This window comes from Halichoerus grypus, chromosome 15, assembly GCF_964656455.1.
Source record: "Halichoerus grypus chromosome 15, mHalGry1.hap1.1, whole genome shotgun sequence".
NCBI lineage: Eukaryota > Metazoa > Chordata > Mammalia > Carnivora > Phocidae > Halichoerus > Halichoerus grypus.
This window is the reverse complement of record NC_135726.1, coordinates 28,542,452-28,614,540: the sequence shown is the minus strand read 5'-3', so window position 1 is coordinate 28,614,540 and position 72,089 is coordinate 28,542,452.

Here is a 72,089-nt window from a genome sequence, read left to right as displayed (position 1 = left end):
CTATATATGTGTTAACTTTCATAGAATTGTACACTAAAAAAAGTCAAAAGTAAACTAAAAAAATATTTTTTTTTCAAGAGAACGTTTGGATTAATAATAATAATTTTAAAAAGGCAATACAGCTTCTGCCTGGCCATCTGTTTTGGGATATTCACCTTTGGAGTCACGAGCCGCCATTAAGCCACCTGCTGGAGGGACCCCACAAGGAGAGCCCGTGGGGATAGAGAGTGATGCCTAACATGTCCTACCTGGTCTAGATCCCACATGTTCTGTCTTTTTAGCTCAGCACCAGCTAAGGGAACGAGCCAGCCTTCAGATGACTCCAGCCTCAGCTGTCTGTCTGTAACCGTATGAAAACCCTGAGTGAGGACCCCCTGGCTGAGTCCCCTCCATCTCTGGAAGTGATCATGAAATGGTCATGGGTGTTTTAAGATTTGGGGCAGTGTGTTACATGTTGTGGATAACTGAGAAATTCTTATATTTTCAATCGTGGTAAGCGATCTCAAATCCTTTTAGGTATCAGGTGGAGGGAGATAAGGAAGTGACACCAGAAGTGATTGAAATAATAAGCTGTGATGTTGTAAAAGACCAGCCTCACCTGGCTCATGGGTGTCTGGTAATGCTAGGACACACACCTGGTCCCAGCTGTAGTCACGTGCCAAGCTACTTGCCCCCAGGGGCTCCAGCTCCCCCTCCTAATTCCTGGCCCCAACTAAGAGGCACAGTAAATCCTTATAAAAAATAAAAGAAAAAGACACCCTTTCACATACTTACATATAGTTAATATATGTAACCAGCCATGGGAGAGTGAAGACACCAGGCTGGGACAGTGAAAACACACACAGCTTAGCAATAAGGACTTGTGGTTGCCCCCGGGGCTAAGGGACGAGAGAGTAGATGGTATTTCGGAGTCCAGGGCTCAGGGCCGTCATGTGGGAACCAGAACCTTGGAGGAGACGAGGAAGCCTGGGGAACAGTTTACAGAGGTCAGTTCCCTGTGATACAGAACAGTACAGGGGGAGAAAGGTAGGGGGGTGGGAGTGTGAATCTTCAAGCAGACAGGGCAAAGGACCAGTCTGGAGACTGATCACAGTATCCGTCTCATGGAATGGGTACAAGGACTACATGAGTTAACAGGAGAATGCCTGGAACTTACTTACCTAAGGGACAGCTGCTATTATTGAGTCGTAGAAACCACAACACCCCATGTACAGAGACAAGGGGCAAAGTGAGGCTTCGAGAAGCTGATGGATTTGTCACATAGCTAAACGTCTTTATGCTAGGAGAAACCAGATATAATGGAAGAGAGTACAAAATTCAAATGCATTTTGGAGTTCAAACGTGAAGCTTCAAAGACATTTCTACAGTTCAAACCCACATCTGACTGACTCTGAAGGCCTTGATCATCTGGCTGCCTCGTGAGATGTACTTGGATATCCCACAAATGCATTTAACAGGACAGGGCCTGTATTTGCTAGAATGTGTGTTCCGTGAGAGCATGGGATTTGTGTGCTTTATTCACTGATGGGTCTGCAGCATCCAGAATAGCACCTAGCATGGAGCAGATGCTCAATAAATAGCTGTTGAATGCATGAAATATAATTGCTGACATAATGTTTGTTCTTGGTGTTAATCAGTTTGGCTGATGAAACAGTGGTTTAATGGAAGGAGATAGAGGTTGCAAAACTGATGGGAGATGGAAGGAGGGACAGGCCTTAGGAAAGGCAGGAACCAAGCTAGCTCTGGGGATCTACAAAACTGGAAGAAGGGACTCAGAAACTTCTCATTCCAAGAGTAGCCCAGTCTGGACATGGCTGCTAGAGGGATCCCTATTGCCTCTGTCACCACCATTTTGCTTATGAAAACAGCCTCCAAACATCACTGCTGTGCTAGATACAGGGCGGGGGGAACTAATTTGGTGGCCTCATGTCACACACTGGGAATAGTTAAGAAGACCCCTCCCCTTTCCTCCAACCCTTCCCCCAATCCCTCCCAAGCTTCCCTAGGAAGAGGTCACTTTGGGATCTGGGATGTCAACCTGGGAATTGTTCTCCTGCCAGATCTAGTTTGAGTAGAAGAGAGATAATTCCCCATAAGCAATACCAGAAAAGCACCATAGAGAAATGATCACAGGACATGGGTTCAAAGCCAGATTGCTTGAGTTCAGATCTTTATTCTTGTAGCAAACATACTACACAACCTGGAGCAAGTCCCACTCTCTCTGCCTCAGGTTCCAGATCTAAACAATAGGAATAAAGTAGTTAAATGAGCTAATACATGCAAAGTGCTTGAAATCATATCTGGCCAGAGGAAATTGCTCAATGAATGAAGAAGGTCATTAATAGTAAGAAAGGGAATGGGCTCTGAGCAGCTACACATGGATGTGGGCAAATGTACCAGTTATCATCCATAATATGCCACATAACAAGTAAACACTAAACCCAGTGGCTTAAAAACAAAAACCTTTTAGTTAGCTCATGGATCTGCTGGTTGGATGGGTGGTTCTGCTGGGCTGGGCTGAGCTCACTCAGGTGTATTGGTCAGGTGACAAGTCACTTGCAGGCTGATTTTGCAGCTCTTGGCTTCCCTTTTGGGAGTTGGCTGGCTATTGGTCAATCTAGGATGGTCTCCCCTCTGCTCCATGTAGCCAATAGGCTAGTCCAGGCTTGTTCACTGCAGGTGGCCCTGGCAGGGTTCTAGAGCAGAAGCATGTGAAGCCTTGTGAGGCCTAGGCTTGGAGCTGGCGCCATCACTTCTGCCACATTCCATTGGCCAAAATGTGTCATGACTTCAGCCCAGATTCCATACATTGAGATCCTAACTCCCAGTACCTCAGCATGGTACTGTATTTGGAGAAAGGGTCTTTAAACAGGTGATTTAGGTAAAATGAGGTCGTGTGGGTGAGGCCCCAACCCAATATGACTCATGTCCTTAGGACACAGACATGTCCAGAGGGAAGACCATGTGAGGACACAGGGAAAAGACAAGCATCTACAAGCCAAGAAGAGAAGCCTCAGAAGAAACCAACCCTGCTGACACAATCTTGGATGTGATCTTGATCTTGGACTTCTGGCCTCCAGAATGGTGAAAGAATACATTTCTATTGTTGAAGCCACTCAGACTGTGGCCCTTTGCTACAACAGCCTGAGCAGACCAGCACAGATTTCGGTAGAATCTTCCACCTCTTGATATGAGAAACGGCAGTAACATTGCAAACAATGTGTTTCCAGGGAGGCGTGAAAAATGGATGGCTTTTTTGCCATCACCTTAGTGCACTTAGAGATGGCAGTGAGTCGCTGAGCTCATCAACATGGCAGAGTGATGGGTTGGAAATCAGGAAGCTTGACTGTGCTTCTAGCTCTTACCTGTGCCATGAGAAGGCTCAACCAGGTCTTGCAATGATTCCCCCACCCTATACCCAGATCTGACAGCTGAGGCTCAGGTCCCAGAGTTCCTGTTCACCTCTCTGCTGTCCAGCTCCAAAGTGTGAATGAGGAAAAGACACTCTTCCCCTGGTCCGTTGGGCACCCCTCTCCAAGGACTTCAGCCTCACCAATAACCACTTCCGGCTTCACAGACAGAGCACACCTGCCAGGAAATGTTTACCTCCCACGCCTAACAGAGAGAAGCTCTGCTCAAAAGCCCTGCGTCAAGGAAAAAGCAACAATGGTATCTTTCTTGTTATCTCCCGGACTAGTCCCCTTCCCCTCGGGAGGGCAATGTAATGAGTATGGATTTGGGGGAGCTTTGCCGGTGGCCTTTGGAGAATTTGGCTGACAGTAACAATAAGAAGGGAAAACTCAGACAAATAAGAATTAATGAAATCCCAGCAAAAAAATATCTATTAAAGGAGGAGGGGTACCTTCGGAGAGGGAATAATTGGCAAATCTGGAAACACATCCATCAGATGACCTGGATGAAATGAGCACCTGGCCAGGAGAATTCCCCAAGCAAACATGGCAGAATCCTTAATCCTGTCAAATTGTGGTGGATGGAGGAGATGAATCCGCCAGAACCTTTGAAAGAGCGACAAATGGATGTCACAGATTCTTGAAAATAAAGAAATCAATCCTCCCATAATAATAATAACCCGAGCTCTTAATATCCGCAGGGCACTGATCTACATTTTTTAAAGTGTATGAACTCGTCGTGCTCTTATAAAAGTCCTGAGAGGTAAATACTGACATGCTTTTGTCACTAGTCTTACAGACAAGGCAAGAGGAGTCCAGGGAGATTGATTGTCTCGCCCAAACTCTCACAGCTAATAAGTAATAGAGCTGCACTTGAACTTGGGTAGGCTGTGTCCAAAGACCAGATTTTAACTGCTTTTGCTCTACCCGAGTCTCCTGACTTTCTGGAGCCTGCTCCGTGAGAGATGGAAACATGGCTCATTTGACAGATGGGGAAACTGAGCCCCAGAGAGGGCTTCCAGTAACACCAAGTGTCTGCAGGGTCCTCAAAGTGTGGGGTGCTTTTCCACCTGAGCGCTTCATCCTCTTTGTCCAGCTGCTGAGCTTCTGCTGACCTGCCACGGTTCTCAAATGCCACCTCCTTTGGGAACCTTCCACGCACACCTCGGGCCAATCAGGTTCTTCTTCTTTTGACTCCCACAAACAGCATAGCATGTGTCCTTATGAGAGTGTTTTTCGTATGAAGTGTTTTCCTTTTTTTTTTTTCAGGAGTTTTTAAAAGGAAAATTACAGAAACAAAGATTTTTACGTTTTCATGTTCCCATGAACTAGAATTTATGTTTGTTAACATTCTGCCATAATCAGTATGTCTTCTTAAATAAAAGCACTCAAACACAGCAAATAAAATTGAGGTGTTATTATTATTATTTTTAATACAAGGGATGAAACATGACTAGTGAAGTTGAAGGACCACATCTGCAGTCTCCTTTCCCTCCCTCTCCACTGGCGGGTATCTGTTGAGTGTCCTAAGGATTTATTTTTATTTTTTTATCTATCTATCTATCTATCATCTATCTATCTATCTATCTATCTATCTATCTATCTATCTATCTATTTATTTTTTGAGAGAGAGAGCAAGAGTGCACGCCTCTGCATGGGAGGGAGGAGCAGAGGGAGAAAGAAAATCTTAAGCAGGCTCCACGCCCAGCACAGAGCCCAATGCAGGGCTCAATCCCATGACCCTGAGATCATGACCTGAGCCGAAATCAAGAGTCGGACGCTTAACCGACTAAGCTACCCAGGTGCTTCTACGGATTTATTTTTAAACTCATATATATGTATTTACTAATATGTGTGCACGTGAACTCTAACTTACATTCAGAAAAAAAAAACATAAAACATAGAGGTGCGGTTGGACAAAAAAATTGGTAACTACCACCAATGACAATAAATAGAATATTGCAAATACCTCAGGCTCACTGCATGTCCTTCCTCATTGTCATCCTCCCCTTATACCACCTACAGAGTCTTAGACAGTATAATTTAGCTTTTCCTGATTTTTGAGCTTTGTATAAATGGAATTATTCATTAAATATTCTTTTGTGTCTTGCTGCTTGGGCAAGTAAAATGTTGTTTCCTGTATAGTATGCTATTGAATGATAGACCTCAATTTCTGTATCCATTTCTCAGATGATGGGAATTTGGTCTGTTCCCAGTTTGTGGAAACTGTGAGAACCACGTTGCTAGGAACGTTCTTGCAAGCATCTCCTCATGTACACTGCACGTTTTTCTAGGACACACGCCTCATGGAAGAACTGCTAGGTCAGAGGGTGTGTGTAAATCCAGTTGCATTGCATGACACCAAATTGTTTTCTAAGAGCTTGAACTCCTAACCATGATATCAAACTGCCTTACCAAAAACATGTGTTGAAGGTATCGGTGGGTTTTGGAAAAAGCGAAATCATGAATACAAAGGAGGGATGGCATTAACTAGAATCCAAGCGTCTGTCTACTGAAGTATGTGTCTCCCTGTGGCACATGCAGGCTCAGGACCCTGGAAATAGCTGAAATCAGGTGCCCTGGAGGGTTGTAAGGAGCACATCACACACGCATCCAACTCTCTGCCTGGATGGCGTCTGCTGACAAAGCAGAAGGATAGATGTTACCAGTGATTTGGACTTTATCTCCTGACTGCTTCATTACATCCTACCCACAGCGGCACCAAGGAGCAGTCCCAGGGAGGCGGCTCAGAACGCACAACGCTGCCACAGCTGCACTGGGTGGCCCTGCCTCAGTTTCCCTTTTGCTTTTCTGGGACTCCTAAGGACCTAGAATTATTGCTGCAAGCCAGCGCCAATGTCCTCTTGGGGACTGCTCCGGTACACACCCATTCCACCTTTATCCTCCACAATCTCCTCAAGTGGACCCCATCGGGGTCCCTCTGAATGACCGAGAAGCCCCTTCATTATTCTGCTCAATATGTCAGCCAGGACTGTTTACAGATCCAAGGATTCTCTTGCCAAATGTACAGGCTGCTGCCCAGGCTTTCATGTTATAATGAAATGAAGAACAAGCAAGACATCTTAATATCCTATTCTGTGAGAAAGTGAGATTTCCCCCCCCTTCTCTCTTAATAGATAAATTAATATCACCAAACATTCTGAAAAGATCCTTTATGAAAACATCTCTCTTGCCAAAAAAAAAAAAAACTTTATTATAAAACTGGAGAAATTTGTTTCAACTTGTTAAAAGCCTTATTCTCAGCCATGAATTCGGTTCCCTTTTTTTTTTCTCCTCTTCAATTAATTTCACACTAATCCATTTCTTTATCAGATGCTGGAGTGAATGCTGTGGAGTCAGTGATGAAGATGAGGGGCAATGGAGGTGTTTGGCTCTGTAATTTCATCCTTGAATTTTGTGATTACTAACAGGACAACTTTTTTAATTTGCTCTTTTGTCTGGATTCCCTGGCTGGCAATCTGCTCGGTGAGCTCGGCTTTTTAATCAATCACCTAGATAATCAAATGTCACTGGCTATCTGCTCCGTGTAATTACTTTTGCAATTAAAAATCAACCTCAAGTTGCCTCATCTAATTAGAGGGATGGGCAGATTTTCATCTAGATTGATTTTTTAATAAATATTGACTTAAAATGCCATAATCTCATCATATTCTTTCATTTTCTTTGTACCAAAAATCAAACAAATGGAAGAATTAGCAAGCAGAAGGAATCGTGGGACTTCAAAAGCTTCAGACACACAAAACTATGCTGTACAGAAGCCCAGCTTAGCGAGCCTAATAACAACACTCAATGGCTTCCACCTTTTATTGGAAAAAGGAACAAAGCAATTCAATGATTATATTTCACACTAACATTGTTGCAAGCACACAGTTTTAAGAGCTTCTAATTTCATTTATTGTGCTGCCAGGGACAATCGTTTCTATTAATGTTATTATTTCTTTTAAAGCAATCTCATATTTGCATTAGAATTTTCAGCACTAACAGAAAAAAATATATACGTTTCATACTGGAACCACCACCTCTGTGAGTTTTCTTAAACATATAAATGCCACTCCAGGCAGATAATTTTCTCGTTTTTGCTGTCTTGTATCTTTTATGTATTGTAATTAAAACATTGTCAATAACACAGTTCGTTGCTTTTGGGTTGTAGCGGTTGATGTTGAACATGGAAAATCCACAATCTGGTAAGGGATTACCTCCAGGAAAATAACACACTTTGCTCAGAGAACAATTGTCCCAAGATGAAATGTAATGGTATCTTGTGTGTCTGCTTAAAAAAAAAAAAAATCATGTCGGTGACCCTGACAGAATTCCATTTAAACCTCTGCTGATTGGAGCGATGATGAAGAAGTAATAATCCTTCTAGCATCCCTGCTTTATTCCGGCACAAAGAAGGTGCTTCTGTCTCCTTGTGTGTTCACACTATAAGGCAGGAATAGTGAAATGCCCGCATCTGACAGCACAATTCCCTCGAAGAATAGAAAAAAAAAAAAAAAAAAAGCCATAACTAAGGCTAGTCAAACTTTTGGCTCTTGTTGGTGGCAAGACAAACAGGGGAGTAAGGACAGACCCGAACAAAAGAGCCAAGGACAATAAGAAAGAGAACAGTGATTTCACCCATGCCTCCACCCGTGAGGGAGAGAAGTTCTTGCCTGTGTGAATATCTCATCTATAATTTCTGCCATACTACCAACTTGGCATCCAAGCCATCGTTTCCCAGAAGGAGATTCCCGGGGCTATTAGTCCCATAAAGTGTCGTTCCAAAAATGAGGGCTTTGTGGTCAAATCACTTTCAAAAGAACACAACATTCTCTACCTCCTTGCTTGAGAGGAAAAAAAAAATACATGTTATCCTAGAAAGTCTCCGAGAAGTCCTGCAACAAAGAAGCCTTTTTGGCTCAGAATTTATCAAATTTATTTTTCCTTAGCTTGTTCTATCTATTATCTATCTATCTATCTTCAATCAATCATTTATTTATTTATGGGTACAATGGGACATTCTCTCAGTATAGACTTTGGGAAACGCTGTTTTTTTTTACACTACCCCCAAAAATCTCATTTTCTGCACCATCTGCCTCTCTGGGGGACAAATGTTGTCTTTTAGATGTGTCGCTGATTAGGTTTTCTTTCTTTTTCTTTTTTTTAAAAAAGATTTTTATTTATTTATTTTAGAGAGAGAGCATGCAAGCAGAGGGAAGAGCAGGGAGAGGAAGGGAGAGAGAATCTCAAGCAGGCTCCTTGCTGAGTGTGGACCCTGACATGGGGCTCGATCCCAGGACCCTGAGGTCATGACCGGAGCCAAACCCAAGAGTTAGACGCTTAACAGACTGAGCCACCCAGGTGCCCCCTGATTATGTTTTCTGAGTGCAAAGTGATGTCTAGCCTGTCGAGTTTGCTTCTGGCCATCTCCAGTGACCTGCTGAGAATGAGGCAGGCAGTGGGCGATCCTGGGTGTTGGCTGTGGTTCTGGCCGGAGGGAAATTCCACACGTGTGTGTGTTCTGGCATCATGGAGCATCGTGCAGGTTGAAAGAGTTGCCTGGGTGCCTGCTGCCGTGGGGAGGAAGGGCGAGGCTCCACCAGGAATTGAGAAAGTAGTAGGGAGAGGAAAGGGGAGGGGAGCAAGTGAGACTAGTTGATGTTTATTGAACACTGGGCTTCATGTGCTGCCTTCAAGCCTCTTGGCATTGAATGACCACAGCAACTCTTTGTGAAGTGAATGTAACTCCCTTTTTGGTTATTACTCTCCCCATAATACAGATGAGGGAACTGAGGCTTCCAAGAATGGAGTGCTTGTGAAGGGCGCTGGAGCTGGGAATTGGCAGAGTTAAACCCCAACCCATGTCTGAAGGACGCCCCGCACTTCGGGCTCTGAACCACTTTATCTTCTAGGAGTAAGCCTGACGACAGGAGATGGGGCCACTGACCTGGGGGAGAGGGATTGTTGCTTCTGCAGAAGAAACCTCCTTGCGGGGGTGGGTATCACCAGAACCCGTGTCACAAACCACTCCCAAACCCTGCGGCCTCAGCAATCAGCTCCCCTGTCTGTGGGTTGACTGGGAGATTCTTCTGGTCTCTACTGGTCTAACTCATGAGTACGTGGTCAGCTGTGGGCTGGCTAGGGGGCTCTGCTAACGTGGGCTGGTTCTCTCCCTTGTTTCGGGGCTAGCTGGCTGTGGTTGGTGTAGGATGGCCTTGGCTTACGCAACTGGGCAACCTGGCTCCACTCCGTGAGCCACATCTTCCCACAGGCCGGCCCGGGCGTGTTCTCGTGGAGCAGGCAGAAGAAGAGGAGATGCGCAAGCGCATTTCAAGCCTCTGCTTGCTTTGTGTCTGCTAACATCTTCTTGACCAAAGCAAGTCACACGACTGAGCTCAGGGCCAAGGGGCACCCACAAAATAACAGAATGAAGGGTGTGGATCCAGGGAGGAATGAAGGTTCACAGAGGAGAAGTGTCCTGATCATCAAATCAAGGCTACAATTTACCAGAACTCATCTCATCATCGGTGACCATCGGTGACACGGGATGTGTCATCTGTGCCATACCAAGCATGGCCCAAACCCTGTCTTTCTCCCGGGGCTGCTGTGGGGGACGATGCCTTACATCAATGAATGATGTACCCCTTCTTCCAGAAAGATCAGTCAGTACTTGGGTGTTCTCCTTATCCGAATGACTTACATACCTCTCTCAGAGGGGTATGTAAGTCATACACACCCTTTGGAGGGGAAATCAGTGGCCAGCGGGCTGCTTCTCACCCTGGCCCTCTGTTGGGACTGCATCGCTGGTGGAGTCAGGGGACTCCAGGGCGCCACAGCAGGCCCACTCAGGAGCCAGAGCGAGGCTTTGGAGACATACAAAGCCCTGGGTGCAAACTCCGATGCCACCAGGAGCACTAAATAAATGAAAGTGAATTCTCTGAATGCAAGCGCACTCCTCTTCATATATAAAATGCATAGAAATATTCCTTAATTCAACATGGAAATACGCCCTTTATGATTTTCCTTAAAATGTGCTTCCTCGTTGGTCTAAGTTTTGCTTCCCACTTTTGTCAGCATCATGGTTGTAGGAGGTGTATTTTCTCTCTTCTCAGAAAGCCCCCCACGAGTCAGCAATGCAAACATGAGGATAAATGACCATTATTAGCTGGTCTTAGTGTTGGGCACCGATAGGGAGTGGCGGAGACTGTGACAAATTGGCAAGCTCTCAGTCCGTCTGAACAATTCATCTGCTTCTTCATTCTAGCCGCCTCTGGCCGGGGGGCGGAACGGGGGTGCCATCTGTCGTGGCTTTATTTTCAAAAGAAGCTAGAAATCTGGATTTTGATATGAACTCTTGGATGGCGGCTCTCTGTCTGCTAATGAAAGGAGCATGCAGACCAAAGGAAACTCACCTGTGGACCACATCCAGCCCATGGGTCACTGGTCTAGGCTAAGGGCTTCATGCATTGACAGGGAAACTGAGGCCCAGAGATGGGAAAGGTCTTGCCTGAGGTCTCAAAGAGTCCATTTCAGAGATTTCACTAAGTGTCAAACTCCTTGGGTTGCCTCAGGGTCTGGCCTTTGATATCTTCCCAGCCTTAGTTTCCAGAGGTTCTGTTTTCTCAATCATCCAAGTATCCCTCAGACTGGCCTCACCAGACCGTTCCGTCTGCCTGGCAAGTTCTTCCAGGCCCAAGTCAAATGTCAGCCCCTCTTGCGAACCTCCTCATTCCCTTCAGACAAAATTCATCACTAGTAACTGTATTATAGCATTTCTTACTCTGGGTTCTCGTGTGTAGCCATTTCTTTGTCGATGTTAGTCTCAGCAAGTGCCCTGGGGATTTCATCTGCGGATCCCTAGAGCCTAGTCCAACACATGGCACATAATAAGGGCTCAATAAATGTTTATGGAACAAATAAAGACGGAAATGAGAAAATAACGAATGGGGTATGTGACTGAAAAAAACAAACCCTGTTCACCCAGCCAGTATTCTTCACCACACCACTATCATCAGGGCTCCTAGAAGAGAGGAAAAGTGAACGTACACATAGGAGGCAGTAGAACAGAGAGGTTGAGAGAGGGACAGTCTTGGGGTCAAAGGCTGCCTCTGTCATTTACCAGCTGCGTGATCCCCGGCGAGACATTGAACGGTGAGGCCCAAGTGCTCTTGGCTGCAAAATGGGCTCATAATGGCACCAACCTCAAGGGGCCCGCGTGGACTGCCTGGAATAGTGTACATAAAGCACAGGACCCTGCATGTAGTAGGTGCTCACTAAATACTAGTTAACATGATTATCAAGAAGAGAGGCTAAATGCTCTTTCTCCTTCAGCAGTCCCCAGCCTGCTGCTCATCCCTCCCCTCCAAGGATAAACAAGACCACAACCTCAGAGATGCAGAATTCAGAAGCCAGTGCTGTGCTGGGACGGGAACCCATGGCTCTGGGCCCCCAGCACAGCCCTCCTCCTCCACCCCTGCTTTGAAGTGAGACCCCTGGCACAATGAGCAGCCTCTTCAGCAGCCTGAGACATAAACGCAGCCGTGACTGCTCATCGGGGCTTTTCCCACGTAAGCCTCGGTAAACACGTCCCCGAGAGTACCTGAACTCAATATCAGCCCGGGCCCAAGGATTAGCAGGCGGAAGGGGCTGCAGAAGTGGGATCCTTTATACGTTTTCATATCTCTCCTCTCCAGGAAAACAAACAGCCTCTGCCGAGTCTCAATTGTCCTTTCTGGCAGCGTCTGTGATCATCCTAAGAAGACAGCCAGCCCATCAGCCACGTAAGCTGTCATGTGCTAAGACAAAGATGCTTCTGGAAACCCACACATGATCATTTAAGGTGTGGGGTCCGCTTAGACAAAATGTTCTCTTTCCAAATTCAATTATGGTTCTTTAATAATAATTATTATTACAATGATAACTGGTTTTATTGTTCTCATTGCAGTACTATATATAATAAGGCAATCCCCCAAGTTGAATTTATGGCCAAATAAATCAGCTGACAAAGAAGAATAGCCTTGCATTTTTTCAGTATAATATTTTAGTTGCATTTGCATTTGGAGGAGGATTTGTGGCAAGCCGGAGGATTAAATCCCATGAAATCATTATACAAATTTCAAAATGTCAAGTGCTCTGATAGAGATTATGATTTTATCTTCTTATTTTGACAGGAAACCGTGTGTGGCCACCTCTGTCTTAGAACAAGGGAGGAAAGGAGGCCAGGAGAGACCAAATAAAGATAGAGGAGCTTGCAAGTTTCCCGATCAGCTGTCTTTTTATTCTGCTCGCTTGTACGACAGCGCGTAATAGACATTTTCCTTTGCACAAAATAATAAGAGCAGTACTTATCGTTCGGTGCCTCCAGCCAGTGGCAAAAGGAAATTAGAAAAGTCCAATGAAGCTGAGAAGTAATTAATCATCATACAGTGGGGCCTGTCAAATCAGAAGGGTCCTTCCAGCTGATAATGCTCCCCAACTCAATTTAGACTGATAGAAATTAGAATTTTTTTTTCCTCTGGCAAAAACAAAAAGACTAGAGTTAGCACAAATGTGGCCAACTGTTGGCTTTCTTGACTGCCTGACCCATTTACGGCGATGTTTGCATCACGTTTAACTCAAGCCAAAATTGAAGCAACATCGTTTACTCCTCAAGGCAAAGGGAAATCATAACTATACTGTTTTAAGACTCCACCCCAACCCCCACCCCCTGCCTTCCTTTTCCCCTCCACCCTCACCATATAGCCTTAGCTAGGTAAGAAAAATTAAAGTTTGGTTCTATTGATTAAGTTAGCTGATCTCCCCATAGAGCTGTGGGGAGGGAAGCGTTTACCACCGTCTATAATGAGTCTAGGCTCTTTGGAGATCAAGTAAAACAAATAAAATGGGTCCAATAGAAGCCACTGAGGGCTTCAGGCAGAGGGAAGAGGACGATAGCAAGCTGCTTTCGGAGATTCTTGAGCCCTGAGGGGATGGGGAAGATGGCGCCCCCTCAAAGGAAGACATCTTCCTGTTGGAACAACTTAATGCTGCTTACACGATAGTCCAGGCCCCCACTCAACCACTGCCACCAATTCTGGCCTCACCATAATCCAAAGGCCAAGGCAATATTTTTATGGCTCCCGCCAGGTACTCCTGAAAGTGGTGGGGCTCTACGAGGCTAGGGCAGGGATCTTGAATTCAAGTGTCCACAGAGACCAGGGTAGAAAGGAAATGGGTGAAGCTGGCAGAGGATGAGCAATAGGGAGTGGTGGGGACTGTGGCCAGTTGGAGCTTGTTTGTCTTTCCCAAAGGGAATAGCCTTTCCTTGACTCCAAGTTATCGTTGTTGAGGGACAGTTCATACACCATGTTGCCAGATCTTCTGATTGGCCACGATGAGCTCCAAGTCTAGCATTTAATATAAAGTCTCCTAGTTTTTTAATATAGGCAACTAATGAAATTTCAAAAAATATGTGAGTGTATCCATCATCACCTACCATTTGCGGCTTTGGTCTATAGACAAGCGAAGGCCCTCAGAAGATGCTGTGTTTCATACCAGGCTTTGGGTCCTACAGACCAGGGTTTGAATCCTGGCCCCGCCATTATCAGGCGTGAGCTCCAAATCAAGCAACTTCCGCTCTTATTATCTCAACTTCCCCATCTGTAGAAAGTGGACAATAATCAGTACCAACCTTATAAGCCGGTTAAAAATGCAGAGTCATCCCACCCCTCCCACCCCCGACCCCCGCAGTGCCGGCACACATCGGTGTTCAAGCAAGGGCAGAGGTTCATTGGATCAACACACTGAGTCACTCAAAGTGCCTTCAACACACCTGACTCCATGCCAGCTACAGATGCCCCGCCTCCTTAGCACTTACATGAACTTGTCGTTATCCCCTCACTTGGGGGATATTCTGATTCTGACACCCAATAATTTCCCTCCATTTGGGAGGCAAAGCAAGAACCCACCAAGTTGTCAGAGTCACAGAATTTCAGCCCGTAGTTCCGCTGCTCAAAGCAATCACATTCGTATGTAGGCAACATAACTGTCGCCATCCGTCCCTAGTTAATATGGCCGCCCTGTCGGTTGCATTGTCTTGCTCATCATTCGAGGCCTGGGGGCGCAAGTTGATTTGGAGGGCAATATGGTGACTCAGAGGAAGATCATTTTTTATATGTGGTATTTACCTAGTGGGCTTTGGATGCCAAAGCTCTCAGTGATACCTGCTTCTTTCACTTCCTCCATGTCTGATGGCCAAGAAACAACCACATGATGGCAGACGATCACGGCCATGGCGTCCACATCACGCCTTCTACTTGTGTTATTTCTAATCCTGACAGCAACACTGCATGGTTAAATATTTCCATCCCCTTTTTATGGATCAAGAAACTCTATAAGGTTCAGAGAGGTAAAATCTCTTGCTGAAGGACACACAGCTAGTGTGCACAGGAACTAGGTCTTGCTGCATTCAAAACTCAGGTTATATCTGCTCCTTTACTTTGGGAAGAACACTCTGGTGGGTTCTCTTTCTCCTCTCTCTCGACTTCTTTCTTTTACTGTCCTGCTCATTCAATCATTCATTCAACAAATATTTATAGAGGGCCTACTGTGTGCCAGGCTCTTCCTTGGGGTGTCCCAGTAGGATTTCCAGCCATGATGACCAATGGCGTGTGGGGCCCCGGGGAAGAGAAGATGGGAGCCAGTGCTTATGGTTCTCTCTGAGGCGATTCCTAGAGATCATCACAGCTTGCACTGAGGCTCTGGGGCCATAACAGAGACTCACCAATGTAGAGGCAGAGTGAACAGAGCACATACAGATACAAACACTTCACAATAGTTCTGACGTGAGCACCCCCGCTCTGCTCCATGTGCTCATGCAGCGTCCAGCTTCCTCTCTAGTTGCCTCGTCATCCCCTAAGGAAGGGGTCGGCAGACAGTAAATGTCTTGGGCTTTGCCAGTTATAGGGTCTCTGTTACAACGACTGGACTCTGCCACACTGGAACAAGAGCAGGCCGAGGCAGTACTCTAACGATGGGCATGGCCAGATTTGGCCCTCTGTGGACTGGATTTGGAGTGGCGTTTGCTGACCCTGCCCCAGGGCATTGTCACTGTCTGCTGAGTCTCTGCCTGGTCCAGATCCCAGCCAGTCCAAGGGGCAAGAGAGCATGGAGGAGGCACACCAGAGGTGGGAAAGCCCAGGACTGGAAGCGACACACATCGCGTGGCTCGTGTTTTATTGGCAAAAACTAAGCACGTGGCCATAGTCAGCTGCAAGGGAGTCTGGGTAATATAGTCTTGCAAAGGAGTCTGGGTAATATAGGCTAGTTGGGCCAAAGGACCAAAGGAGAGAATGGACTTCGTGTGGACAGAGTGCAGTCCCCACCACAAGCCATAACCAGAGGGAGGGAGTCTGCGCGGACAGCGACTGTCTTTCCTCAGTGACAGGTGTCCTCCGCGGGCCCTCGGGTCCCATGTTCTGCCTGCAGCTCATGAAGCCCGTTTGGAGGCTGCAGGGGACTGTTGCGCACAGCAAGGCAGGTCTCATTTAAGATAGCCTTATGATTCTGATCATCTGTGCTGTGAGTCACCTTCCAAAAGATTCTCATTTCACTATAGGTCCTTTCAAAAAGGCAACTCTCCTTGAGCCTTTAGGAAAAAAAAATGATATCCAAAATTTCTGCTTGTACACAACCAGAGAGGGATGCACTCTGCTTTTTTTCAGATTCAGTTTGAGCTCTAGGGCTGCTCTCGGCCCTGCAGAATGAGCTCCAAAGAGTCTGCAGGAGATGCTTTCTGTTGGGCGCCCTGGCATCTCGGGTCAGCCGCCTCTCCTGGCTGAGAAATCAGAACGGGCTTTCCTGTCATAGCCCCATAGATGAGGAATGGAAAGCAGAGTCCCGTAGACCTTCAAGTGGGAGAGACCACAGTATCCGTGCAAACTGCCCTGGGCCTGGTGGAGACTCTGGAGGCCCAGGGCATGCAGAACGGAGGGAGGAGGGTGTCCGGACCCACTTTCCTGCTGGAGGTCCGGGCTCGCTGGGTGTGTTCAGGCATTCTCTCCTGAGGACAGGGCATGGCCGGGAGGCGACCACATTTCCTCCCAGTGCCACGAGCCCCTGATCACCAAAGGCTCCCGACGGGGCTTGCTTTGACCAGCTCGATCCCGACATCTGAAATATTGCCACCACAGAGGCCCTGCCGTCCCTTGGATGCTGGGGGGATGGAGGTATGGAAGGAGAGGCTTGGTCAGGCCACACTGTTGGCCTTTGCGAGTGTAGGGCAGTAATACTCACTGCATTTCCCCTCCATCCATCTTTGAGGGGATGAGGGGCGCCAGGCACGACTGTGGGAAATGCAATCTGGGAAGGGGCTCACATACTTGTCACGGAGGTATTTGTCTGCGGCCACTGATCAGAGTCACTGATAACTCCACGAAAACAACCTCAAAGCCTCCTGCATGTTCATAATAATAAAACAATAATAATCATAGTGCTGGCCAAGACCTCATGCCACGTGCCATCCTAAGTCCTTTATGTATGTAAAACTCATTTAATCCCCACAGCGACTCGTTGGGACAGTGCTGTATTGTCCCCCCTGTACTGATGAGAAAACAGGCACAGAGGGGTTCCATAGATTGCCTGAGGTCACACAGCTCAGACCCACACAACACAAACAGTCTGGTTCCGAGTCTGTGTTCTGACCACGCTTTACTATTTTCTTGGTACCTGAACTTAAGAAGCATCCATCAAAAATATGGCCCATGGATTCGGTTTTTCTTTTGTCATCTGCAAGTGGCTGAAGGAAAAGAAGGGAGGCAGGGAAGGGCAGGGCAGGAAGAGGAGGAGAAATGAAGAGAGGGAAGAGGAGGGAAGAGGAAATCCAGGGAAATAATGAGCAAGAGGGAGAAACTAGCCTGCCTGAAAGTAAACCACACTCCCACTGCTGTTGAAATCTACATTTTCTCCCGGCTTATTTACAGATTGGGTGTTAGATCCTAATAAATGGGAGGATTTTTAAAAGGTCCTCAGGATAGCAGAGCCAAGCTAAGCAAACGGCTCGTGTACACAGCCCAGGCGAGATAAAAGGCCCCAGCCGTCCGGGACCACTCAGGCCCCTTATCTGCCCCCGGCCCTCTGTGGGTTTGAGAAAGCCCAAGTGGGTGGCTTGGCGGAAAGTTCAAAGTCATTTTTTGAACAGATAGCGCAATCAAAAGTTTGTCTATCTGTTGAAATATTTAGGAGAACAAGATATCACTTTGACCCGCCTACACCTGGGACCTTTCTGAATGCTGTTAAGATGTGTTTCAAGCTTGTTTGTAGTCTTAATCTTTAATGGGCTTCTGCGTTTTTCAAAGGGTAGAATTTGGCACAACAAAACCAAACAAAAAAAAAAGATATTTCTCCCCCATCAAGAGAGGTATGCTTGGTGACCTTAGCCATTCCCATGCCTTCTGGAAGTCAAAAGAAAAAAAGGTGTACGGCCCTATCTCAACCGCAGAGTGGTAGCAGCGTACCTCCAGTCTCCTTTCTTCAACCCAAAGCGCTAAGATACGGAGCTGAAGCCACCACCTGTCTCCCCAAGGACCAGCCCTTAAAGAAGACAGGAAACCCAGAAATGAGGCTGCAAGTTTATGGAGAACTTGTTTTTGTCCTAGAACCCTGGGTGTTTGAAACCAAACAGGATTAGTTTACAGAGTGCATGGATTAACTCTTTAGAAGAAAATTAATCTAGCAATTGAACAAAAGAAGAGGGATTAGGGCACAGAAACACTTAGGTAAACACTGGAGTGTCTTGACTCTCCTGCCCCCAAACCAGGCTGTCCCTGAGTCTGCTTATTTTATTTCTATGTTCCTTACAATCTTCCTGGGACTGTAAAATGGAGATGATACTGTCACCTTAACGGAGTTATCAGGAGCTCTAAAGATACAGAGAGTATAGGTAAGATGTCCACACGGTGCTTGGCATATAGAAGGAACAAAATGCGTGGTAGCGAAAACAAACAAACAAAAACGTAACTTCTTCTGTCTTTCTCTTCTTCCTCCTCATCATCTTCATCATCAATCCTCAGGATGACTCCTATGTGTCCCCCAAAATATGCCTTCTTCTAGCTTGATGATAGAAAGGGGTACTTTGTAAGGTTATGCGGAGACCCTGGCTGCCTGGGTGGTATGTTCTCCATCACAGAGATGAACCAATGGTCAGCTGTCCTCTCCCCAGTCCATGAGCCAAAAAAGAGAGTCCAATCTTTGATCTTCACATTCCTGTGTTAGTCTAGAACCAGAGCAGGTGTAAAAGTAATTAGGAAGATGGCAAGCATTGTTCAAGATGGCAGCCCCAACCTACCCGCCACAGTCTTTCCACACAGTAGTGATTCCAACAGGTCAGTTTTGGATCACAGGTTATTCCCACCACAATCACCTCCACTGCTTATGCTCCTTTGGATCTATCTTGTTAGAGCTACCACGTTTCCAGATCCTGATTCCTCATCTATAAAATGGGGATAATCACAAGATTAGTCATAAGAATAATACCTACCATTAATAGAATGATTAATATGTGCTAGGTAGGCACTGTGATAAGCAATATTGTTTTCTACAAGTTTCTACAAGCTATGTGATACCCTTATGTTCCCATCAGCTGGCAACAGTGCAAAATATCTGACAGTACCAAGCCTTGGCGAGAGTATAAAATTACACCACTGTGTCGGGAAACAGTTGGCAATAATCAATAAACTAGAGTAGTGCATATCCTGTGAGTTTCCCCTTCCCCCTCAGGCATGCCCCCTAGCGAAAGTCTCACACGTGCGCTCTGGGAGACACATATAAGAATTTTCAGGGCAGGGCACCTGGGTGGCTCAGTCAGTTAAGCGAGCAGCTCTTGGTTTCAGCTCAGGTCATGATCTCGGGGGTGTGAGATCCAGTCCCACATGGGGCTCTGTGCTCAGCGCTCAGCGTGGAGTCTGCTTGAGATCCTCTCCTTCTCCCTCTCCTCCCCCTCCCAACTCACGTGCACGCGCACTCTCCTTCTCTCTCTCTCTCTCTCTCTCTCTCAAATAAATAAATAAATAAATAAAATCTTTTTAAAAAAAGGCATTTTCAGGCATGCCTGGGTGGCTCAGTTGGTTGCGCATCTGACTCTTGATTTTGGTTCAGGTCACCGTCTCAGGGTTGTGAGACTGAGCCCCACATTGGGCTCTGTACTGGGCGTGGAGCCTGCTTAAGATTCTCTCTCTCCCTCTGCCTCTGCCCTTCTCCCCACCTCCTCTCTCTCCCTCTGTAAAAGGAAAAAAAAAAAAAAGAAATTTCATAAAACATTGCTCTTGATAGCAAGAAAGTTGAAAATAATGTAAATGTTCATCCCCAAATGGAACATTCTATGGCAATGAAAATGAGGGCTTAGCACTATACATATCAACATGGATGAAAAAAGCATATGGCAGAAGAATATGAAAAACCTTATGTAGAGGAACATATATAAGTAGTTCAACTATAAAGAGATACTTGGAAATGAACAACCTCAATTCAGAGCTGCCGTTCTCTCTGAGGAAGGGTGGGGAGGATGTAATGCAAGAGAGAGGAGAGACACGGAGGAGGTCTACTGTATTTGTAATATTACACATATATGTATACATATGTGTATATATTATATATGTGTATATATATTTAAAGATATATATTAATATATATAAATATATATATTTAAAGAGAGATATATATATATCAAATCTAAATATATATATATATTTAAAGAGAGAGAGAGAGAGAACAAGTGAGCTGGGGCGTGGGGGTGGAGAAGGGCAGAGAGAGAATCTTAAGCAGGCTCCATGCTGGGCTCCATGCTGTGGGGCTCGATCTCATGACCCTGAGATCATGACCTGAGCCGAAATCAAGAGTCAGACGCTGTTATAACTGATGGAGCCACCTAGGTGTTCCTGTAATATCATATTTCTTAAGCTGGGTGGTGGGTATATGAGTGCTCATTATATGATTTTTTAAAATATTTTGGGGGATGTCTTAAATATTTCATAATTCATTGGTAAAAATAAATTTATTAAAATACAATAAGCAAATGAAATTGAATTTCACCTCTTGGAAGGCAGAACCTACTGCAAAGACAACGCCCCTGAGGTCAGCCAGAGCTCCCTGGCTACCCTCGAGGGCCAGACCAACAGGTGAGGAGGACCAGCTCCATTCCCAGCCATGGGCCTCAGCAGAAGCACCCTGCTCACGGCCCCCGCCCTGGCATGAACTCTAGGCACAGGAAGGGTCAAGATAATGCGCCAAGAACAGACGGGGAGCATGAAGCCCCTGGATCCACAGAGGTCCTGTTGTGAGTTGGAGGGAAATGATGGATTTATATATTTCATGGAAAGGAAACTGTGGAAGAACAATAAGACTATGGTCATGTAGGCAGGTATGTTTGGTGTGTGTATGTGTGTTTAAATCTACACTCCGGAGCTCCTGCTCTGGTACAATTCTTTTGTTAGATCAGGTAATATTTTTGAAAAACAGCATTACAAAAGGTTAAATGTAGAACAGATGTAAGTTATAAAATACAAGCTGATCAAAGCTGAGATTTTGAGACAGATATGTTAGCAAATGATGATAAATCCGTCCCAGTAGGACTGTAAGAAGCAGACAAATGTAACTATGGAAGAGCGAAAGTCAAGGGTTGAAACGGGGGGAGGGGAAAGAGTGAAAACAAATGTTGGAACTAATTCTGGGGAACTCACGCAGAACATCAATGAATCTGTGCCGAGAGAGGACCGAGACAACAGACACAATGTACTCCGTTTTCTTTCAGAGAATAATCAAATTCCTGGGTTTTGAATAATCCAATTATGGATTCCGATCCCAGAGCCTTGGCCCTCTCTCCTCATCCTGGTTTCTGACTCGGGAGTTCAACCTTTTCGAGCAACAGATGCCGGGTTCTGGTTTAAGGCGTTTAAAAATAGGCTTTCGCATTCGGGCATCTACACTTCTCATTAAAAAGCTGGATAATTTATAGTCACATCATTAAACCGCTTCCTCAGCCTACCACAATAAACTTATCATTCTTGGGGTGGGGGGGGAGAGGTTTCAACAAAACATTACCACTGCTTTCTGGGAAGGCAGCAGAGAAACAAAATTAAATAAATCAAGCCTCTCTGTGTCAATAAATGAAGCCCACGAGAAGTAAACTATTTACTGAGGCTTGAGTGAAACAGAAAACATTTAAAGATCAAGAAAGAAAAAAGGAGGTAATTGTTCAGGCTGTCAGCAGGGGACCGCTGTGATAATTTGATCTGAACTCTGCTAACAAATGACCGAGCCGTTCTTCCAACTTTAGTATCTGTTTATGCTCCTACAAATTGAAACCCCGCCGCTCAGCTGCGCAGAACAGGGCCCGGTACAATAGCACATCAGCCCGTCGATTAGTTCAAGGTGGGGATGGATTAGCTGTCCATCCCAGGCCTCCAAGCCCTCCAGAATATTTTGTCTTTCCCTGCTGGGGTAAAAGGGTGCAGACATATGTAACTAATAAAGAAACAGGCTTCTATGGACTGGAGGTTGAATGGAAGGAATGCAGAGCAAAACTATAAAATAATAATAGACAAAGGGGCAGTGAGGACGGGGCGGTGGTGGTGGGGGTGGGGGGGTTGAACTCAATACCTCCTCTGCTTACCCAGGCGGGGCTGTAGCACCGGCATCCCCAGAAAGTTTTCAAAATAGAAGGGGGTCTGTTGTGTGTGTGATCTCCTAGCACACGGCTCCAGGCCAGACGTGCCAACATTCAGGACTGACGTGAGATCAAAAGCCTGATAAATGAGAGGAAAGGGAATGTTTGACCCACTAAGCCATATTCTACAAGAATCCCAGGCTTTTAAAGTAATAAGCAAGGCCATAAATTACAATGTCTTGGGTATATTCTGATATATTTTGATGCACATGAATGCTATTCGTGTATAATATTTTTTGAGAGATCTATGAGCACTTGAATGCATAAGAATCTAGTTCTCTATTAGAATTCTGCGTCTGAAGTCCCCATCTGGAGGGAAACAACTTATCTTCCTGGGGTTTCAAAATCTAAAATGGATAATTAGGTGAAAAATATGCTTTAAATAAATGGGAGCAAATTCAAAATGACACCAGACATCCATACACTGCTTTCTCGGATCAATAGAGTCACATTTAGAAAGGGAACTTTGGGATCGAATGAAAAAGAAAAGATGAATAAGTGAATGCAGCAGCATAGCATAGGGTTAAAACCACAGGCTGTGGATTGGAGGCTTTTCTCCACCATTTTGAGTTGTGTGAGCTTGGTCAGCTCACTTGGCTTCCTCAAGTCTTAGGTGAGTAATAACAGTAATAATAGCCCCTGTGTCCCAGAGCTATTGAGAAAGCAAGAGTAGGTGGGAAATGTAGGACACATTGACCTAACCCATGGTAAGTGTTCAGTAAATATTGGGTAACATTTTGTTAATGTGGTTATTATAATGATCACTGACAGTGTATAGAGTGGTGTATACATGGAAGGATGGAAAGAAAGTTTTGGTTAACCTACCAAAAAAAAAAAAAAACAACAAACAACTCTGCAAAGAAATCAGAAAGCTTGTGGAGACAATTATAAAGGAAGCCACTGCAAAATTTCCTACTAATTGGATTGTTTCATTGGCCTTCTTTCGTGCTTCTGTTATTTTCCAAATTTTCAAACCATTTGCCCCAACCTACTCTGAGGCAATGCTGACAAACTTTCCAGCAGAGGGCACTGGCCCCATGGAAAATTGGGGAGACCATTTTGAAAATGGCTGCCTTAACTGTCCCAAAGAAAACACTTCTGCTAGCCACTGAGACAAAAACATTTATTTCCGTCCAGGCAAATTTGCCTTCAGACCAAAAGCGTCTCAAGATGGTCAATGGTTTTGGCTGCTAGGATGTTGCCAGATAAAACAACTGCTTACTAAGACCAAAATAACTCCAAAAGCCACGTGATGAAGAAAGCATGAAGAATGCAGAAGGAAAATCATCCTTAACCTCAAGCCTTTCATCCTTCAGCTAGCCCAGTCGTTCTCAACCAATGGTGATTTTGCTTCCCAGGGAACATTTGGCAAGGTCTGGAGGCATTTTTGATTGTCACACCGGGGAGAGAGAGAGGGGTTGCTATTGGCGCCTGGTAGGCAGAGGGCAGGGATGCTGCTAAACCTTCTACAGTATGTTTAGGACAGGCCTCCACAACACAGAATTGTTGGGCCCCAAATATCAATAGTGCCAAAGTTGAGAAACCCTGAACCAGACACACATGTGACGCTGGTCTTCCTGTTGGCTCAGCTTGGCCAGGGCACACATTAATGCTGGAGATGTGATGTTATTGAGTCTGAGTCTCAGCAAATTAAAACAGAAAATAATAATGAACAAAAGTGGCTCTTGGCTGACCGAACTTCAATCAGGAGGGAGAACAACACAGGTGCTGAGAACATGACTTTGATTTTCCAGTCCTGAACTCCAGAGAGACCAGCACGATCAGGAGATTGTCCAGCTCTTTTTATGTTCCCAAGGTGGAGAAGCTAATGGCCAGAGACTGAATACTCACTGCTGTCCTTAGTCTCTCTGGGGGAGGCTGAAATCTCTAGAAATTAACCAGAGATGGGTAGGTAGATTGACTGGGTGGGAGAAGAGTCCAGAATAGCATCAGTCTGGATCCGAGTTTAAATCCTAGTTTCGTCTCTTAATAATTGTGTCACCTTGGGCAAGTTAGTTAATCCCTCTCAGTCTCAGTTTCTTATCTGTAAAACAAGGTTAACTCCATCCACCTTGCCAGATTGTAGGGGGATTAAGTTAATGTATCTAAAGTTCCATATTCTTTTTTTTTTTTTTTTAAAGATTTTATTTATTTATTTGACAGAGAGAGACACAGCGAGAGAGGGAACACAAGCAGGGGGAGTGGGAGAGGGAGAAGCAGGCCTCCTGCGGAGCAGGGAGCCCGATGCGGGGCTCGATCCCAGGACCCTGAGATCATGACCTGAGCTGAAGGCAGACGCTTAACGACTGAGCCACCCAGGCGCCCCTAAAGTTCCATATTCTTAACTTCAAGAATGAAAGCCATGCATCAAAGTGCCCAGTAGATGTTTACATTAAGTTCTAAGGTTCATTCACATTTATTGAGCACTCAGTAAGTGCTGTGATTTGCATTGATTACCTCATTTTAGCCTTCTATTATTATCCCCATTTTACAGATGGGAAAACTGAGTAGTAGAGGCAGGGTTTGAACCATGGCGGTTGGATGCCAGAGCCCACACTCATAACCTCTACCCCACCTGACACATTTAAAGAGGTTAGGGCTGGAAAAAATAACAGAGATCATTTAGGCATTCTTCCTAATTTCTCAGATGGACAGCTGAGTTCCACAGGGACTGAGCAGTTTGCTTGTGATAAAGCTGGCATGGAAACTGGGGGTGGGGTAGGGTCCTGACTCCCATTTCTTCCAACAAAGAACAGCTCTGAATTTTTTTTTTTTTCTTCAAAATCAGATACCATTTTCCCAGCACAGGGTAAACACAGGACAAATCACTTAGCATGTGTATCTTAATAACCCGACTTGACTGAGATGAATGAATTCACATTCAGTCATCATATAAGCCTATTAAATGTTCTAGGAGGCTGCAGTATACATTTTAATGGATGTTGAAACACTAAGCGTGTGTGTTTATGGCTCTTTTAATCTTGCCAGTTTTACTAATATGATTAGTTCAGGAACCATTTCACATTGAGACTCAGATATCAAAAGAGAAACACAGAAGTTTCTAGAACATTTTGCACCTTGAATTTTTTTTTTTTTTTTTTTGAATGGACTATTTGGTTCCCACCTATGAGCTCAGTTGGGAGAGGAAAACACAAATGGCCAAAATCATGACTTCAGTGCCTCTGATGCATCCATCGGGAGAAATTCTACCGTTGCTCACTGTGACATGTCCTCCTTCGTGGTTGTTAATTGTGCTACCTTCCTTTTGGGGGACCCCAGGACTTCACAGATGGATATCCCTGGCTACACCCAAGTTTCAGGCATGAGGGTGCACAGGGCACCAAGTGGGGTATCCCCACCCTTGCCTCTTCACAGCCTGTCCCTGATATTTATCAGATCACCCGCTGCGCCATGGTGAACGGCGGCCAAATGAGGAGCTTGGTGTCTGGGAAATGATTGAAATGGCCACGTGCCACGGTGAGAGTTGTTTGTTCTGGGAATGGAAGGAGGAAATTGTCAGAGGAAGTGAAATAGGAAATGAAAAGATCAAAGGGAGGAGGAAATGAGATTAAATTGAGTCCTTTCTGGATTCAACTTTGCACTCTTAACCCATGTGAGGCAAAACGATTAGGCTTGAAGCAGCCAGGGTGGGTGAAACACTTTCCAGCGGGTGCATCCTGGCGATGGCAGCCCCATTATCCCACCCCACAAATGCACGGCTGGGAAGCTGAGGGTAAGCCAGACCCACTTCCCACAGAGAGTCCAGTGGTGAGCGTCCCAAGCAAATCCCCAAATGCCAATTTAACCAATAACCCCCTTAAGCTATGGGATATGATGAGTATGCAGGGCCTGAGCCAGACTCTCTCCCCAATCAGGAAGTGAGGTCTCACCCAGAATCAGCCACTTTCCTAGTCCCCAGGGTGAGAAATGGGATTTCCAAAAGGCACAATTAACAACCGGGGTTGGGTTCCAGGGAACAATGGGGTTGTGAGCTGCAGGGATTCAAGCCCCAGTGATAATCCTTCGTCCTGGCCTGAATATCTGGTCATTGCAGAACTTTGTAAGGACCCAGGGGCAACTGGCTGCTTCCCATCTTAGAGTTAATACCTATATTATCCAATTGGGGTTCTGGTCCCTCAGCCCAGATGACACGACTCTTTCAATAACAGAGATTTATTGATCACCTAGAGGGAGATGTTAGGGAGACAGAAGTGAACAAAACAGACTAAAATCTTTGCTCTCCTGGAGCAGATGTTCTAGTGGGGCAGCCGGCAGTTAAATGAGACCAAGAGGTTTAATATATGGAATGTTCGAAGATGATAAGTACTAGGGAGAAAATAAAGATAGGGAGACAGGGAGTGTTCTAGAAAAGGGGTCCAGGGGAGCCTCCCTGAGAAGGCGAAGTTTAAGGAGAGCCTTGAAGGAGGTGAGTTAATGAGACTGGGGGAACATACGGGGAAAGAGCTTCTTTCTTACCCTTCTCCCCTTACAGCAAGCACATATCCACATCCTTCTTGGGTCTTAAAAGGGTTTTGCTTCTTGTAAATAGGAAAAACTGGTAAGATGGGAACAAATAAAAGAAGGGCCTCTTCCTATTATAGTATCTCCCAAAGGCCCACTGAGATGCTAAATATAAGACTCTGGGTGCCCATCTCCAAATCCCAAAACCAGGCAGATCTGCATTCCAGGAAACATAGTTGGAGGGTCTCCAATCCTAGGCATTTTACCTAAGGAAAGAGGTGTGGTCTGGGCTTCCTTCATCACCTCCTGCCATACCTCTGCAGACCCTGTTGTGTTGGTGAGACTTGGGATCTGGGGTGGGGGTGGAGGTAGGGGGTGAAGTTATTCCAAACAGTGGAGAAATCCCAACAGGCAGAAGTTGGGACAGAAGAATGTGGCAGGAAAGTGATTTCCAAAGCCACTATTCTGGGGAGACTTACACATGTGGAATATAAGGAGTGAGGCTCTGGGACAGCAGTGGCTAGGGGCTCCACTCTAAGGATCCAAATGGCTGCTTTTAGACATCTACCGTCCACAGCTTTGCACAATAAAGCATGAGGAGGTCTGTGGTATCAACGAGCAATACTAAGACCTATAAACACGCACACTCGCACACACACCAGACAGGATCCAAGAGAGCTGAGAGTCATTGCCACAAGCACATGGTAATGAGTTTAGTATCCATGATATGCTTGGGGCCTGTAATTTCCAGATCACAGGGACTTGAACCCTGCCATCTTTTGGTTGCTTGGTGTCTGAATACGATTCCTTGTCTGAGGACAGTTTGAAACTTGACCATTTTGGTCATTTTTACTTCTTTCTGGAAACCCAGAGGGGTATTGGCTCTGGTCTAATCTCCCATAGAGATTAGATTGCTCTATATCTCAGCCCACACTCTCTGCAAAGAACACTGTAATCCCAGGGGCTGGCTCCTTGGGATGGTTCTGGTGCTGAGTGCCTCTTTCTGTGGCATGATCTCACCACCTGGCATGTGTGGTCCCCATGCTCCATACTCCCAGGACTCAGAGATGGAACCAGGCCCACCATGACTCCCTACCTCTCCCCACACCCAATGCACATGCACACACACACACACACACACACACACACACACACACACTCCTTTCTGTACCTAGTAAAGCCGACTTTGCTGAAGGTTTGGACTGACAGAAGAGGAGGAATGGCTAGAGATTTGGACCACAGCTGTGCAAATGACTTCCTAATAGCCATCCCTACTCTTGGAAATCCTTTACTCCCAGCCATTCAGTGGCCGAATCACTCCACGTAGCTAGCATGCAAACATTCCCTATCCTCTTCTCCTGACATACTGTCCCAGGGAATTTCTAACTGAGTTCTTGTCAACTCCTGTTCTCACACTCAGATCCAAGAGGTCTACTGTGGGCAGTCCCAAATCTATCGAGGAGTCCAACAGAAACCAAAGACCTTTTTAGTAAGATTCACTCTTCTTGGAAAGCCAACTCCTATTTCAGATATATGTCAATAAACCCTATAATTTGGGGGCTCAAATGGGTTAATCACATGGCAGGACAACTTCTCATCTCTCCATGATGCCCCACATGGCACCAGAACAGAGTTACCTCTAGCATATACTTCTTAGCAATTTGGTTAAGCTCAAAATGCTGTTGGGGCAAGTCTAGAGGAAGACTCCCAGGGACTTAGGGGAGAATGAATGCTTTGAGCACTGGGAGGCAGGTGGGGAGTGGGGGCTAATCTGCCATGGGAGCCAAGGGTAAGAACTAAGAAGGGATTTTGTTGGCCCTTCTCTCTGCCCATCTCTTGAAATCTTACCCATTTGTGGTGGCTATCTGTTACTTTCTGCTCAGCATCTTTTTCTCAAGAGCATTTACACACGTCTACTGAGGCTGCCAATCACGTGGCCCCACGTCCCCGGCTGTGTTGTAAGCATGTGACTCGAGCTGGCCAATCAACTCATCACCATGATTGCCCATCAGTGGCATCTCAAGTCTTCTGCTAGAGCTTAGGGAAATAGTGTGTTCTTGTCTCTGAACTCTAGCTAAAAGGATGGTATGAATGTCTTGAGTCTTGTTTTCCCTGTGGGAGATGGGGGGCAGGTGTCAGGGCTTTGAAATGGCTCAGTGAGGTGCTCATGCATCCTCAGACTTACTGCCCAGGATTTCTCCCTTCACTGCCACAGGCCACAAGGTCAAATGATGCCATGCTGTCTCTCTCTCGCAGGCTGGATTCTTCACCTCCTTTTCCTGTCACCCCACCCTTCTATGCCCTTCCTTTGACCTGTCCCTGATGGTCAACGGCCATCTGGGTTTAATGCTTGATTCTGATAACCCTGAGTTTTCCAAACTTCAGTCCTGTATATATCACCTTCACTTTTTTTTTTCTTTTTTGCTATAACCACCATCTAGGCTACTAATTATTTAACAGGTTTCTTTAAGTAGACTCACTACTTTTCTTAAACAGCTTATTTTTAAAGAAAATTGTATTTCATAAGAGTAAACTGAAAACCAGTGGTACTTGGCATAAATAGAATGTAAATAAAGACACACAAAAATAACATTAGTAAATGCTAGCTAAGTTTGTGCCCTGAAACTTGCCCTTTTCATGCTAAAAGGGAAGCTGGCAAGATTTAGCAAAGTAATGAAGGCATATTGGCATCAAACTTAGATTTTCTCTTGTCATTATGGAAAAATTGAGAAGGGATAAAAATGAGTTAATTTTCTCATTAATTCATTAATTACTGCTGTGTACATGTACCACCTAAAATTGCTTGAGTGCCACCAGAACTTTGGGAAGTACTAAACGAATCAATAATCAATAATTATGCCATCTTATTTTATTTCCTCTTGTCCTATGTTCATCATGTTTTCTCCAACTAGAATATAAATCCCTCAAATGCAGAGGCCAGATTCCTCCTTCTTGATAGTTCTATCCAAGAACCTACAATTGTGGGGCCCAGAGTAGTCCATCAGTAAATGCTTGTCGTTTTGGTCAAAGGTTTGGAACTCTTGGCAAGCAGGGCTGATACTTTTCTGAAGCTTTCTGGAGTATGCTCATGTTCTTAAGAATCTCTAGATGACAATGAATCAAATTCTCAGAAATTATCAACTTCTCTCTAAAACCTCACAAAGGAGAGCCTTTTGGAGGCCACATCTCAGTTACTGCGGAGTTCTCCATGTGCCCAGGCTGTTTTCCCTATATTGCCCTTGAGGACTGCAGTGAGACAGATCAGCTCTGCAATCAGCTCACCAGACATGATCTGACAATGCGATCCCCGCCTCCCCATGATGAAATTGATCCATACTATGGCGTTCTCACACATGACAAATACTGGGATCCTGAATTGGATCTTAAGGTCAGTTTTCTTTTCCATGAGTTTTTTATGGCAAGATCAGGTTTCAGAGGAGAAGCGCACAAAAGACTCAAGAGTAATTTTGTCTCATTAAAAACCCCAGGGGAGTCCTAAACCTCTCTTCACTGTCCTGCCTGGTTTGTTTAGTGGCTGGGTTGTAGGTGGGGGGGTGGGAGTGGGGGATAGAAAAATTGGTAATGAAAATTATACTTGAGAACATGAATCCTTTTTTGGGAAGTTAGTGGACCGAGTGCTGATTTGTTACAAGAGTAGGATCCTTCCCTTCTTGGACTAGGAATCTAGTTTTTGTTTTTGTTTTGTTTTGTTTTTTTAAATTAGCCTGATATTTAACATTTAAGAACAATATCATACATTGCTGTAGTTAAGACCTGAGTAGAATCTTAATGAACCCTCCAACAGGAGTGATTTGTTAGCAGGCACTTGAGATCACCAGCGACAATTCATTTCTGTAGAGTAATGTAAACTAATTATCTACAACGCAGAAGCAAGGACTGTGCCTGCATGGTAAATTGCAGAATATTGCATTATAAGAAGAAATATTAATTCACATAACATAACATTAAAATTGATGACAAACTTTTTCCTTTTTTAATTGTTTAATTTTTTAATTGCTATTGTCTTACAGCAGCAGAAATCACGTACCTCAAGAGACACACAAATGTATTTGCCTGAAAGCACATTCTTTGCAAGAAAAAGACATGGTTATTCAGAAAATGACTGTCTATTAGTTCTTTCTTTCCTTTCATGGAAATTTATTTTCTCTCCTGGGAAATAAATTTTAATATTGGGGGGAAGGATTTTTTTCTTAGCATCTTAGTATATTTTTAATCAGAGCAAGTCTTAAACTTTTAATAAAATAAAGGGAGCATAGCCATCAAGATAAACGCAAAATCCTAAGAATTAGCATTCTGACTGGAGGGTTGCACTTTATACTTTCTCTCAATCACAAATTGTTATTTGCCACCATTTTCTGTCCCTGAGTGCTTAAGATAAAACTGACAATTTGATGGAGAGATTCCTATCACTTAGCTCTCTCTATAGGTATAGCAGAAAAATGCCTAATTGAATTATTTATTTCTTTGCTGTTCCAAATGAAATTAACAGTGTGGGCCCAGAATGAGTGGATCTTGCCAAGAATGTCAATCAAGCTAGTGGCTCTCAGGTCATTACACTTAGATCAGATTGGGGTGGTGGAGGAGGGGGGAAGGGGAGGGCTTTTCCAGGGCACCATGTTGTCAGCTCCAGGGCCGGTTCTTCATTCAAACTACCAACCAACTCATCCCTGGATTTCTCTACAGCTTATGCCTTTTGCTTTTGTGGCACCCTGGAACTTTTCGGGTTTGGGGGTTAAGACCCATCGCTCCAGATGAGTGGGCATGGGCTATGTGACCTCATTCCCCTCTTTCCCAGCCAGAGCTGACTGGACCAGAGGTTCTGAGCCAAAAGCAATAAATCTCTAGACAGTTCTATGGCATAGTCTGGTGCCAAGAATTCTGCCTGAATCGAGGTGAGGGGGTCAATCAGAGTCCTCTCCTGGGTATAGGGGCTGAGAGGCTGAGTTAGCTAGGGTTGTGCAGATAGGTTGTGTAGTGTTGTGGCTGGTAGGCATGTTGAGTCAGTGGAAGTCAAGGAGGCGAGGGGAGAGACAGAAACAGATAAGGCAAGAAAAAACAGAGATAAGAGATTACGTGCTCATGGGGGAGAGGTGAAGAGTATTGACTCTTCCGCTCTTGAAAGTCAACAAATCCCCTGAAACCTGGTTGTATTGTCCTTGGATTGCAGGACACCTTAGTATCCTTCTAATAACCGCATATTTCCACCAGCTTGAGTGGCTTTCTGTCCCTTGCTCCCTGCATCGCCATGACTAGCGCATCTTTGGAGGAAGCACATTGACTATTTCCTGACGGTCACGTCCTCTTACGTCTGGATGTTTGCACACAGCACTGTCTGCTTGTAGCACCTCTTCCCCTGCCTTCCTTTGCTGAATCAACAACTGCCCTTCCCTTATGTCTCAGCCAGGGACCCCCTCCTCCAGAAGCCTGCCCAACCTACCGTGAGCTAGGTGCCTTCTCCTCGGTTCCCCAGTCCCTCTGCCTTGGCTTTCACCACACTGTGCAGCAATCAGCATCTTGCCTGTCCCACCATGAGCCCTGTATAGGCAAGACCATAACACCCACCTCTTCATTTCAAGAGCTGGGACACTGAAAAGGCTCTATACCTTTTCACTGCAAGATTAAAAGTCTAAAAATTACCTCATAATCTTGCATTCACATTCTTTGGCTTGGCCTTCAAGACTCTTTATAATCTGACCCCCACCGCAGTTTCTGACCTCTTTCTCACTACCGAGCCCCATATGCTGCTCTATTCCATAAACAAAGACATCAAGAGCCTACTTGGATGTGCAAAACACGTGGTTGCCAAACTTGACGTTTGCTGTTTTTGGATCCTGTAAGTCATTTCCTCACTTCAAAAGACTTCACTTGGAGAATTATTTCTCTAATAAATGTCTCTTCTCATCCATCTCTGGTTCCCAAAATTCTCAAAAGTTTCCCCTTGAATCCAATTTAGAAATAAGTTCCTTCTCAAAGTGCTCTCTGGTCCACTCAACTGACCTTCTAGCTTCAACAGAAAGGGAAAGTGTGTCTCCAGGAATCCCCCTGTGCCTTCTGACCAGCAGTCTTAATGATGGTCAGAATCGTCTGACCTGGATCTTATCTAATGCCCCCTATTAAAATCGTACTCTCCTCAAGAGCAAGAGCCATGCCTTATCCGGGGCACCCTTGCTCCAACACACACACCAACTAAATGAAGGATTTTTACCACTTATAGCATCCTTAGGCTTGGAGAATCTTAACTTTCCAGGTACTTTATTCTTCTTATCAGAAAGAAGGAATTGACAATAAAATAACATATTGCAGATTAAGGAAAAATCCTCCAAAATTAACGCTTGGGATGTTCAGCCCCATATTGATCCACAGGCTCGAAGGATGATACATCTCAGGTCACTCAGCATTCATTCTCTAAAACAGGCTCAACTACAGCCACTGTTCTACTCACTAGGTCATCTCAGTGGAGTGGGCCATCTTAGAAAATATTTCAACAGATATTATTCTGATTTACTTGATTAATCAGGGTCTTGCTTACTGAATTATTGTGCCTTCTCTTCTACTGAAGTGTTACTGAACTTAAGAAACACTGGGGAGGAAAGATCTTACCCTATTTATTATTTTTTTTTATGCCTCAGAATTAGTACTTACCGTTACTAATGCCCCAATGAGAGAATGGGTATCATCTCTGTAAAATAAAATAAAAACAAAACAGAATTGCAGTGGGGCACCTGGGTAGCTCAGTCAGTTGAGCATCTGCTTTTGGCTCGGATCATGATCTCAGGGTCCTGGGATCGAGCCTTGCATCGGGCTCTCCGCTCAGTGGGGAGTCTCTTCTTCCTCTCACTCTCCCTTTGTGCTCTCTCTCTCTCAAATAAATAAAAATCTTAAAACAAAACAAAACAAAAAAAACAGAATTTCAGTAACATTCTACCAAAAAAAAAAAAAAATGTTTATTGAACACTTAGTATGTGTTGGTGGTAGTTCAAAAAGCTTTATCTGCATGAACCCATTCAGTCCTCGCAGCATCCCTGAGAAGTAGGAGCTGGTCTTTTGTACATGAGTAAAATGAAGCACAGAAAGACTACATGACTTGTCCTATTGCAGAGCTAGTACATGATGGAGCTGGGATTTGAACCCCAGCTGCCTGGCCTCCTAAACTGTTTTTCTCAACTGTTGTGCTTTACTTCACAGAGCACTTGGGTGAGCTGGGCTGCCCTACTGCAGGACTTTTAAGCTAAACCTTTGTCTGCTCATAACTGCACTTTGCTCTGTACTCTTGCAGTGTAAGAATTTTAGAGGTGGTTTCCTTTATCTTGTCTGTCCACCAATGAAATAAATAATGAAACAAAGCAGGTCAAGGATATTTGACCCACGGCAAATGCAGGGTAGGATCTCAAAAGTCCATTTCTTTTCCCCAAATCCCCATTTCCCCTCTTTATACCCCTGGCAGTATCTCCTGAATTCAGCCCCCAAAGCACTGCCCTTCTGGCCCTTCTCCATCTGCCAAGCCCCACTCCTGATGCACTTTCAACCCTTCTCCAACCTGCCCCTTGCCCTGGGAGCCTGACCTCTGAGGACTGCATCATCTCCCAGCCTCTCCCTTGACCTTGGCTTCCCGTTGGGTTGGACTGCTAGAAGGCATCATCAGGATGGGGAAAGATTTCCCTGCTTCCCATTGGGGCAGCTGTCTTACTTGGCTCTGGGGAAACCCTTCCTTTCCCTCACCATTCGGCCCTGGGAGGCTAATGGCTTCCCACAGTTGCTGGTCCTGGATACACCCCATTCCTCCTTGGTTCCTCCAATCCAGCCCATATCTCCTTAACTAGACATTTCATTAACCTCTTACCAGCTGAAATTCTTTGAGCATGGCCCCTATGCCTTTATAACAACCTTCTTGATTTTGCCTTATCTGAGGACTACTCTTATTAGTATTTACCTAGTATTTTTTTCTTAAAATCAATTAATTCATTTTATGTTAAATTCTTTTTAAAGTAGGTATTCAATCTGTATCGTCTAAATGAAAAACCAGGGACTCCTGGGTGGCTCAGTTGGTTAACCATCCGACTCTTGGTTTGGGCTCAGGTCATGATCTCGGGGTCATTAGATCAAGCCCCGAGTCGGGCTCCACACTCCGCACAGAGTCTATTTGGAATTCTCTTCCTTTCCTTCTGCCTTTCTCTCTGCCCATCTCCCCACTCCTGCGTTCTCTCTTTTTAAAATAAATAAATAAATAAATAAATAAAAAATCTTAAATGAAAAACCGTGTTCACTTACTCTAAATCAAACATAACCATTAAAAAAGAGCAGAGCAGAAAATTTGATATCATTAACTCTGGCAGCTGCCATGCCTGCCAAGGCTCTGAGCCTGAGTCCTCCCCCCTCTTTGGTGAAAAATGGAGATGAACAAGTGTTTAAAATGTGTTAAGGACATCTTACGAGCAAACTGAGCCACTTTGATTGACACAACCAGAAGGATCTTAAGATGACTGCTAAGGTAGTAATTTTTTCATCATGGGATCTGTTATTTGATACCCCATCCAAAAGGCAATTTGTATCCCAACTTTTGGATAACACTGCCCCACAGCAACCAGTAGCAAGTGGCTACTGACTCAGTTTATAGCCTCAAATTATGTCTTTGAGATGAAACTAAAGATAATAGAAGGTACTAGATGCTACTAGAAGATACTAGAAGATGATACAACATAAGGAAGCATAATAGTCACTCAGAGAATTGTTGAAATAATTAGCCCTCTCTCAACACCAACAGCAACCACCCTGACAGCAATAACAAAAACACATGCTTTTTGCTTCCAAGAGACATTGGTCTTTCTCTGTGACTACTCTTCACAACGCCAACTCGACGAACAGGAACAAGTGGGTAGGTCAAGGGTCAATGTCAACATGCAGGTGTGCATAGGTGTGTGTAGTTGTAGGTACGTGAAGAAGTTAAACTTTACCAAAGCAAACAGGGGGAAGCATGCACACGGTGACACTTCTTGTGTGTAGTGTAGGTACGTGAAGAAGTTAAAACTTTACCAAAGCAGACAGGGGGAGGCATGCACACGGTGACACTTCTTAGTGGCTGGCTCAGACAGTACAGACACACCACCATGTTTCTCTTTCACAGTCTGATAGCCAGGGACCATTAATTCCACAATCTCAGCAGCAACAGCGTTCATCAGACGGATGCATTCCTAATCGGCGTTCCAGTGAGGTTGAAAACACTGGTTTAGACCATGTCCAAGGGCCTTCTTTTGTTACTTTCACCCAACCCTGTTGCTCCTGCTGTGTTTTATTACGCAAATATAAAATTAACAACACAGCAATAATTATTTCCTAAACTGGTTCCAACACCAATTTCCAATTTGAGGTCAGATGTATTACCTAATAAAATTTTTACAGCTGCAGTCAAATGGTGGTAGTTAATTCCTGGAAAATACAATTCTTAATTCGCCAGAATTAGTTTTAAGTCTTGATTCATCCTATAAAGACGAATGTGTATTACTGCAGTTTATACAAAATGTTCAAACAGTAATATCCAATATAATAGCTTGCATAATTTCAGCTAATTCTGTTAGCGGTATTTGACCTACTTATACTTTCACTGAACCATACATCACGGCTTTAAGATCATTGGGTCTGATCTTTCTAAATTGCCCTTTCTCGAACTGTATGAGTATTGCTTAATGTTATGCAGCTAAACATGGAATCGTGTCAAAGAGGAAAGAATAATTAGAATATCCATGAAGGAGGATTCTATTTATACTCCTATTGCCGCCAGTCGTTTGTTACGTGGAGACCTATGCCTTAATCACAGACTCTGAGCCACTGTTCTGAACTGGGAAATTTACACAAGTGTACTTGCAGAATTCAAAACGTTTCATCTGTTCCGGTTCCCCAGGACCTTAACATTAAAAATGTAATTAAAAATTTAAGTAATAAGTTCAGGAAGAATATTAATAGCAAACACAGCACCTACTCTATGCCGGGCCCTGTTCTAAATGTTTTACATCTGTTAACTTTTTAATCCTTACAACAGTCCCAAGAAACATGAGGCTTTATGATTATACCCATTGTACAGATGAGAAAACAGAAGCACAGCTACAGTAATAGATCAGATACAACAAAGCTTCCAGACAAGCAGAAGACCTGGGATTCAAGCCCAGGAAATCTGGCTCTAGAGCCTCTGCTTTTGACCGTTTTGCAGTATTATGTGAGATAAAGAATCATACCTTAAGCAAAGAAATGATCAATATTCACCATAGATGGTGGGTCCCTCTTGTTTTCTTTTTAGCCATGTAGCAACAGCAGCAGAAGAGGATTGGGACACATATGAACCATTTATTTTTTTATTTTTTATTTTTTAATTATTATTATTATTACTATTTTTATTATGTTATGTTAATCACCATACATTACATCATTAGTTTTTGATGTAGTGTTCCATGATTCATTGTTTGCATATAACACCCAGTGCTCCATGCAGAACGTGCCCTCTTTAATACCCATCACCGGGCTAACCCATCCTCCCACCCCACTCCCCTCTAGAACCCTCAGTTTGTTTCTCAGAGTCCATAGTCTGTCATGGTTCGTCTCCCCCTCTGATTTTCCCCCCTTCATTCTTCCCTTCCTGCTAGCTTCTTTTTTTTTTTTTTTTAAACATATAATGTATTATTTGTTTCAGAGGTACAGGTCTGTATTTTTTTTTTAAAGATTTTATTTATTTATTTGAGAGAGAGAGTGAGAGAGAAAGAGAGAGCACAAGAGGGGGGAGCGGGAGAGGGAGAAGCAGACTCCCTGCTGAGCAGGTAGCCCGATGCGGGACTCGATCCCGGGATTCCAGGATCATGACCTGAGCCGAAGGCAGTCGCTTAACCAACTGAGCCACCCAGGTGCCCCAGGTTTGTATTTTTTTAAAAGATTTTATTTATTTATTTGACAGAGAGAGAGACAGTGAGAGAGGGAACACAAGCAGGGGGAGAGGGAGAGGGAGAAGCACGTTTTCCGCTGAGCAGGGAGCCCGATGCGGGGCTCGATTCCAGGACCCTGGGATCATGACCTGAGCCAAAGGCAGACGCTTAACGGCTAGGCCACCCAGGCACCCCAACATTTGAACCATTTAGCGATATAAAAGACCAAGAGGAGGATAGCATCTGAGGTCTTCTTTTATGATTTGTCTCATCTAAACATTGTTTTCTAAGTGTCCAAGACATGCCACTGGGCCAACAAAAATCTAGAAACTTCTCTGAGGACAACCTACAGACTTCTAAAAGAGGCCATCTTCTGCAAAACAAATGCAGACCAACTTCTTGGCGAGAACCACGCAAGCTCAGTCATGCTTTCTTTGGCCTCTAGAAATAATTTGTTCCTTGGCACCTGGCGGCAGAGTGGTTGGAAAAATTAAAACTTTTGTACCCTGACAGGCCCGAGTTAATTCCTGTTTGGCCACTCCCTAGCTCTGTAGCCTGAAGCAAAGCACTTAATGGGTCTGTACCTTCATTCTCCTCATTTGCAAATGGAGTCTATCTGTTTCTATCTGCCCAGTCCATTACACTCTATGTTCTAGGCACTGATTTCTCTGTCAGGGTTCTGGAGTTGCAAGCAACAGAAACCAACCCCTGCTAACCTAAGCAAAATGAATTTGCAGGAGACACATGGAATGGAAAGAAAAAAAACAATCAGCTGGGGAAGGAAGAAGAAAGCAGAGCTTCTCAGAGTTACAGCCACAACTAAAGAGAGAAAGCATGCCAAGTCCACGGTACGTTGAAAGTACTCAATAAAATTTCATTCTTTCCCCTTCCATCCTGGGCTTCTTTTCACCAAATTCCTCATCCTTTCCGACACATACTGTGCGCCTACTCGGCACAAAGCACCACGATCGGTAAAAAGAATGTGAAAAGGAGTAACTCAGTCCCTGCCAAAAAGTCAGCAATGCCCTCACCCAGAGTATTATTTTATGTTGTTGAGAAATACCCAAATGAATCATTCATCTCTGAAATAAATGGCTAATGTCAAAACATTTACTAATGCAGACAAAGCTGACTGAAATAAATGGTTGAATAACCCATTGTTTGAAAATCTACAAGAGGAATATATATTACAATCAGATAAATCAAAATTACAAAGGATTTTTCTGCTGCCTTTCAAAATGCTTGCCAGAAGTTAGTCAGATGACAGTAAGAAGGATAATCAGTTTAACAAGTGGCTGCCATTACCTCTAGGGAATGAGGCGGGGAGGGGGGGTGCTGAGGCACAGGAGGGAGTGGGGGCCAGGGAAGAAGACCCCTTTTCATCATGCAATCTCCTGGAGAGTCTGAATTTTTCAATGACATGAGTTTATTTTAGAGTAATTAAATAAGTAGTTTAAATAAAAATATACTCATCAGGGCACTGTGGGTTGATTTAAAAAAACAAAAACAAAAAACACACCACCACCACCAAACAGCTTGAGGTAGGCTCATGCAGAAAGGGGGGATTTAGTGCTCAGGACTGTAGGTAAGGGAGGGAGCAAGAGTGGAACCAACCAGCCAGACATTCTCTATGTCTCCATCTCCACCATTGCTTCTTGTCCCTGAATCTCTTCCTGGGGCGGTTGAAGTTGCAAGTTCCATGAACGGTGGTTCCTGGCCTCGCATCCTCAACAGCTTAGTGACTGGACAGAAAAAGTTTTTCTCTCTAGTTCCTGTTGGAAAATCCCCAGCTGGCCCAGCTCCAGGCTCCTGGTCACCCTTGGCCTGGGGGCGAGGGAGTGTAATTGGCTCAGCTTGGGTGAGGCGCTGACTTAAACGGATCAGCAGGGCAGAGAGGAGGTGGTTCTCACCTTCTCTGCAAAGAGGCAGCTGAGAGAGAGGTAGAGAAGGTCCATCTAGTCCCTGGGAGGTAGGTGGTCCTCTTAGTGTGTGGTTCTCACTTCCAGGTTCCAAGAGGACCTTAGAAACCAGATCCTCAATTTTGGACAAGTCTTATGAAAAGTAACCTGAACGTCTGAGTCTTTCATACTGAGTCACAAAGTAAAGAGTGAGTTATTAATTATTCTTGCTTCCCTTCTAAGCTAAATCCCATCAGATAAAGCCCAGGACTATGAGCCCCCAACTTCTCATCTTGGTATCCTCGGGGCTGTGCGTTCACACCATAAACATTTATTGAGCACCTACTATGTGCTGGGTACCATGCACACACAGTCACAGGCCAGATGCTCTTGGGGGAGCGTGGGTTCTAGTGGAGGAGACAAGCAGTAAACGCACACACGCACTCTTACACGCTATTATACAGATCTTCAACAATTTCAGGTTATGATGGGGAGCCAAGAAGAGACTTCAAGCAAGGTAGAGGCTAGAGTATCAGGTATGGGGCGTGGATTAGAGAGTGTGGTCAAGGACAGCCTCTTGGAGGAAGTGACATTCGCATGGAGATCCGAGGGGATGAAAGAGAGCTTTCTGGGCAGATTCAACAGCACGTGCAAAGGCCTTACGATGAGCATAAAGCTGACGCGTTTGAAGAGCAGCAAGGAGGGTACCTGGTCGGGGGGCAGAAGGGGAGAGGGGGTGGCGCAGGGTAAAGATGAGAAGGGGGCTGCACGGCCTGCTCAGAGGCGGCCTTGCGGACCACGGGAGGACTCTGAACGCTGTTCTACGTGGGATGAGCAGCCACAGAGTGTTTGAAGGAGGGGAGTGACAGGATCTGATTCATGCCTTTAAAGTGCCTGGTCAGTGGTAGGCTCTCAGTCAATATTAGTTAACAAGTACAAAAATACTCAGACCAAAGAAAAAAAAATAATAGTCTCCTTGGCAGGAGGGAGACGGTTCTACTGGCTACGAATGAAAACAGACTGACATTTGTCCAGTGCTTTAGAGTTTACAAAGCTCTTCCACCCTGATGATCTCATCTGACCTCTCGCTTGGACACAGACCTACGACCACAGACACCAAGAGCTGCACACGGCTCAGAGCGGCCTATGCTGGGCTGAGCACAGATGTCTGAGACAGTGGTCAGAGGCCGGTACGGGCTGGGGGCCCCTGAAGGCGTCACAGGCACCCCCCCCTTAGCATGCTCTCCCAAACCCAGGCAGCGAGATCCTCCCGCTCCTCTTCCTGAAGCTCTCCTGAAGGCTTAAGTTTGCAAACCAAGGGCCCGGGGAGACCAGATCAAGAGGAGATTATGTATGCTCTGGGGGATTTCCTTTCTCTCTCTCTCTCTCCTACTCAAACCCGAGGGAGGTTTTTTTGGTGGTTAAAAAAGAAAAATTATTTAACTTGCCCCGCAGGCCTGGGATTAAGGCCATTAGAAACAATGGCAGTGGGGAGCCCCTAAAGGAGTCCCTGATTTAAAGAGCTGGTGTCAAGGCCCTCAGTTACATCATGGGGCCACTCTTGATAATAGGGCCAGGCAGTCGCCACCCCCAGACTCCCGGCGCCTCATGCCAGGGCCTCAGAAATCACAATGTCCCTTGGGCTTCTCGGCCTTGGTTAAAGTCATCTTTCCTGTGCTGTTCCCCATCCAGACGGGAAAGGGGGACTCTTACCCCTTCTTCCGGGCAGCTCGGGAACACAGGGAGGGAGGGAGAGATGGGAAGGGGATATGGGTGCCCCAGGCTCCCTCCCACAGTCCCAGGTAGGTCAGGGTGCTGGTTCTAATCCTCTGACTCGCAATCTTTGCAAGTAAAACAGCTGTCCAGCCGGGCAGGGCCAGATTCGAAGCTCCAAGTGCCCCTGGTTCAAAGGCAGGTGAAGGGTGGAGGCCTTTCAAGGGCAAGGCCCTTGAGATGTGGCCCAGGGATGGGAGCCCCAGAGCTCAGGGCCCTGCTCGCAGAGGCTGCCCTGGCCTCCTCCCAGGCTGGCCTTTACCATCGACATGCCATTTCTACTCTGCCATTTCGCTTTAGACACGGTGCTTCCAATGTCCTTAATTTCAGTGTATTTTTAAACCTTTCTCCGTGCCACTTTCCAGCTACTTCTTCCGAGAGTCATAAGCTGGGGCCTTTAGAATTTGTGGAATGAATGCAATTGTTAACAGCCTGCCACCGCATCATCAGCAAAATCCATGTGTGCCTCCTAGACTCAAAAATACAGTCGGAGCAGAAAGAAAGCAAATCTACATTCTCTGTTGTCAATCATGTTTATTGAATCAAAAAAAAAAAAGTCCTCTCCCAGGCAGTATGAAAAGTGGGGGCGGGGGGGGAGATGAATTTATTCTATGTTGGAGAGCTAAGCTAAAAATGTCATTAACAGATACAATTATGCATTCTGATGCAAAGTGCTTCAAGCTGACAGTCGAGAAACTTACAGTGGAGCTCCCAGACCACAGGCTGCAAAGTTTCTAACAACTTTATTCATCTACCCTGGCCCGCAGTTCAATCCCACTTCCTTTGAGTATCTCCTGCAAATAAAAGGCCCCATTCTTTGGCTTCCCCGGGCTTTCTTCGGAGTGAAAACATCACTTTGTGCCCACGTTGTGTTAAAATAACAGATTTGTGTTCGTTCCTGTAGGTTTCGGATGAGGGGACTGAGGCAGACTATCTTCACTGCGGATGGTGAGGCGCCTTTTTGGGGAGGAGGCTGGAGAGAAAGGGTCTCCCACAGGGAATCTTTGTCCCCGAATGCAAATGAGCCTCTGCAAACAGCTCGGACAATGCCAGCCCCGTCCCAGGCGCGAACCCATCCATCTGCAGCTACTTTGTTAACCCGATGTTTCCTACGTTCTTTCTCTCACACAAAATACTTGATGTTGACAGCTGTGAATTTTAAACAACCCTTCTGTGGTATGCTTTTCTAATTTTGTGTATTCAGATTGTTTCTCCGTGTTGGGGGGTTGAAAGCCAAGTACCTACGTTCCTTCCTTCCTTGAGAGATTTTGTGCTTTTCCAAAGTCAGAGAGACTCTGATGGGTAAACACAGTAGAAAGGAAGGGTGCTCCCCAGCAGCATTTGGAATGATCGGGGAGTGCCGAAGTGCTTTCGAAACAGAAAAGGTTGCCCAAGATGACAAGCCACGGTGGCCTGGAGGCAGGACTCTGGACTGACCTGCCAACTCACACATACTCCGGCCACCCCTAGAAGCTGAGTCCTCCTTCATGTCTGCCCTGGCTTATCTGTAAAATGGGCCTTGACAACGTTCTCCAGAGGCCATCCGCCCCATTTTATTTCTCCTGTTGGGTTCCAGTCACATTGTTCTGGCGGCCATTTTTCTTCTTAAACAGAGTGCAAAAGCATGGACGTAAGTGTTTAAGCACAAAGGAAAACAGAACGAGCTCTCGGGCTGAGGCTTGGGTTTATAAGACAGTGGCTTGGCTGCATGATTTTTTAATTTGTGTATTTATTTATTTATCCCTTTGCCTCTTTGATATGAGGCAATTCCTAACCAAACACACACATGGTAGAAACAACAACTCTGGACAAGGAAAAAGAAGGTTGCAGTAGGGCAATTATAAGGCTCATTATGTTTACTGTCACTGAACTTTGAGATCCGACTCAGAGCCTCCCGGCAGCAAGGGTGAAAGGGGAATGGCGACCAATGACAAAGCCTCACTTCACTGGAGCACCCAGTTCTTCGGAAGGGAGAAAAAAATTTCAGAAGCTTCATTTAAAAATAAACTTTATGGGGTGCCTGGGTGGCTCAGTCAGTTAAGCGTCCGACTCTGGGTTTTGGCTCAGGTCACGATCTCAGGGTCGTGAGATCCAGCCCCATATTGGGCTCCACACTCAGCTCAAATCTGCCAGATTCTCTCCCTCTTCGTCTCCTGCCCCTTCTATTCCCCCCCCCACCACCACTCGCGCTCTTTCTCTTTCTCAAATAAATAAATAAAATCTTTAAATAAAATAAACCTTATACTCAGAGCTCTTCAAAAGGGGCCAATGAGAACAGAAAGAAGTTCAATGTCAACATGAGAGCAAATGCAGTTACAAAATTCCCAGCACTAGAGCAAAAAAGCGGGGCAAATGGGTGCCTATCTAGTGTGCATTTCAGTTGCTTGGTGGCGGGTTTGAAGAACCCCGTTGTGAGAAGGATTCAAGGTCATATCTAGGCTGGACAAAGATGAGGGCAGAGGATCGACCACGTGTGCTATGTATCTCCTCACCTTGGGCTAAATACATACAGCACAAAGGAGCAGATTTCTGGGGTCCCACTGGATCCAAAGATAGAACTCTGGGACCTGGAGAGCTTATGGCCATCGTTCTCCTTAGATGTCCCTGAATAACCCTGTTCTTGGTGGGGTCTTCCAGAGGAACTGGAAGGTTGATTGGCGTTTCCATCAAGGCTCAGAAGTCAGAAGAAGCAGGTGGCAGGGTGGACAGCTTAAACATCTCCATTCAGAGCCATACCACCTCCACATGGGCCTCAGCCACATGCTTTTTTTTTTTTTAATTTTTATTGTAAAATACTTATTTCTGCAGGACTTTGGGGGACTTCAACTTTCCTTTACTTTTCTGTATTGTTTGAACTTATTATAACACATATTACTTTTATGATCAAAACATGGTAGGTAGATCATCTTAAATTAGTCATTTTTCTTTCTTCTTTGTGCCTCAAGTTATACCAACATTCTGTAAGGGCTAGTCTCACAGTGCACTAAAACACCGAATTGACTGGGACGCCTGGGTGGCTCAGTCGGTTAAGCGGCTGCCTTCAGCTCAGGTCATGATCTCAGGGTCGTGGGATGGAGCCCCACTTAGAGCTCTCTGCTCAGCGGGGAGCCTGCTTCTCCCCCTCCCTCTGCCTGCCACCCCCCCTGCTTGTGCTTTCTCCCTCTCTCTGTCAAATAAATAAATAAATAAAATCTTTAAAAAAAATAAAACACCAGATTGATGAACAGAACCTCATCTAGCTGAATTCCAAATATCTGGAACTGTTTCGCTCAGGCCACGCTTGGAGGGGAACAGAAGATAAGAAAACAGCTTGGAGAATCTGTGACATCTACAGAAGATTCGTGCCTCTGGCAGTCACCCGCTCACACCTCCATCCCAGGAACTCCACATCCATAGGACCATGGCCAATGTGGGGTCCTGAAGGCCTGCTGACTCCCCCCTAATCAAGAAAACAATTTTTAAAATTCACTAATAAGCAGGGCAGGCAACACAAGGAAATACCTAAAGAACAATTTTGGAAATGTGTTCAAAAATGGAAGGGCTGTGCCAAAGACATAAATTCCAGGATCCATCAGTCCTGCCTTCCACCCACCCAGGGGTCTGGGCACACAGATGCCCACTTCTCTTTCAGTTCCAAGATTCTGCTGCTCTGAGAGCATCTGGACACACTTTCAGAGGACTGTGCAGTAAGCAGTGAATTTCCAAAGCAGTTTTTTCTGGTGAGCCTTCAATTAACCAGAAAATCAAATTAATTGTGCATGAAGTTCTATTTGCAGGACAGAGTCTGACCCATGGAATATGCAAATCTGGGTAAAAAAAATAAGTCATGCTAAAGTGGGACGCGCTTGTATTTGTTTTAGAGCGTGGAAGAATAGGAAAACAAGACAGTGAGGGCCTGGGGCCAAAGAAAATGCTATATTTAGATGCGAAGGGCTTTGTTTGGCCTGGCTACCAGTGTAGACAGACACAGCCAGTCAGGAACAAGGGGGCCATTCAATCAATCTACCTGACATGCCGCTGTCACCGGGGTCCATGAGTGCCATAGGCACCGAGCTCAGAACCATCCTGAAAGAGGCTGTCGGCTGAGAAGGAGTAAGAGCTGCTCTGTCGCAATTAACCATCAGTTTCTGTTGCTGAAGGAGATTATTTTGGATGGCGTAAAGAGATTCAAATAAAAATGTCAACATGCCCATTATGGATGAAAGTTAGAAAAACTTAAGTGGCCCCGAATTAATCACTATTTGACAGGGAGGCCCGTAAATGAGTACTGAAAATCCTGCACAAATGTATTTTCCTGCCTTTTTGGTAATTGTAAAGAGGCTCGTCGGGGGTGGGGAGGGCATTTCTTTGCGACAACCTTAATTCATCTTGGAGTGCAGATTTAATGACAAAGTTACAAGCCCTTAAAGTAGCATTTATTGAGGGGTTAATGAGCGTCCCTAAGAACTCTGTTAAAAAAAATAAAAAAATAAAAAAAAGAGGCAGCCACCATCACAAGAGGCCTTTGAAAGTACCGAAGAGGGGGGAGTTCATTAGTCTTTTTTTTTTTTTTCTTTCTTCCCCTTTCTCAACAATGACTATTTCTGCTGCCAAACCTTCAGGAATTGGGTTGGTTTCCTTTCAAGTAACTGATGCAGATTTTGCTTCTGCACGCAGTCCAGACAACCTCTCGGAGGAGAAGCAGGAAATCACACCGTCAAAGGGAAACTGTGCATTCCTTCCTCCCCGGCTGGGTCGGCCGCTCACAAACACTGGATTTATGCTGCGTTGCCAAACCGCCTCCGATTTCCATGCCCTCCCACGGCTAAGATAACGAACACTGCCTTCAGCCTCCAAGAGGGGCACTTACTTAAAACTCCAGCTATGCGGTAACAAAACCAGCTGCTGTCACCCCAAATCGAGCAAATGAGCTCCTGTCCTACAGCATAAAAGGTAAGAGAGTTATTGAATGTTCCCTGCAGAGCGGGCCCCATTCGCCCTTGCCCTCTCTTGGCACCTCCCCTCCTTCCCTTCTCCTGGAATCTTCTAGGCCCTCTTGCCTCCACGCCTCCCTCTGTCTCGGGGAGCACAGGAAGGAATAGCTGGGGCCAGTCTGTTCAAAACAGATCAAGGTTTCTTAAGTCGGGATTTTCTTTTTTCTCTTTTAAGTAAAAGTTGAAGCGGAAAGGAACACTATAAGGAAAAGTGGAAACTGGCAAAGCGCTTTGACGTCCAGTCTCTTCTGGTCAGCGCTGAGGCACCGAAGTCCTGCTCTCCCAGAAGCGTAAATACAACGGAAGAGTTACGGGAAGGGGGGAAGGAGATAGGGGGGAGCTGAACACCCCCAAATGTGAACCAGGTATCATGACTTCTGCTCGCTCAAGTCAAAGACAATCATGTTTTTCGGATCTCTTCTCCCCAAGGAGTCTTGAAAATGATCTACAACGTGCAGGGAAACTGACACGCGGAAAACATGCGTGTTTGGAAAATAACTGCCGTCGTGGTTTGAGCCTAGCCAAAACATTCCGTTTCTCTCAGGACAGAAAAGAAAGGCTTTACGCTAAAAGTGCCTCCATTTGGAGAAAATGTTTATTAAAATGTCATTTTCCACAGCTGCATTGATCCAAGATCTGGGCGATGTTTCCTATTTGTAGGCGATGTCCCTGCTCGCGAAGGTTCACCCCTGCGGCACCGTCCCAGCGCTTTCGGGGCCAGATCGCTCATTCTGAAAGCACTGTCTGCTTGGTATCACCTGGGAAGGACTCAGGCTAATTCGCCCCTCATTGGGGAACGTCTGTATTTCGGAGGACATCTCTTTAAACACAGTCACATCCTGAATGTTGCACCTCATGTTTTCCTTCCGAAGGCTGACAAAATTTAATTGGCATCGTTTAAATGTATTTTTTTCAGCAGCATGTGAGTAGTCTTCAGTTCCAAGAGTGAAGCTAGAAAGGGGGCTGTCAGCTCAAGTCATGAGGGAGAAAACACATTCGCTCTCTGTCTTCAGGACAACCACTGCTGGGACTGAAGATGCGAAGGGTCACCAATAAGAAGACTATTACTAGTGATTATCATAGTAGCTTTCACTTATGTACCAAATGATGGAGCAACACTTTGTATCCATTTTTTTTTTTTTCAGTTAAACCAGGCAACATGATTTCGAGACTGATAGCATGATTTTCACTGCTCATCACCAGTGAGAATCCAAGAGCTCAGAGAGGTTAATCAACGGGCCAAGTTCACATGACTAGTATTTACGGAAGAGGCCGAACTCAAACCAGAACTGGCCTGCAATCAAAGCTTTGTTCTTCATCACTGCTCTGGTCTGCCCCTTACACTGCTACCGGCATTCACACTGGGCTGACTCCAGAGCCACCCTTCTATCAGCTCTGGCCGGCCCCACACATAACCCTCAGCTCCACAAGGGAGGCAGAGTACCCTAGCAATGAAGAGTGCCTGGGCTGGAGTCAGAATGCCTGGGTTTGGAACCCGGCTCTGTCTCTTACCAACCTGGTGACCCTGTGCAAATTTCCTAGCCTGCACCTTCGTCTTCAGAACGGGCATATTAAACATTCCTAACTATGATGGCTGTTGTGAAAATAAAATGGGCTGAAGTGTTTAAATGCAGGATGGTTTCTGGCACATAGTAACCACTCAGTTAATGTTAGGGAAGGAAGGGGGATGGAAGGGAGAGAAAGAAAGAAGCGAGAGGGAGGTTGGAAGAAAGGAAAGAGAGAAGGAAAGAGCAAAAAAAGAGGGAGAAAGGGAAAATAAGAGCAAATCAAAGGAAGGGGATGTGTTCTCCTGCCCACTGAACCACCACAGACAGAGACCATTACCCACAGAGGATACTGGGGTGGAGAAAAGAGCATCTCAAGGCTTCAGACAAACCTCCTAGGCAGCCCCAGGGCCTCTCCCAGCATTCACCGACTCCACTTCCTCGGTGTTGACACTGCTCCCGCACTGCCTCATCCCCACCAGCTCCCAAGATGGTGCCACCATGCTTCCCGGCTTCGCTGCCTCTCCGTCCTGGAGAACTGAAGCCGCCGAGTCCCGGCATTCTCAGCTCCGATCAGGTCATGTGACCATCCCTGAGCCAATCACCAAGACCCGAGGAACGCCATGTGCTGATTGGCTTTCTCCCATCACGTGCTTCCCCGCTGCTCAGGAATGGCATCCCACAGACCCAAAGTGGGAGAAGGAATGATTCTCTAAAGGAAAACTGGGGTGCAGTTACCCGGAAAAGAATGAATGTAGGAGCAACAGGTTGATAGCTACCACAGGCAAGATTTGCCTGCTGAGAGCATATCCTCGTCTTGGCATCGCTTGTGTCCACGTAGTTGGTGTGGTTAAGGACTGAGTGCTTGGGTTTGAATCTTGGCTTCATTATTTACTCGCTGTATGACCCGGTCAGGTTAATCCACCTCTCTCTGCTTCAATTTCACTTGTAAATGTGGCTAGTAATATACCTTTCTCGTGGATTGCCACCTGTATACACGTGAAGTGTTCAGCACAAGGAGAGCAAATACTAAGCACCCAATAAATTTTAGCCATTCACCATTCAATGATTATTTGTTGAGCACCTGTATGCGCCAGACTGTATTATTTTGGTGGGATACATTGGTGAACAAAACAGAACAAAATCCTTGACCTTGTGGACCTGATAATCTAGCACAGAAAGAGGCAATAAACAGAAGAACGAAATAGTCATATGGAAGTTAGGTAGAAACAGTGTGGAGAAAAGAAAGTAGATCAGGGTGAAGGGGTTTAGAAGAGCAGAGGTGTGTGTGTGGGAGGGGTACTGGATAGTTAGGGTTGAACTCATTGAAGAGGTGACATGTAAGCCCAGATTTGAAGGTGTTCAGTGAGTTAGCCAATAGGATTGGTGGAGTGGGGGTATTCCAAGAAGGAGGGGCAGGCAGTGCAGAACCCCAAGGTAGGAGTGTGCCTGGAGTTTCTCAAAAGCAGCAACCAGACCAAGGTGGCTGGAGACAGCGAGAGAGAGAGAGAGCAAGAATGGTGAGATATGGCGTGGGCAAGGTAAGAGAGGAGATCAGGAAGGGCCTGGGAATGCAGGGAAGACTTTGGATTTTACTCTGAGGGAAGTGGGAGCCATTTTGACAGGTTTGGAGAGTGGGGGAGAACGGATGTGTCTTACTTTCTGCCAGGCTGGTGGTGGCTGCCATGTTGAACATAGAATCTCTCTGGTTATTATTGCTCTGACGATGACTACATTTCCGTTCAGCGGGTAGAAAGCAACTACATTTTAAAGCTCACAAGACACTCCAAGGGGGCTGTCTTGCTCTTCTCTGAAAAATAAGATGCACCTCCGATGCACTTTTGGTGCATTAGTCTCTCCCAGGGCGTCCAAAGATACAGGACCAAGAGATCTGCAGATTCTTGATGTTTCAGCCTCATTTGGTATTGTCACTGACTCCTCTGAAGAGACCTCCTTCATTCCAACAAAACATCTGTCAGGAATACCCCAGATCTCTGGGAAAAGCATGGTCTCCTGAATCAACAGCCATAATGACAGCTTGTTGAAGATTGACATGGCTTCTGATTTCAGCCCGATAATTCCATTTTAACATGGTGAGCTGGAGGTATTGGCACTCAGCTTGCTGAGCGTATCTTATGTCATCGGATTATAAGAACTGGCCGATGGAGCCTAAAAGATAAGTCCGAGGAAGTAGATTAAGAGCGTCTATGGTGATTCTCAGCAGCGAATGGATTGGAGCGCCAGAGGGATGGGGGCCCGATGGGAGGCAGATTATATGACAGGTGCTTTAAAGGGAAGTGTATTCAGTCTCCTAGGAACCTCGCCCTGTGCTGGCTAAGTTTTGGGCTTTCTTCGCAGAGACGAGAAAAGAAGGCCCCCTGTGTGGAACGCCTAGTTGGAAGTGCAGGACAGAGCAGTGAGACTTGCAGATAGTTCCGTCCACTGCATGTTTGGGATGGAAATCCGTGGAGACCATTCAGAGGAGAAAGACGTCTATTTAAATGCTTCGTATTCCCCGTCTCTTAGAAACCATTAAGGCATCTCATTTGCAATCTGTCGAAAATCTTTTGGGATCCATTGAAGCTTCCAGCTAGTATCGTCTGTTAAGGCTAATAAATCCCCTATGTTTGTTTTTCTACCTTTTGGTCTTTTTAAAACTTTGTATTCCAGTATACTATTTATACAGAAATGTGCACAGATCATATTATACCATTAGATGAATTTTCCCGACATGAACACCCTGATATAACCAATACCTGGAGCACATAGGACATTGCCAGAACCTCCGAGACCTTTCCAGTAGAAACCACTATTCTGACTTCTTATATTATAGAGTACGTTGGGCTGTTTTTTATTTTATTTTATTTAAATAAAATTCTTATTAATTTTTGTATAGTTATGTGAAATTCCTTATTAACTTACATAAATGAAATTCTACGGGACATCTTTTGTATCCAACTTCTTTCGCTCAGATGAAGTTTGTGAGATTCATCCGCGTTGCTCTGCATAGCAATAGTTCATTGGCCTTTATTCCTATGTTCTGTTTTATGAATATACTACAATTTCTGTAGCCAGTTAACTGACAGACCTTTGAGTTGTTTCTAACTTCTTACTATTGTAAGTAAAGCTGCTATGTTTATCTTTTGGCGAAGTTTAATGCATTTCTCTTGGGTATATACCTAGGATGGAAAGGTCTGGGCCATAGAGAGCACGTAGGCTTGGGGTGAGTTAATACTGCTACAGTTTTTTCTACGAGGTGCTACCAATTTGACCCCTGTCCGCAGTGCATGAGAGTCCCACTTCTCCACATCCTGGATACAATTAGCATTTTCAGATTAGCCATTCTGGTGAGTATGAAGTGGTAGCTCACCCTCATTTTTTAATTTAATTTAAGTTTTGTAAAAAATATTTTATTTATTTATTTGACACAGAGAGAGAGAGAGCATAAGCAGGGAGAGTGGGAGAGGGAGAAGCAGGCTCCCCACTGAGCAGGGAGCCCGATGCGGGGCTCGATCCCAGGACCCAGAGATCAGACCCAAAGGCAGACACTTAATGACTGAGCCACCCAGGTGCTCGGCTCACCTTCATTTTAATTTGCTAACTATTGTCTTGTTTCTCAACTATCAAATACTTTTTGGACCCCTCCTCTGTACAGGGTTACATTAGCAGACATCTGCACACACATTATTTCTCACACTGACCTTACCGGGCTCAGAGGCTCTATCTGACGTCTCATGATCACACGCAGGGTCCCAGTTTGGCCAGGACATGGGACTTTCAAATGCCAAAACAGGAGAGTCCTAGAAAAGTGGGACGGTTGATTATCCGACAGCTAAAAGATGCCAGAGCAAATATTCAGAGATTTCCTCCCTTCAAGTTTTCTTCTCTATACACTATGCTCTCACTACTCAAAGTGAGGTCCCTGGACCAGCAGCATCAGCCCCACTTGGGAGCCAGTCAGAGACGCAATATCTGAGACCCAACCACAGACTTTCCCCCCGAATTAGAATTGGCATTCCAGAAAGATCTCCAGGTGCTGTGTTTGTGCTCTCAACGGTCTGAAAAGCATCATTCTGTGCCAGTGGGTTCTCAAACTTGGTTGTACTTGGGAGTCCTCTGGGGAGCTTTGCTGTTACTGAGGCCTGGACCCCATCTCTAGAGGTTCTCATTTAGTTGGTCTGGGATGTGGCCTGGACAATGGGATTTTTTTAAAGCCTCCCGGGGTTATTCTAACGTGCAGCCAAGTTTGAGAACCAACACTCTCGTCTATGCCATACAACCTTGGATGGTATCCCTTCATTGTAGTCACCTCAGGATTCCATAAGCAAGATTGCGATCACCTTTATTTGCATAGTTTAAAGAATTTAAAGATTTAGGTCATCGTCTCTTTAGACAACTCCTTCCCTGACTGAAGCATCCAGCACTGGTCTTTGCTTTCCCTTCATCTTTTGCCCTCGAGTGGAAATAGTACCGTTACCTTACAATTCTCAGTGTAACTCATCCCGAGTGGATCTTAGAGTCTAAGGAAAAAGAAAAAGGATTCAAGCCTATATAACAGGTCAGAGCTCAGCCACACAGACACTCCCCAACACCCACATACTTGACAGCAGTGACAAAACACCCAGATTATTGACCATGTCTTCTTTTCATCCCAATGATCTGAGCTCACATAGCTGAGACCCAGTTAAAAGCTAGTCCAGGCTAACAATCAGTGGGCCACAGAGGCTCATGGGAGCACTAGCTCCAGGAGCTGGTAAACCTTGCTTTACAGACCCCAATTATGCCTTCATGGTTTAGCTTCCAGCACATGCCCTGGTTTCCGTGTAAGATGATAAGGCCTCTGTGTTCTTTCACATGCGGACTAAAGACTTCTGGTTACTTCGATGAAGAAATCAGGTCCTAGTGATGGCAAAATATTTACACGTTGATTTAAGCTTGTCTATGGAATTAGGGATAAGGAACATTTCCATTGAGAGAGGGAGAAAAACAAAGAGTTCAGAGCTACCATGGCATTTATTTAGGTAGAAGAGGCTTTTCCAGCACCTTCTGCCCTTCCTTTTCTTTTCCCCTGGATGATTTTGGGGAATCCTTAAGTTTGTGGTACAAAAACAACCAATATTGTGTTATCCTGTTGGGGTGTGTGTGTGTGTGTGTGTGTGTGTGTGTGTGTGTGTATGGAAGGGGCGAGTCAGGACAATAGCTGTCTAAAACGTAAAATCACATAGTTCATCTCAAGACACTTTGTCCCATATCTGCAAATTTTTCAGTCTGTGTCACATTATAACATCCTGTGATTATACAAAAGGATTTCCAATTTGACTCGTTATTTGCCAATATCTGCAAAAGTTAGTTTGTTCTGTTTCAAAATAACATTGTTTTGAAACAAACGCTCTACTGTTTATGTTTTACAACATGCAATTTTTTTTTAAGATTTTATTTATTTGAGAGAGAGGGAGAGTTCACACACAAGCAGGGGGGAGGGACAGAGAGAGAGGGACAGAGAGAGAGGGAATCTGAAACAGACTCCACACTGAGCACAGAGCCCCACTTGGGGCTTGATCCCATGACCTCAAGATCATGACCAGAGCCAAAACCAAGACTCAGACCTTTAACCGACTGAGGCACCCAGGCTCCCTTACAACATGTAATATTTTAAAAATACTTATGAATGCTGAGAAAGATATTCACAGAAGCATCTTCTGGGCTCTGGTAGGAGACATTATAGTTAGGCATCGTTATAATAATTTACTATTTGTTGACATTGACTGAGCATGTACCATGATTCAAGATGGTCCTAAGTACTTTATACATGTTAACATGTTTATTTCCAAAGCCCATTGGAATAAATATGTTGTTATTCACCTTTTACAAATTAAAAACTGAGTCATGCAGTTGATAAGTGGTGGAACCAGGATTCCAATCTAGGTTGTCTGGTGTCCAAGCTTATGACTTTTCAGTTTTGTCCCTGGTAGTCCTGTGTCCTAGCTACCCCTTCAGTCCCTGGCAAACCTGGACAACTGGTCGTCCTACCTGTAACACTCACAACTATACTTGACTTCCTCCTGTATACAACTTCTTAGACTTAGTATATTCATATTCTTGCAATTCCAACACTGTTGTCCAACCCAATGAACGTTTTCGACCATCAACTGTGATCAAAAACTCTTTGCCAGGTGCAGTAGGGAACCAGAAATAAATAAAGATGTAAACCCTACTTTTTAGGCCACTTGTAAGTAACCTAAAGGGAAGAAAATACATGTTATTTCATCAAGAAATCATGCATTATCTTCGGCATTGTACCTGTACAAACAGCAGATTTTGTTGTTAATGTGTGTGTAACACAGATATTGATTTTCACTTGGCAGCACAATTATTTACAATGACAGTACAACATCTTTGTGAGAACAGTGTGGGGCTGGGGTGCTTGGAGCTGCTCATCCATGCAAAGAATTCTTGTCAAATATTTTAATGAGAAGAAAAACATGGCAGTTGTGATGAAAATCCAAGGTGACCTTGGGCTGAGCAACACATTATCGATCACCTACTGGTTTTTTAAGGTCTTTTTTTGATGATGGTGATGATGATGGCTTGTTTACAGAGTTACTCTCCAGATGAGGGAGAGAAAGAGAAGCAGACTGGGAGACCACCTTACAGAAAGCATCTTTGTCTCAACATTCAATACCCGTTCTAGCAAACATCGGTTACACCAGCATCTAAAGTCTGTTTCTCCTTGGAAGAAATTCCCCTTCGCTGTATGGTAGTAGGAAGCAGCACTGGTCTTACACCACCCTCTACTTACTCCATGGCAGGGTGCACACCTAGCTTGGCCAGCCTGTTGTCCCCATGCAGGATTTCGTGTCCTGGATGCACGAAGAGGAGGGCACAGTTAGGAATTTCCTTGCAAAGGAGTAGGGTTCAGAATCGACCACAGTGGCCTCCACAGGTCTCACAAAAGGTGGTGGAGATGTCTTGCCCATTGTCTGGGTTTCTGAATCTTTCTCCAGCCTGGCGCTCTTGGTCTCTCCTCCAACCAGGACTGATGTTCAGTGGGTCTGCTTTAGCGAGCCCATGCCAGTGGTTAAAATGTTAAAATGCTTTGGTTCCTTCCGTGAGGAGCCCGCAGCCCCAAGCTCCCCAATCCGCATGCTGGTACTGCTGTGGCTGAGTGAGTCCTCTTCCTTGAAACCTGCTCAGGTCCCCCCCCCCCCAATCATCCAGAAACCTCAGGGTTAACTCTCAGAACAGCAGGAGGCCACCAGGTACCTGCTCCAGCTCCCTTCTGACTGGACAGTGCCAGGTCCTGTGAGTTACTATTTTGAATATCAATTCTATGCACTCTGATAAACTTTGAATAAATTCCCCTTTTTTACTTAAGCTAATAGAGTCCATTTCTATGTTTGCAACCCAAAGCCCTGACTGATACCTGCACTTATATACATTTAATTTTATGCAGGCTGTATTTAAGGAAAGAAAATTTATTTCTGATAAGTATGGAAATATGAGTTACAGAAGTGTACCTGCTGTGAGGGAATTACGTGAAAGTACTCTATCTTGACATGAAAATATTAGGAAATGAAATTAACTTGGTGAGAAACTAACATGGCTTTAATGTTTATGGTATGCAAAGGTTTTCCTTCCTTACTGTATCTCATTACAGAGCACTTTGCTGTACCCTCTTCATATGAGATACAGGTTAAGGCATGGTATGTTTTGTATTATCTCAATTTAGAGTGAGGAGTGACTAATCACACAACCATGAAAGAACAGAGCAGGGGTAACCAGCTGGGTGTCCTGATCTCAAATCCTGCCCTGTTTCCTTTGTATTTTGTTGCTTCTCCAGGTGTGCTCTTCACCGTGATTGAAAAATACAGAAGTCCCCTGCCTGCCAATATCAGAAATTCTACTACTTCTCTTCCCTGTTTGGATTAAGGTATAGTCTCTAGAACATGTTTTCAAGCTATGTTTAAGCTACATTAATCCAGAATACTTTATCAGATTATTTTTTAAAAACTAGCTAGTGCTTACCTGGGAAAGCAGAGCACTGAGGGGATGGGAGCTTCAGAAGGGCCACAGGATCTTTGTACTTGCTATTTCCTCTGCCTGGCAACCAGGAATAGTTCATAAGCTCTGATAAAGGTCAATGTAATCCTATTGTTTTAATTTTTTTCTTTCTCCACCCTCCCCTCCACTGGATCCCTAAATTGGTAAAAAAGAAGTAGAATAAGGGTCAGGGGAAAATATCAGAAAGAGAGAGAGTATAGGTTGAAAAGTCTCCCTTGGTGATTTGGATATAAAACCCTTTCCTTCTTTTCCAACAGAGAAACTCTTTAGTCAACAGAACATTCATGATGTGGAAATTTTTGGTCAATGCCTAAAAGTTAATTTCCTGGGATGGACTGAATTGGAGCATAATTACAGAAATTAACTTCATTTAATCAAGGTGGAGTGGTGGGGGAGCAAATCACCTAACTTGAAACAAACCAGATTAAGACTTTTAGAGTTCCTAAACCTTGAAAATATTACGGTGCTCCCCTGACTTACCACATAGAGTTCAAAAACATATAAAGCTATAAAATATAAAACTTACACAAAACATATATGCTTATATAAAAATAGCTTTTTGGAAGAATTTCTTAATGTAAAATTCTGGCTAAGCTCATCAAAACTTAAATTTTATCTGGTGCCATAATCACATGCTTTGTTGGTTTCTTGAGCAATCTCGCACTCACCAGGAGTCAAAACCCTTTGTCCTAGACGTTTATGAACAGTGTGGTCCTGAGTTAGCCTCAGCTTCCCCAGCTACAGGATTCATGATATCTACGTGCCTCCCACAATGAGATATGACTATGACAATGCTTGCTAAATAATAAAGGGCTGTACAATGTAGGTTGTTATTAATTCTGAGTGGTTAGTGAGAGATAGATTGCGAAGGTATACACAGTACTCCCAAAAGTCTGAAAGTGTCAGTGACTCCAAAAACATGTTGCTCCGTGTTATGCTCATGGAGCAATAAGGTTGGGAAAACTACAAGAGATTTTTATGATGTTTTGAAAAGGAATCACTTGCAGCCTTAACATTTGTTGGTGAGATTAGGAAAAAGACATTTTCAGACTCAAGGAATATATATCTCATGAATCCACAGTCAGAAGTTACTAGATGATGCCCACCAAAAGATAGGGACATAGCTCCAGGAAACAGATCCAACCTAACAAAAGAGTAAAGGGATTCCTGGGATGATGTTGAAGAAAGATACCAAGAAGTCAGTCTAGAGGACAGTCAGTCCAGACTGAGTAGGAGAATGGAGTGGTGCTAGAGTCCAAAAGGGATATCTCCTGGAAGAATCACAAACTGACCAAATAGCAGATGTATTTTTAAATGGTGAGAGAAGAGTCATAGTTTTGATAGAGAGCCTGCAAGTGAATTACTGAGAGGTAGCTAGAAAACAAGGCTATTAGCAACTCCAGGGAAAACAAAAAGTTCTACAAGAAGGAAATGTAATCATAATCAATGGCTCAGCTGAGGGTAATATTGATATGAACATAACAAGGTAAAGGCTGAATATTGAACTAAATGAAATTGTAACATAACTCTACTGGGAGGAAGGTGACAGGAAGTGAGCCTGTGTGTTGCCAAGCATGTGTGTTGGGGGCAGTGGTGAGAAATGCATTAAGACCCAGAACACTTCATATTCTACTGTAGGAAGTTAACAGACAATACCTACATTTAAAACTAAAGAAAATCCATACAAACATGTTATTTAGAAACAAGGAAATGAGTTTCCAAATGTACATCAGAAAGAACTGAATGTCACTTCTAGAGAGCAGGATTGGGGTGAGTGAATAGGGAACTGGGGAGGCAAGGGGGAGCCTTATTGAATTCTTTTAGAACCAGGAACATGTATAACTTCAGGGGAAAGTTTTTAATTCAAAAAGAAATGGGAGAATTCAGGCTAGGATGACAATAGACAGGACAAAGGTCCGCACTCTTCCGCCACAAATAAGGAGTTAAAGCAGAAAGTGCAGCAGCCGGATTAAGAGCCGCCAGCTCTCTATCTTGACTCTGTCTTTGCCTGGGAATTAATAGGTTACAATGAACATCTCTACCTGGGAAAGGCCTGGCTGGCACACAGGGTCGGCACTCCACAAACACTGACAACAGCAATAATGAAGCTTCCGATCCCAGGGGCACGCCGGGGACGCATCTGCTACAGGCTGGTCTTGCAAGCTGTCAGCTTTCTTAAATGCACATTGCCAGGCCAGGGGAAGATGTCACCTGCTCTCCCTGGTGTACCCTCACTGGTGACTGTACCTGCTCATTTCCATAAATTAGGTCCCAGTATGTCCAAATATGGGTTTCTTTTGTTATAAAGATGGTGCTGCTCTGACTTAGACCAAAATTCTTGGAGAGCACACAAAAGTAGTCTAGAAATGGATTCCTAATTTGGGATCTAGGGAGGGAGGTCTTGGTGGGTTCTTTGGCTTCTCTGAAAATCTATGCAAGCTTGCATATTTACGCAGATGTGCATGTATTTTATGAAGGTTCAATACTTCGTTGTGCAAGGGGCTGGGGTTTGTGACCCAAAGCACCAGACTAAAAGCATCGGATACCTGGCCAGATAGAATGAGGTCTCCATCTTAGGGCATCTCACCTATCAGGGACTATAAAGAAAGGACAAGCATTGTTGGGGTCCACAGGTTTCTAGATAATTCCCAGCACCCTTATTTCAGGTTTCTGCATCTTGCAGGAGTCAACCCATGCAGCAACTACTTATGGAGGCAGAGATGTCTGCCTAATGCCGCAGGAAAGACGCAAGGCATCATGGAGAGCTCATCGACCCTGGAATTTACAACCCCAAACCCACCCCCACCGTTGTATTGCCTAGTGACCCTCCGACAGTGTGGGAAGGAGGCAGAGTCTCAGAGCTCATTTTAGGGGCTAGAGGTGGAGGCTGAGATTCATCAAAAGGGGGAGACTGTACAGGGCACAATACAGGTATTTGTAGCGAAGACCTCACGACCAGGAACACACAGAAGTGGTGAAAGGTACAGTTGTCAGAGCCACCCAGGCTTGGGTCCCGTTTGTGTCATATTTGCAGATTGATATGGGGTAAGTGGTTCACATCTGCAAACCTCAGCTTCCTCCTCTGTGAAATGGGAGTCATTTTACCCAAGTCTTCAGATTTTCCCGAAGACTATAAAATGATATCAAAGCATGTGATGCCAGGCAAATGGCTAACATTCAATAGATAGTAGTTAGTATCATTACTTTATAAAAAATATATAAATAAACATCATGGAATCTCACTTTTTAAGGTGAAAATAATTTAACTTTGTATCCGTTTTCATTCCAACAATAATATTCCTACACAACTCACGATTACCTTCCATTTCTTTAGCTCAGTCGTTCCCAGCTGGGAGGGAGGTTTGCCCCCCAGGGGATATCGCAATGTCTGGAGATATTTTTGGTAGCCACAACTGGGGGGATGCTACTGGCATCTAGTGGGTGGAGGCCAGAGAGGCTGCTAAGCATCTATTATGCACAGGGCAGCCCCCACAACAAAGGATTATTTTGCGAATGGTGCTAAGGTCAAGAAAGCCTGTTCTAGCATTAAATATGAAACTTAAATGGGAAAAATAGACTCTAAGGACCCTCCTGAGGGCACCCGTCCATTCTTGGAAGAGGCAGTGGCTTGATTTTAAGAACAGCATTTCCAGCTGCTCGGCTTGTCATTTCTATTCTGACAAGTCAGTGAGAATGAAAGTCAGCGTTACCGCGCGGCGGCGAGATGAGGGGGCCCGGCGCTGGGGGTTACCCCACCAGAAGGTCAGAGTTATTGTCTAGGACTTTTGTAGAAACAACAAAGCTCTATGAGTCTCCACTGTGTTCTTAATTTAAACTTTCAGTAGGAAATCGATTTCCAAAGGTTAAGTGAGGCTTAAGATATGTTCAAAGTACCGGGGAGCAATTTTGCAAGTGTAACTTTTTAACACCCCCAAAACCTCTCAGACATCGTTCTAAAATTAGGCTTGCTCTCTGACTGAGTTTGTCGACCCCACTCTTCAACGACGATTTTCATGTCATGGTTTTGGAACTGTTGACCGTCCTCACAACTGTGACCAACTTGAAAACCATCTCAGACGATAATTTACACAAAGACACCCTGCCTTGTTTCTGATTGGGTTTTCAAAGATGGAAAGGCTAAAGTATAGAAATAATACACGTCCCTTTCTCTTCTGTTATAAATCCATAGTCAGATATGTTGACGTGAAGACACACGATATCACAGAAAGGACAGCCAGAGTGACAGGAGGACTCCAATGGTTGAATGGTGGGTTTTTGTCCCAGCTCCCAGAGCCCGGCATCCTCCACACCTCTCCTCAGTCTTTTGTGTGAAAGTCTTTGCTAAGAGTCAAGTCTCAACTGATAAGGCCCGGAGACATAATCATTTTCCATTGATAGCACCTTGCAACCAATTCACAAACATTTTCATATTAATATTGAGCAATTTCCCTACATTCTAATCCATCAAAGTAAGCTATTAATCCTTCCTGTACCATTCTCTATTCAAATGCTAACAATTTTCTTCTCACAAGCTAAAACATTTGTCCGACAGCCCCTCACACAAAGACCCTGCATTGTTAGCGATGATGGATCAGAGTGTTAATATGAAGGATGCAATGTAAATTATATCATTGATACTGTACATATGTAGAGGAAGAAAATCTTTTTAAGAGATCATTTGTATGCTAAAGATAATGAAACTGATCCCATGGTACAGCAACCTTAATTTTCCTTCCTAAGAGAAAAAAAGTTCTTTATGGTAGAGAATATGGAAATCCATCATGATTTACAATGGCACGAATGCCATTGTTTACTTTCTGAAAAAAAAAAAAATACACCCGTCACTTTTAAAGAACTTATCGAAATAACTGGAGAAACATGTTAAAATATCTCTTAAGAATCGTATACCCCGTGGTTACCCAGGGAACAGTGTGGATAAATATCTCCATTCGGGCTTGTGAGTGGTCAGACGATTTCTATTAATTATCAAATTTATTGAATGGTATAGAAACTTGGAGGTGAATACATTTAGAGCCCCCACAAGGAGAGATGTGAAGGATAGCATGTATTAAGAAATCAGATGTAATTTGGCTGATATGCACATAACAAGTAATGTTTGTAATCACACCTGGGCTCAGCATCATTGTAAACTCCTGGGGGCAAGAACTGACCATCTACTTGGGGTCCTATTCTCCCAGAACACCTAGCAAGTCAGAGACTAAAGTAATCACTGTGATGTTTCCTTCACTTATATTTGTTTATTTTCCACCTCTGAGTTTGCTGGTCTCCGGGGTTTTCCTTCTGTATTAAATGGCTGCTTGAAGGCAGATATCCGGAATTCATCCTTGATATCTTTCTCTTCCTCACCAGCCCCCCACCTCCATCCAGTCTTATTAGGACTTGTCAATTCTTCCTGAAAACACTCTCCCTTCCCTATCTGTCTCTCCATTAGCCACTTCTGGCACCTTCATCTGAGACACTGCCATCTTTCATGTGGATGCCGGCTGATCTGGTCCCTCCAACGCCCTTCACCTCTTCTTCACAATGCAACCCAAGGGATCTTGAAATACAAATTTGATCATGTCACTTTGCTGCTTTAAAAAAAAAGTAAATTAAAAATAAAACAGAATCAATGGTTTCTCTTTGTCCTCGGGATCATGTTCCAATGCCTTCCTGTGGGCTGGCAAAACTTTTGCTAATCTGGCTCCTGCCTATCAGTGTGATCCCATCTCCTGCCGCTTAAGTTGGAGAGTTCCTCCCGTTGCTCAATGCCTTCCCTTCCAGGTGTCCTTGCATATGCTCTTGCTTGCGTGGAAAACTTTTCCTCATGCTCCGTTCCTGGTTAGGTTCTATACATATCCTTCAGGGATCAGCTAGAACACCATCTCTTAAGGAAACCTCCTCTGATAACTCCTCTTTGTACCACCCTATCCCGCCTGTCTCCAATCGAAATCAAATCTCCATGTACATCCTTTACTTTCCCTTCAGAACACTTACCAAGAGTTATAATAATTCATGCATGTGTGATTATTTGTCTAGCATTTGTATCCCACTAGGACTGCACACTCCCAAAGAGGAAGGATAAGGTTGATTCTGTTCATTCTTGTATCCCCTTCACCTCACACAGTACTCGGCACATAAATAACTCAATAAACAGTTAAGAACAGTTGAATGAATGAACTTATCTGCACAGAGCATTTTACTAGGAGCTTGGGGACTAAATACAAATAGAAGATTCAGTATCAAGAAATTACCGTGTGAAACTTGAACATCATTTTAAAAAAATGACAGCAGAAAATCTGAATCTCTCTGCTCTAATCTATTTGGAAATGATCTCCCCCATCTTTGTATGCATTTGGTTTCTTTCGGGATTTACATAGTTTTGCATCTGAAAAGATACTTGGTGGCTCTCCTCTCCGTTGAACTCCATTAAACCTCATTATTGCTTTTTGAGGATTAAGACTTGCCCCCAGGGAATTAGTGACTGGAGACCCCTGTTCTCAAGCAGCTCTTGTGATAGGCAAGTCTCCAGCCCAGGGAGTAACATCCATGGAGTTAAAACTGCTTCTGGCCAGGAAACAGAATGTAACATTGGAGGAAACACAGGCCAGATGTATAGCAACCCTACACCACCAATGCCTAATACTCAGGTGAGAGAGAAAAGAGGGGGAGGGAGTAAAAAGGAAAGAAGGGAAGAGAAGACCAGAGAAGGAGTGACACAAGAGGGGTTTGAATGGAACCTTGTCTGTAGGCATGCTCAGATAAGGGGTTATGCCTCAGATCATTGTTCTCTCTGCTAGCTTCCCGAAGCCCTCCCTGATAGGTATCGAGGACAGGAAAGGACTCTGATACAGAACAGAATGAGCCCTGGGAGACTACCATGGGGACTACTACCTTCCAGGGCCTCAGCAATCCGCATGGGCCAAATTCCTCCATCGGGAAGACTGCCTGGTCCTCCATGAGTGAAGCACTGGGCATCAAGCACCCTGCAAACATCTCTACACCTGGCCTGCATTTCCTCCAACACTACATCCTTATGATGACGATAAGGATCTACTTGGCACCGCTAAAGTCTCCATTCGCCTGCACAGAGCGCTCAGAGACAAAGATAGGAAGGCTCACTCTTCTTTTTACTTAAGGAAAAGACCTGTCTGTTTATAATGTACATGTCGTCCCCACTCCCTGCTGAAGATTTGCAGCGGACAGCAAGCAATCATTTTAAACAAGATCTAGGAAATCTGGTATATCAGGTTTTCAGAATATCACCTTCTGCTTTGGCTCATTGACTTAATCTCTTTTTTCTTAAACCAAGTGACTCTCAAAGAGATGGTTACAGAGTCACAAGACAACACGTGGCTTTTATTTCCTCTTTCTTACCGAGTATCTGAAAAGCCCCGTGTTGGAAGTTAAAATAATCCAGGCAGTCGTAATCCTCACCTGCTCAAGTCGTGGTGGAAATGAGGGACTGAGGGAAGTTTCTTGCACCTGTTGGTCTGCTACACGGGCTGAACTTGGTGGAGAACTGGAGAGGTTGGTGGCAAGATATCAACCTGGCAGGGTTTATAATAACCAAACACTGAAAACAACCTGAATGCCTACAGCTAGGGGTGAAGTTATGCACAGGATGGTCTAGCCCTGTGGGGGAATAGAATGACGCTATTAGCCAAAGCTTGGGGAAATGCCTATGGAATAATGCTATGAAAATTGCTGAAGACCAAATTATCAACATGGCATCGTCTCAACTATGTCAAAATGCACAGGAAAAAAAAAAAAACCTGAAGATTTTCACTGGGAGGTAAGATCATGGACATTTCCCCCCTTTGATTTATTTTACATTTTTGTAGTTTCTGACTTTTCTACGAGGGAAATGCATTGCTTTGATAAATAGAAAGGCGTTTTCTATCTATCTATTTCTATCTCTATCTATCTATATCTGGTCTTCTTTAAGGTAAGAATATTGGTTTGCAGAGGACACCATACATTAATCTAGCTACTACAAGATTGAACGTTAGCCTCAGGCTTAGCTTCCCCCTGCTCACCCCATCCCCCTGCAGACCTGGGCCCAAAAGACAGGAGTTCCGATCATGCTACCTCCTCTTCTGAAATGGGCCAAAGAATCCTCTTGAGAAAGTCAGCTTTTCTCCTTCACTGGTGGCCACGATGCCTAGCAGGATCCAGGCCAGTTTAAACAGAACGAGATGAATGACCAGACTTTCAAAAGAGCCAGAGAGCCATTTTGGACGTGGAAGCAAGAGGACAGAAAACCTGGAGCATTTAGCAGGGGCCTCACGCAACTCCACTTTGCACAGCCTGGGAGCACTTCCTCCAAGCAGCTACTCACTTCTTCACGGTGCTCAGGTTCACGGGCATTGTCCACATGCAACCAGATGGTTGCCCGGAGCCTTTTCTGCTCCTGGTGCTGAAAGCCAGCGGGTAGATAATTATTCAAGGTCAGATTTTTAGAGCTGGATGCCAGGGGGAAAAAAAAAAAAAAAAAGGCAAACATTACGGGTTAGCTAGTACTTTGCGAACCCTTGTTTAAGGATTTCCTAATTACTCTAAGTGGCTCTTCTAGCTCTTACACTTAAAAGACGGCTGTTTTGTGTGACGTCATCTTTTGCCCATTATCTCAGCAGTCAATTTGCAATGTTCGCAGAGGCAGCAAGAAAATATTTGCAAACATCAACATTCTCAAGTCTTAAAAGATAATCTCCCTTTCAACTCCCTATGAGCATATCAGCAGCGCAGTTCGGCTTTCAGATTCCTCTAAATGGTAACACCACCTGCTGGATTGTACAGAAAACCTTTCTTCGGAAGAACTCAAAGAAATTTCTAAGTGGTATCACATCAATCACCAAGCAAGTCCTCAGAGGACTGGCCAGGCAGGTAGTTAGAGGGTAATTAGAAATGCAAATTGATAAGCCCCTTTAAAATAGCTCCCAGAGGCATCTCCCACCTGAGGAAATCTGGTGTAAGATTTTAGTTTAAGGATAGCTGATGCCAAGGGGTTCCAACCCATTGGACGTTGCATTGCTTCATTAATTCTTCATAATAGTAATATTATCGTAAGCATCTCCATAGTGCCTGGGGAAACTGAGGCAGACAGCAGTTCAGCAACTTATGCAAGGCCATGAAGCTTAAGTGACAGCCCCAGAGTTGGAACCTAACCAGAGGTGTCTGACTTTTAAAGTTGCACCTCTGACCTACCACGTGGCTACACAATCTCCTTTCCCTCCCGCTGAACGGGCGATTAGCGGGTTTTCACAAGCGCTGTGCAAAGAAGAGTTCCTGTACAGGTGGAAATCTTGCTAGAGTAGAATGCTTGACTGCTTTTAAATCTCTGTTCCTCCGTGTATTAGCTGGGTGACCCTGGCCAAGTTCCTTAACTTCTCTGAGCTTCTGTTTCTTTGTTTGTATAATGGAAATGATAGTGGTTCTTACCTTGGGTTTGTTGTGGACATTAAATGGGATAATGCTTGTTAGATACCTACCAGGGTACCTGGACATGGTATGTGCTCAATAAATGCTTGCATATTATTATTATTATTAGGATGGGCAATCTCTATATTAATGTAATTCATATATTTATTATTATATCTTATTTATATACAAGTATAAAGAAATAGGGTTATTATTACTATTTCTAGTAGTATATATCCTATACAGTAGTATAATACAAATATTTAGTATTATATCTTATTTACATATGAGTATAATAAACAAACAGGATTATTACTATTACCATTATTAGTATGTGTATTCTATATATTAGTATAATACATACATTTATTATTATATATTATTTACGTATGAGCCTAATAAATGAACAGGATTATTACTATTACTATGATTAGTATATATATCTTATATATTAGTATAATGCACAATTTATTATTATCTTATTTATGTTTGACTATAATAAACAGGATTATTACCATCACCATTATGATGAGTAGACATATTCTGTTTATTAGTATAATACATATATTTGTTATTATATATTATTTACATGAGTAAATAATATAGAGTAACAAGAACAATAAATAAAAAATAACAATAACAAAAAATAAAAATATATATATTATATATATTATTATATATTATTTACATGAGTAAATAACTCATTTACATGAGTAATATATAATATATAGTATATAATAACAATAACATAATATATAATAACATATAATATATAATAACAATAGCAATAAATAAAAAATAACAATAACAATAAAAAAATAAAAAATAACAATAACAATAAATGAACAGGATTATTATTATTACTATTAGTAGTAGTATATATATCCTATATATTAGTATGACACATATATTTATTATATATTATTTACATACAAGTATAACAAACAGGATTATCATTACTATTCTTCTTCTTATTATTATGTTGTCCCTGAACTCCCATCATGCTCTCGGAGGGCTCCACCTGACTCATCCCCAAACTGACAGTTTGTGTAGAAGGCTTGGCGGGAAAACTCCGTCCTGGGGATCTGCTCACCTGAGCCTTCAGCTCCTCAAAGGTGGGAGAGAAATGCTCCCACACTGTCCTTTCTTGAGCCTGGTTCTCCTTCTGCAGTCACCGGGCAAGTATTTACTAAGCCGATCCTTGATCCCCTTCCAAAGCAAGGAGGCTGCAGGTAATTTCATATGCCAAGAGAGAGCCCACGGCTCAACATTAGTATCCTAATTTATGAAGAGTGAAATAAACTCCAGACTTGGCCAGCTGGTTCGGGTGAGAGGCTAATAGGATAGCAAGCAACACCCTGCCAAGGAACTCAAATTGTATAAAATAAAATTCAGCAAGATTTAAAAGTAATTCGGCTCATTTGAAGCTTCTAGACATTCCAAAACTCAGTAATAACTAAAGCACACAGTGTAATGAATAAAATGAAAATGTGACCCAGGATCTCACCATTTATTTAGAACCGAGAAACTGAAAATTGCTCTCTCTAACCGATAGGCCTAAAGTTATTACTTCATTCACTTAAGCATTTTACATAAGGCAATTCTCTGATGATAAATCACATCGAAATTGATTTCAGTTTAAAAATGAAAAAAAATCCACATTAACATGTGGAAGCTTAAAGATCTGTAGATCTGAATTATTGGGGTGCTCATGCTAAGAGCGGATGACAAATTGAAAAATAAGCGTGTACTCACTTTTAGAAAATAAATCTGCTCCTCAGAACCACCCATTATGCAAGGAAAAATAAACTGCCTCTCATTTCATTAGGAAAACTCATTTGCATCAACATTTATACTTACATATGTAATAATGCATGGTCCCAGCCTGAATACAAGGTGGTAATTCAATCAAAAAGCTCCGTTGATATGCTATCATAAACAGCAAAAATGGAAACAGAGCCTTGGGAATAAATCACCCTCTTACTATTCAGCTGGGACCATACTGGGCTATTTTACAGTACATGCATTGGTGCAATATTTCACAAACATAAAAAACTGTGTTTTCCTTTTATTTACTGACATGCGGCTGTTGAACCGGCAGCTTGTGAAACTCCAGCAGGTGCACAGAAGGATCCCAGTGGCAGAATCAGACGGCAAGCAACAACAATAAGGCAATTACAATTTTTTTAATTAAAATAATTTAAATCAAAATTTTGAAAAAATAAAAGACACTTGAAATCTTAATCCAAAGCATAAGGCTTATATACACATCTCCACTTGGACGGAAGAAACCCTTGTGAAAATTAGCATCATTTTCAAAGTAGCAGTATTTTCAGTTGCTAATTAGACATCTTCTCTTGGCTGATCATATAATTTAGAAAATGGGTAAGTGGCATTTTACAAGGCTTTACAAGGTTATTGCTTAGACAGTGTTGAGTAATCTTGGTGGCATGGTTCATGCTGTTCCCTCCGCCTGGAATATTCCTCTGCTGAATCCTCCTGCAGCTGGCTCCTTGTCATCCCGTTTTGAATGCAATTTCTCAGAGAGGCTTCTCTGATTTCCTCCCTGCAACTGACCCTGCTCATCATTCCCTTACATCATCCTGGGTTTTTTTCTAAATTTATTGTAGAAATTTTTAAGCATACTTAAAAGTAAAGAGGGGCACCTGGGTGGTCAGTCTTTAAGCGTCTGCCTTCGGCTCAGGTCATGATCCCAGGGCCCTGGGATCAAGCCCTGCATCGGGCTCCCTGCTCCGCGGGAAGCCTGTTTCCCCCTCTCCCACTCCCCCTGCTTGTGTTCCCTCTCTCGCTGTGTCTCTCTCTGTCAAATAAATAAAATCTTTAAAAAAATTTAAAAAATAAATAAAAGTAAAGAGAATAATAGAATGCATCTCAGCTTCGGCATCACTGACATTTGGCCCGAGCTTCCTCCTCCTCCATCCGCCCCCTGGCCACCTCCTCTCTTCCTGCCCCGTTACTTCAAAGCACATGCAGAATGGCATGTCCTTCCATCGGGAAGTATTTTGGTGTGTTTCCCCCAAATATAAGGACTTTTAAAAACATAATCATAACATCATTCTCACATCTAAAAAATTAACAATAATTACTATCAATATCATCACATCACCAGGCAAGTGCTCACCTTTACCCAATTTGTTTGAGTCAAGATCCAAATGAGGCCCATTCCTTGTCATTTTCTGTGTCATGTCAGTCTCTTTTAACCTTTAGGTTTTTCTTCCATCTCTCTGTTTTTCACTTGCAGGTTTTTTGGGGGAGGATATGGTTGTGTTAAAGAAGCAAGGCCAGGGGCATCTGGGTGGCTCAACTGTTTAAGCATCTGACTTCGGTTCAGGTCATGATCTCAGGGTCCTGGGATCGAGCCCCACATCAGGCTCTGTGTTCAGCGGGGAGCCTGCTTCTCCCCCTCCCCCTCCCTCTGCTAGTTCTCTCTCTCTCAAATAAATAAATAAAATCTTTCTTTCTTTTTTTTTTTTTTTTAAAGAAGTCAGGTCATTTGTTTTGTAGAGTCTTCCATAATTTAGATTTGCTGATTGCATCCTATGGGCCACTTGATAAGTCCACTGTCCCTTGTGCATCCTGTAAATTGGTATTTATGTCTAGAAGCTCGATCAGATTCAAGTTCAATATGTTTTTGCAAAGTCATTTCATTGATAGTGCTGTGTTCTTTCATTAGGAAGTACATAATATTTGTTGTTTCTCTTTCCATGACATTACTACTCATTGATGTTTATTGCCTAGATCCATTGATTAAGTCTCGCAAAATAGTGATGTTCCACTTTCAACATTCCTTCTTCATTTATTAGCTAGAAAACTTCTATACGGAAAAACTTCTTCATCAACTATGTGGATACCCTGAGATACAGGCCATATAGAAAAGGCAGGATAAATGTTTAATTTATCAGTTTTCCAAAGATTTAAGTGGTTCCCTAGAATTCCCCAAAGGGACCAATGACTCAATGACTGATCTATAACTACTTATCTAGCATCTATCTATTTAGGACCAAAGTGACCTTATTTATTAATAAATTTATTTAGGTGAACATATGAGTTTAGTTAAAAAATATATCAATTAAATTATAGGGGAAGTGGGACAAAGATATGTCCCAAATTGGGACAGTTGTAAGTAAGTGACGGAAGTTTGAAAATGTTACCTTAGAAAGCAGTCCTCACCAGGGTTGGGTAGGGGATAGGAAGAACTGGATTTGATGCATATCAGTCGATGGTATGAGCCTATCTAACAAAAGAATTGGTCCATCAAAGGAGGAGGTCAGCTTGTAACTTGGGAAGCACTGAGAGGAGGCAGAATGGGGTGAGTTTAGAGGAGGAGATGGCCTGGCCCATCAATGACAGAGTTCAGATGCCCTTGCTGGTCCAGCCTGCAGAAGGGACAGAGGCACTAGATTGTCCTCATGGTTTCTGTATCCATTCATCTGGCAATGGACATTTAGGTTGTTTTTATGTCTTGGCTATTGTGAATAATGCTGCAATGAGCGTGGGGTGGAGCTAGTTCTTCAAGATCGTGATTTCTGGGCACCTGAATGGCTCAGTTGGTTAAGCGTCTGCCTTCATCTTGGGTCATGATCCCAGGGTCCTGGGATCGAGTCCCACGTTGGGCTCCCTGCTCAGTGGGGAGCCAGCTTCTCCCTCTGCCTGCCACTCTCCCTGTTTGTGCTTTCTCTCTCACTCTCTCTCAAATACATAAAATCTTTAAAAAAAAAAAAAAAAGATAGTGATTTCATGTCCTTAGATAAATACCCAGAAGTGGAATTATTGGATCATACAGTAATTCTATTTTTAATTTTGGGGGGATGTCCATACTGTTTTCCATAGTGGTTGCACCAATTACATTCCCACCAAGAGCACACCAGGATCCCCTCTTTTCTACATCTTCCCCAATGCTGGTTACCTCTTGTCTTTTTGATAATGGCCATTCTAATGAGTGTGAAGTGATGTCTCATTGTGATTTTGATTTGCATGTCCCTGACTATGAGTGGAGTTGGACAGCTTTTCATGTACCTGTTGGCCATTTGTATGTCTTTTTGGAAAAAAGAAAAAATGTCTATTCAGTTCCTTTGTCCATTTTTTAATCAGTTTTTTTTTTTTTTGCTATTGAATTGTATGAGTTCCTTTATTTTTTTAAAGATTTTATTTATTTATTTATTTGAGAGAGAGACGCAGGCCCCCCTTCCCCCCCCACCGCACTGAGCAGGGAGCCCAACGTGGGGTTCAATCCCAGGACCCTGAGATCATGATCCGAGCTGAAGACAGACACCCAACCTACTGAGTCACCCAGGCGCTCCCAAGTTGTATGAGTTCCTTATATATTTTAGTTACTAACCTCTTATCAGAGATATGGTTTGCAAATATCTTCTGCCATTCTGTGGGCTGCCTTTTCATTTTCTTGATGGTTTTCTTTGCTGTGCAGAAGCTTTTTAGTTGGATGTAGTCCCACTTGTTTATTTTTGCTTGTGTTGCTTGTGCTTTTGATGTCATATCCAAAAAATCATTGCCAAGACCCATGTCAAGGAGCTTTTTCCCTATGTTTTCTTCCCCTGTCCTCTTTGAGGTTAGGCATGGCCACGTGGTTTGCACTGGCCAATAAAACGTGAGCAAAAGTGACACCAGTGAGGAATTTGTCATGTGCTCTCCCCCACCACTGCAATCTGCAACATTCCAAAGGTGCTGTTCCCTTAGCCCAGGTCCCAGAGTGAGGATGATATGGATTGGAGTGCCCTATCCAACCCTGTGGACATGGAGCATTAGTAAGGAATGAACATTGTGGAGCTAAGCCATTAAGATATGGGAATGTGTGTTACTGCATTATAACTATTATTATAGTTATATAATAACTTATAACTTATTATAAGTCTATCCTGACTGATACAAGTAGGCACAGGTGGGTGGATGGCTGGTGACAAGTATTCTCTGGAAAGATAGAATCTAGCCTAGAGTGTCTCAACCCTGGCACCATTGACCTTGGCCTCCATAATTCTTTGTTTCGGACTGTGCACTGTAGGATGTTGAGCAGTATCTCTGGCCTCTACCCATTAGGTGTCAGTGCCACTCCCTCCCTGAGTAGTGACAATCAAAAATGTTTCTAGACATTTATTACATGTCCCCCGATTGGGGGGATCACACGTGCCCCCATTTGAGAAGCACTGCTCCGGACAGAACATGGCAAATTAAGCAAACCCGGGTGGGTCAGGGTGGGGCTGGGAGAGTAGGGAATGAAGGAAAATGAAGCAGGAAAAGAAAAGGGAACAACTCATGACAAGTGATGAAGGCTGGGGACAGACGTCATCAAATTTGTGCTTTGGAAAGATCGTCCTGGTTGCTCTGGATCAGTCTAAAGTTTCCAGGCCTCTTGCCAGCGAGCCTGATCCTTGTGATGTGACATGTGCGGATTGCTGCTTGCTGCGCACCTCCTGGTTAGTGTGAATTAGTGTCCTGGTTCGCAGGAGCCTGGCCCAAACAGGGTCTGTCACCACTGAGTTCGCGATGAACTTCTGGAAGCTAAGCGGCACTTGGGTGACTGCACCCATTTAATAGATGAGGAATCATAAGACTCGGACAATAGAAGTAACTTCCCAAGGCAGCCTGGCTAGGAAATCCACCTTGATGATCACAGGCCCAAGACTGAAGACTTTCCAAACACAGGGCCCTTGCTTGACTCCAGTGAGGAACGAATATGGATTTGAGATGAGTAGGAGAGAGAACTTTCTGACACTGAGTCATCCTAGAAGTGGAGTTTCTTCACCACGGTCCTACATAGGGTTTTATATGGTAAACACTCTTCAAGAAGCCTTATCAATATTCCCTCACTTAATCCACATAAAACCCTGTATGCGAAGCACTATTGTTATCCCCCATTTTATGGATGGAGAAAGTGAGGCAGAGAGAGAGTTCACATAATTCATCTAAGCTATAGAGCTGGGATTCAAACAT